The following is a 72,089-nucleotide window of genomic DNA, read 5'->3' as shown; positions in this document are numbered from 1 at the left end:
AGTCATTTAGCAGACACTACGGTAGTCCATTATTCAGTCATTTCATTTCAGCAGACACTACGGTAGTCCATTATTCAGTCATTTAGCAGACACTACGGTAGTCCATTATTCAGTCATTTAGCAGACACTACGGTAGTCCATTATTCAGTCATTTAGCAGACACTACGGTAGTCCATTATTCAGTCATTTAGCAGACACTACGGTAGTCCATTATTCAGTCATTTAGCAGACACTACAGGTAGTCCATTATTCAGTCATTTAGCAGACACTACGGTAGTCCATTATTCAGTCATTTAGCAGACACTACGGTAGTCCATTATTCAGTCATTTAGCAGACACTACGGTAGTCCATTATTCATTTAGCAGACACTACGGTAGTCCATTATTCAGTCATTTAGCAGACACTACGGTAGTCCATTATTCAGTCATTTAGCAGACACTACGGTAGTCCATTATTCAGTCATTTAGCAGACACTACGGTAGTCCATTATTCAGTCATTTAGCAGACACTACGGTAGTCCATTATTCAGTCATTTAGCAGACACTACGGTAGTCCATTATTCAGTCATTTAGCAGACACTACGGTAGTCCATTATTCAGTCATTTAGCAGACACTCCATTATTCACGGTAGTCCATTATTCAGTCATTTAGCAGACACTACGGTAGTCCATTATTCAGTCATTTAGCACACTACGGTAGTCCAGTTCTTCATTTAGCAGACGCTACGGTAGTCCATTATTCAGTCATTTAGCAGACACTACGGTAGTCCATTATTCAGTCATTTAGCAGACACTACAGTAGTCCATTATTCAGTCATTTAGCAGACACTACGGTAGTCCATTATTCAGTCATTTAGCAGACACTACGGTAGTCCATTATTCAGTCATTTAGCAGACACTACGGTAGTCCATTATTCAGTCATTTAGCAGACACTACGGTAGTCCATTATTCAGTCATTTAGCAGACACTACGGTAGTCCATTATTCAGTCATTTAGCAGACACTACGGTAGTCCATTATTCAGTCATTTAGCAGACACTACGGTAGTCCATTATTCAGTCATTTAGCAGACACTACGGTAGTCCATTATTCAGTCATTTAGCAGACACTACGGTAGTCCATTATTCAGTCATTTAGCAGACACTACGGTAGTCCATTATTCAGTCATTTAGCAGACACTACGGTAGTCCATTATTCAGTCATTTAGCAGACGGTAGTCCTCACGGTAGTCCATTATTCAGTCATTTAGCAGACACTACGGTAGTCCATTATTCTTCATTTAGCAGACACTACGGTAGTCCATTATTCAGTCATTTAGCAGACACTACGGTAGTCCATTATTCAGTCATTTAGCAGACACTACGGTAGTCCATTATTCAGTCATTTAGCAGACACTACGGTAGTCCATTATTCAGTCATTTAGCAGACACTACGGTAGTCCATTATTCAGTCATTTAGCAGACACTACGGTAGTCCATTTCTTAATTTAGCAGACACTACGGTAGTCCATTTCTTCATTTAGCAGACACTACGGTAGTCCATTTCTTCATTTAGCAGACACTACGGTAGTCCATTATTCAGTCATTTAGCAGACACTACGGTAGTCCATTTCTTCATTTAGCAGACACTACGGTAGTCCATTATTCAGTCATTTAGCAGACACTACGGTAGTCCATTATTCAGTCATTTAGCAGACACTACGGTAGTCCATTATTCAGTCATTTAGCAGACACTACGGTAGTCCATTTCTTCATTTAGCAGACACTACGGTAGTCCATTATTCAGTCATTTAGCAGACACTACGGTAGTCCATTATTCAGTCATTTAGCAGACACTACGGTAGTCCATTATTCAGTCATTTAGCAGACACTACGGTAGTCCATTATTCAGTCATTTAGCAGACACTACGGTAGTCCATTATTCAGTCATTTAGCAGACACTACGGTAGTCCATTATTCAGTCATTTAGCAGACACTACGGTAGTCCATTATTCAGTCATTTAGCAGACACTACGGTAGTCCATTATTTCTTACGGTAGTCCATTATTCAGTCATTTAGACACTACGGTAGTCCATTTTCTTCATTTAGCAGACACTACGGTAGTCCATTATTCAGTCATTTAGCAGACACTACGGTAGTCCATTATTCAGTCATTTAGCAGACACTACGGTAGTCCATTATTCAGTCATTTAGCAGACACTACGGTAGTCCATTATTCAGTCATTTAGCAGACACTACGGTAGTCCATTATTCAGTCATTTAGCAGACACTACGGTAGTCCATTATTCAGTCATTTAGCAGACACTACGGTAGTCCATTATTCAGTCATTTAGCAGACACTACGGTAGTCCATTATTCAGTCATTTAGCAGACACTACGGTAGTCCATTATTCAGTCATTTAGCAGACACTACGGTAGTCCATTATTCAGTCATTTAGCAGACACTACGGTAGTCCATTATTCAGTCATTTAGCAGACACTACGGTAGTCCATTATTCAGTCATTTAGTAGACACATTTACAGGTAGTCCATTATTCAGTCATTTAGCAGACACTACGGTAGTCCATTATTCAGTCATTTAGCAGACACTACGGTAGTCCAGTTCTTCATTTAGCAGACACTACGGTAGTCCATTATTCAGTCATTTAGCAGACACTACGGTAGTCCATTATTCAGTCATTTAGCAGACACTACGGTAGTCCATTATTCAGTCATTTAGCAGACACTACGGTAGTCCATTATTCAGTCATTTAGCAGACACTACGGTAGTCCATTATTCAGTCATTTAGCAGACACTACGGTAGTCCATTATTCAGTCATTTAGCAGACACTACGGTAGTCCATTATTCAGTCATTTAGCAGACACTACGGTAGTCCATTATTCAGTCATTTAGCAGACACTACGGTAGTCCATTATTCAGTCATTTAGCAGACACTACGGTAGTCCATTATTCAGTCATTTAGCAGACACTACGGTAGTCCATTATTCAGTCATTTAGCAGACACTACGGTAGTCCATTATTTTCAGTCATTTAGCAGACACTACGGTAGTCCATTCAGTCATTTAGCAGACACTACGGTAGTCCAGTCATTTTTCATTTAGCAGACACTACGGTAGTCCATTATTCAGTCATTTAGCAGACACTACGGTAGTCCATTATTCAGTCATTTAGCAGACACTACGGTAGTCCATTCTTCATTTAGCATTTACGGTAGTCCATTATTCAGTCATTTAGCAGACACTACGGTAGTCCATTATTCAGTCATTTAGCAGACACTACAGTAGTCCATTATTCAGTCATTTAGCAGACACTACGGTAGTCCATTATTCAGTCATTTAGCAGACACTACGGTAGTCCATTATTCAGTCATTTAGCAGACACTACGGTAGTCCATTATTCAGTCATTTAGCAGACACTACAGTAGTCCATTATTCAGTCATTTAGCAGACACTACGGTAGTCCATTATTCAGTCATTTAGCAGACACATTTACGGTAGTCCATTATTCAGTCATTTAGCAGAGACATTATTCCTACGGTAGTCCATTATTCAGTCATTTAGCAGACACTACGGTAGTCCATTATTCAGTCATTTAGCAGACACTACGGTAGTCCATTATTCAGTCATTTAGCAGACACTACGGTAGTCCATTATTCAGTCATTTAGCAGACACTACGGTAGTCCATTATTCAGTCATTTAGCAGACACTACGGTAGTCCATTATTCAGTCATTTAGCAGACACTACGGTAGTCCATTATTCAGTCATTTAGCAGACACTACGGTAGTCCATTATTCAGTCATTTAGCAGACACTACGGTAGTCCATTATTCAGTCATTTAGCAGACACTACGGTAGTCCATTATTCAGTCATTTAGCAGACACACTATTCAGTCATTTAGGTAGTCCATTATTCAGTCATTTAGCAGACACTACGGTAGTCCATTATTCAGTCATTTAGCAGACACTACGGTAGTCCATTATTCAGTCATTTAGCAGACACTACGGTAGTCCATTATTCAGTCATTTAGCAGACACTACGGTAGTCCATTATTCAGTCATTTAGCAGACACTACGGTAGTCCATTATTCAGTCATTTAGCAGACACTACGGTAGTCCATTATTCAGTCATTTAGCAGACACTACGGTAGTCCATTATTCAGTCATTTAGCAGACACTACGGTAGTCCATTATTCAGTCATTTAGCAGACACTACGGTAGTCCATTATTCAGTCATTTAGCAGACACTACGGTAGTCCATTATTCAGTCATTTAGCAGACACTACGGTAGTCCATTATTCAGTCATTTAGCAGACACTACGGTAGTCCATTATTCAGTCATTTAGCAGACACTACGGTAGTCCATTTCAGTCATTTAGCACACTACGGTAGTAGTCCAGTAGTCCATTATTCAGTCATTTAGCAGACACTACGGTAGTCCATTATTCAGTCATTTAGCAGACACTACGGTAGTCCATTATTCAGTCATTTAGCAGACACTACGGTAGTCCATTATTCAGTCATTAGCATTTAGCAGACACTTCGGTAGTCCATTATTCAGTCATTTAGCAGACACTACGGTAGTCCATTATTCAGTCATTTAGCAGACACTACGGTAGTCCATTATTCAGTCATTTAGCAGACACTACGGTAGTCCATTATTCAGTCATTTAGCAGACACTACGGTAGTCCATTATTCAGTCATTTAGCAGACACTACGGTAGTCCATTATTCAGTCATTTAGCAGACACTACGGTAGTCCATTATTCAGTCATTTAGCAGACACTACGGTAGTCCATTATTCAGTCATTTAGCAGACACTACGGTAGTCCATTATTCAGTCATTTAGCAGACACTACGGTAGTCCATTATTCAGTCATTTAGCAGACACTACGGTAGTCCATTATTCAGTCATTTAGCAGACACTAGACACTCATTTAGCAGACACTACGGTAGTCCATTATTCATTATTCAGTCATTTAGTCAGACACTACGGTAGTCCATTATTCAGTCATTTAGCAGACACTACGGTAGTCCATTATTCAGTCATTTAGCAGACACTACGGTAGTCCATTATTCAGTCATTTAGCACACTACGGTAGTCCAGTCATTTAGCAGACACTACGGTAGTCCATTATTCAGTCATTTAGCAGACACTACGGTAGTCCATTATTCAGTCATTTAGCAGACACTACGGTAGTCCATTATTCAGTCATTTAGCACACTACGGTAGTCCATTATTCAGTCATTTAGCAGACACTACGGTAGTCCATTATTCAGTCATTTAGCAGACACTACGGTAGTCCATTATTCAGTCATTTAGCAGACACTACGGTAGTCCATTATTCAGTCATTTAGCAGACACTACGGTAGTCCATTATTCAGTCATTTAGCAGACACTACAGTAGTCCATTATTCAGTCATTTAGCAGACACTACAGTAGTCCATTATTCAGTCATTTAGCAGACACTACGGTAGTCCATTATTCAGTCATTTAGCAGACACTACGGTAGTCCATTATTCAGTCATTTAGCAGACACTACGGTAGTCCATTATTCAGTCATTTAGCAGACACTACGGTAGTCCATTATTCAGTCATTTAGCAGACACTACGGTAGTCCATTATTCAGTCATTTAGCAGACACTACGGTAGTCCATTATTCAGTCATTTAGCAGACACTACGGTAGTCCATTATTCAGTCATTTAGCAGACACTACGGTAGTCCATTATTCAGTCATTTAGCAGACACTACGGTAGTCCATTATTCAGTCATTTAGCAGACACTACGGTAGTCCATTATTCAGTCATTTAGCAGAGCAGACACTACGGTAGTCCATTATTCAGTCATTTAGCAGACACTACGGTAGTCCATTATTCAGTCATTTAGCAGACACTACGGTAGTCCATTATTCAGTCATTTAGCAGACACTACGGCGGTAGTCCATTATTCAGTCATTTAGCAGACACTACTACGGTAGTCCATTATTCAGTCATTTAGCAGACACTACGGTAGTCCATTATTCAGTCATTTAGCAGACACTACGGTAGTCCATTATTCAGTCATTTAGCAGACACTACGGTAGTCCATTATTCAGTCATTTAGCAGACACTACGGTAGTCCATTATTCAGTCATTTAGCAGACACTACGGTAGTCCATTATTCAGTCATTTAGCAGACACTACGGTAGTCCATTATTCAGTCATTTAGCAGACACTACGGTAGTCCATTATTCAGTCATTTAGCAGACACTACGGTAGTCCATTATTCAGTCATTTAGCAGACACTACGGTAGTCCATTATTCAGTCATTTAGCAGACACTACGGTAGTCCATTATTCAGTCATTTAGCAGACACTACGGTAGTCCAGTTCGTCATTTAGCAGACACTACGGTAGTCCATTATTCAGTCATTTAGCAGACACTACGGTAGTCCAGTTCTTCATTTAGCAGACACTACGGTAGTCCATTATTCAGTCATTTAGCAGACACTACGGTAGTCCATTATTCAGTCATTTAGCAGACACTACGGTAGTCCATTATTCAGTCATTTAGCAGACACTACAGTAGTCCATTATTCAGTCATTTAGCAGACACTACGGTAGTCCATTATTCAGTCATTTAGCAGACACTACGGTAGTCCATTATTCAGTCATTTAGCAGACACTACGGTAGTCCATTATTCAGTCATTTAGCAGACACTACGGTAGTCCATTATTCAGTCATTTAGCAGACACTACGGTAGTCCATTATTCAGTCATTTAGCAGACACTACGGTAGTCCATTATTCAGTCATTTAGCAGACACTACGGTAGTCCATTATTCAGTCATTTAGCAGACACTACGGTAGTCCATTATTCAGTCATTTAGCAGACACTACGGTAGTCCATTATTCAGTCATTTAGCAGACACTACGGTAGTCCATTATTCAGTCATTTAGCAGACACTACGGTAGTCCAGTTCAGTTTCATTTAGCAGACAGTCATTTACGGTAGTCCATTATTCAGTCATTTAGCAGACACTACGTAGTAGTCCAGTAGTCCATTATTCAGTCATTTAGCAGACACTACGGTAGTCCATTATTCAGTCATTTAGCAGACACTACGGTAGTCCATTTTATTCCAGTCATTTAGCAGACACTACGGTAGTCCATTATTCAGTCATTTAGCAGACACTACGGTAGTCCATTATTCAGTCATTTAGCAGACACTACGGTAGTCCATTATTCAGTCATTTAGCAGACACTAGACACTACGGTAGTCCATTATTCAGTCATTTAGCAGACACTACGGTAGTCCATTATTCAGTCATTTAGCAGACACTACGGTAGTCCATTATTCAGTCATTTAGCAGACACTACGGTAGTCCATTATTCAGTCATTTAGCAGACACTACGGTAGTCCATTATTCAGTCATTTAGCAGACACTACGGTAGTCCATTCAGTCATTTAGCACACTAGGGTAGTCCAGTTCTTCATTTAGCAGACACTACGGTAGTCCATTATTCAGTCATTTAGCAGACACTACGGTAGTCCATTATTCAGTCATTTAGCAGACACTACGGTAGTCCATTATTCAGTCATTTAGCAGAGTCCACATTTACGGTAGTCCATTATTCAGTCATTTAGCAGACACTACGGTAGTCCATTATTCAGTCATTTAGCAGACACTACGGTAGTCCATTATTCAGTCATTTAGCAGACACTACGGTAGTCCATTATTCAGTCATTTAGCAGACACTACGGTAGTCCATTATTCAGTCATTTAGCAGACACTACGGTAGTCCATTATTCAGTCATTTAGCAGACACTACGGTAGTCCATTCAGTCATTTAGCACACTAGGGTAGTCCAGTTCTTCATTTAGCAGACACTACGGTAGTCCATTATTCAGTCATTTAGCAGACACTACAGTAGTCCATTATTCAGTCATTTAGCAGACACTACGGTAGTCCATTATTCAGTCATTTAGCACACTAGGGTAGTCCATTATTCAGTCATTTAGCAGACACTACAGTAGTCCATTATTCAGTCATTTAGCAGACACTACAGTAGTCCATTATTCAGTCATTTAGCAGACACTACGGTAGTCCATTATTCAGTCATTTAGCAGACACTACGGTAGTCCATTATTCAGTCATTTAGCAGACCCTACGGTAGTCCATTATTCAGTCATTTAGCAGACACTACGGTAGTCCATTATTCAGTCATTTAGCAGACACTACGGTAGTCCATTATTCAGTCATTTAGCAGACACTACGGTAGTCCATTATTCAGTCATTTAGCAGACACTACGGTAGTCCATTATTCAGTCATTTAGCAGACACTACGGTAGTCCATTATTCAGTCATTTAGCAGACACTACGGTAGTCCATTATTCAGTCATTTAGCAGACACTACGGTAGTCCATTATTCAGTCATTTAGCAGACGGTAGTCCTACGGTAGTCCATTATTCAGTCATTTAGCAGACACTACGGTAGTCCATTATTCAGTCATTTAGCAGACACTACGGTAGTCCATTATTCAGTCATTTAGCAGACACTACGGCAGTCCATTATTCAGTCATTTAGCAGACCCTACGGTAGTCCATTATTCAGTCATTTAGCAGACACTACGGTAGTCCATTATTCAGTCATTTAGCAGACACTACGGTAGTCCATTATTCAGTCATTTAGCAGACACTACGGTAGTCCATTATTCAGTCATTTAGCAGACACTACGGTAGTCCATTATTCAGTCATTTAGCAGACACATTTACGGTAGTCCATTATTCAGTCATTTAGCAGACACTACGGTAGTCCATTATTCAGTCATTTAGCAGACACTACGGTAGTCCATTATTCAGTCATTTAGCAGACACTACGGTAGTCCATTATTCAGTCATTTAGCAGACACTACGGTAGTCCATTATTCAGTCATTTAGCAGACACTACAGTAGTCCATTATTCAGTCATTTAGCAGACACTACGGTAGTCCATTATTCAGTCATTTAGCAGACACTACGGTAGTCCATTATTCAGTCATTTAGCAGACACTACGGTAGTCCATTATTTATTCAGTCATTTAGCAGACACTACGGTAGTCCATTATTCAGTCATTTAGCAGACACTACGGTAGTCCATTATTCAGTCATTTAGCAGACACTACGGTAGTCCATTATTCAGTCATTTAGCAGACACTACGGTAGTCCATTATTCAGTCATTTAGCAGACACTACGGTAGTCCATTATTCAGTCATTTAGCAGACACTACGGTAGTCCATTATTCAGTCATTTAGCAGACACTACGGTAGTCCATTATTCAGTCATTTAGCAGACACTACGGTAGTCCATTATTCAGTCATTTAGCAGACACTACGGTAGTCCATTATTCAGTCATTTAGCAGACACTACGGTAGTCCATTATTCAGTCATTTAGCAGACACTACGGTAGTCCATTTCTTCATTTAGCAGACACTACGGTAGTCCATTATTCAGTCATTTAGCAGACACTACGGTAGTCCATTATTCAGTCATTTAGCAGACACTACGGTAGTCCATTATTCAGTCATTTAGCAGACACTACGGTAGTCCATTATTCAGTCATTTAGCAGACACTACGGTAGTCCATTATTCAGTCATTTAGCAGACACTACGGTAGTCCATTATTCAGTCATTTAGCAGACACTACGGTAGTCCATTATTCAGTCATTTAGCAGACACTACGGTAGTCCATTTCCATTATTCAGTCATTTAGCAGACACTACGGTAGTCCATTATTCAGTCATTTAGCAGACACTACGGTAGTCCATTTCTTCATTTAGCAGACACTACGGTAGTCCATTATTCAGTCATTTAGCAGACACTACGGTAGTCCATTATTCAGTCATTTAGCAGACACTACGGTAGTCCATTATTCAGTCATTTAGCAGACACTACGGTAGTCCATTATTCAGTCATTTAGCAGACACTACGGTAGTCCATTATTCAGTCATTTAGCACACTAGGGTAGTCCATTATTCAGTCATTTCATTTAGCAGACACTACGGTAGTCCATTATTCAGTCATTTAGCAGACACTAGGTAGTCCATTATTCAGTCATTTAGCAGACACTACGGTAGTCCATTAGTCATTTAGCAGACACTACGGTAGTCCATTATTCAGTCATTTAGCAGACACTACGGTAGTCCATTATTCAGTCATTTAGCAGACACTACGGTAGTCCATTATTCAGTCATTTAGCAGACACTACGGTAGTCCATTATTCAGTCATTTAGCAGACACTACGGTAGTCCATTATTCAGTCATTTAGCAGACACTACGGTAGTCCATTATTCAGTCATTTAGCAGACACTACGGTAGTCCATTATTCAGTCATTTAGCACACTACGGTAGTCCAGTTCTTCATTTAGCAGACGCTACGGTAGTCCATTATTCAGTCATTTAGCACACTACGGTAGTCCAGTTCTTCATTTAGCAGACGCTACGGTAGTCCATTATTCAGTCATTTAGCAGACACTACGGTAGTCCATTATTCAGTCATTTAGCAGACACTACGGTAGTCCATTATTCAGTCATTTAGCAGACACTACAGTAGTCCATTATTCAGTCATTTAGCAGACACTACGGTAGTCCATTATTCAGTCATTTAGCACACTAGGGTAGTCCATTATTCAGTCATTTAGCAGACACTACAGTAGTCCATTATTCAGTCATTTAGCAGACACTACGGTAGTCCATTATTCAGTCATTTAGCAGACACTACGGTAGTCCATTATTCAGTCATTTAGCAGACACTACGGTAGTCCATTATTCAGTCATTTAGCAGACACTACGGTAGTCCATTATTCAGTCATTTAGCAGACACTACGGTAGTCCATTTCTTAATTTAGCAGACACTACGGTAGTCCATTATTCAGTCATTTAGCAGACACTACGGTAGTCCATTATTCAGTCATTTAGCAGACACTACGGTAGTCCATTATTCAGTCATTTAGCAGACACTACGGTAGTCCATTATTCAGTCATTTAGCAGACACTACGGTAGTCCATTATTCAGTCATTTAGCAGACACTACGGTAGTCCATTATTCAGTCATTTAGCAGACACTACGGTAGTCCATTATTCAGTCATTTAGCAGACACTACGGTAGTCCATTAGTCCATTATTCAGTCATTTAGCAGACATTTAGTAGTCCATTCCATTCAGTCATTTAGCAGACACTACGGTAGTCCATTATTCAGTCATTTAGCAGACACTACGGTAGTCCATTATTCAGTCATTTAGCAGACACTACGGTAGTCCATTATTCAGTCATTTAGCAGACACTACAGTAGTCCATTATTCAGTCATTTAGCAGACACTACGGTAGTCCATTATTCAGTCATTTAGCAGACACTACGGTAGTCCATTATTCAGTCATTTAGCAGACACTACGGTAGTCCATTATTCAGTCATTTAGCAGACACTACAGTAGTCCATTATTCAGTCATTTAGCAGACACTACGGTAGTCCATTATTCAGTCATTTAGCAGACACTACGGTAGTCCATTATTCAGTCATTTAGCAGACACTACGGTAGTCCATTATTCAGTCATTTAGCAGACACTACGGTAGTCCATTATTCAGTCATTTAGCAGACACTACGGTAGTCCATTATTCAGTCATTTAGCAGACATTCAGTCATTTAGCAGACACTACGGTAGTCCATTATTCAGTCATTTAGCAGACACTACGGTACATTATTCAGTCATTTCAGACCCTACGGTAGTCCATTATTCAGTCATTTAGCAGACCCTACGGTAGTCCATTATTCAGTCATTTAGCAGACACTACGGTAGTCCATTATTCAGTCATTTAGCAGACACTACGGTAGTCCATTATTCAGTCATTTAGCAGACACTACGGTAGTCCATTATTCAGTCATTTAGCAGACACTACGGTAGTCCATTATTCAGTCATTTAGCAGACACTACGGTAGTCCATTATTCAGTCATTTAGCAGACACTACGGTAGTCCATTATTCAGTCATTTAGCAGACACTACGGTAGTCCATTATTCAGTCATTTAGCAGACACTACGGTAGTCCATTATTCAGTCATTTAGCAGACACTACGGTAGTCCATTATTCAGTCATTTAGCACACTACGGTAGTCCAGTTCTTCATTTAGCAGACACTACGGTAGTCCATTATTCAGTCATTTAGCAGACACTACGGTAGTCCATTATTAGCAGACACTACGGTAGTCCATTATTCAGTCATTTAGCAGACACTACGGTAGTCCATTATTCAGTCATTTAGCAGACACTACGGTAGTCCATTATTCAGTCATTTAGCAGACACTACGGTAGTCCATTATTCAGTCATTTAGCAGACACTACGGTAGTCCATTATTCAGTCATTTAGCAGACACTACGGTAGTCCATTATTCAGTCATTTAGCAGACACTACGGTAGTCCATTATTCAGTCATTTATCAGACACTACGGTAGTCCATTATTCAGTCATTTAGGTGACATTTAGCAGACACTACGGTACTCCATTATTCAGTCATTTAGCAGACACTACAGTAGTCCATTATTCAGTCATTTAGCAGACACTACAGTAGTCCATTATTCAGGAATTTAGCAGACACTACGGTAGTCCATTATTCAGTCATTTAGCAGACACTACAGTAGTCCATTATTCAGTCATTTAGCAGACACTACAGTAGTCCATTATTCAGTCATTTAGCACACTAGGGTAGTCCATTATTCAGTCATTTAGCAGACACTACAGTAGTCCATTATTCAGTCATTTAGCAGACACTACGGTAGTCCATTATTCAGTCATTTAGCAGACCCTACAGTAGTCCATTATTCAGTCATTTAGCAGACACTACAGTAGTCCATTATTCAGGAATTTAGCAGACACTACGGTAGTCCATTATTCAGTCATTTAGCAGACACTACAGTAGTCCATTATTCAGTCATTTAGCAGACACTACGGTAGTCCATTATTCAGTCATTTAGCAGACACTACGGTAGTCCATTATTCAGTCATTTAGCAGACACTACAGTAGTCCATTATTCAGTCATTTAGCAGACACTACGGTAGTCCATTATTCAGTCATTTAGCAGACACTACGGTAGTCCATTATTCAGTCATTTAGCAGACACTACGGTAGTCCATTATTCAGTCATTTAGCAGACACTACGGTAGTCCATTATTCAGTCATTTAGCAGACACTACGGTAGTCCATTATTCAGTCATTTAGCAGAGTCATTTAGCAGACACTACGGTAGTCCATTATTCAGTAATTTAACAGACACTACGGTAGTCCATTATTCAGTCATTTAGCAGACACTACGGTAGTCCATTATTCAGTCATTTAGCAGACACTACAGTAGTCCATTATTCAGTCATTTAGCAGACATTACAGCAGTCCATTATAACCATGGTATACAATCCCCTAGATCTGGAAGTGCTTTGAAGAAGAGTACTCGTGTAATCGAGTGAGATCGTACCAGATAAAACCTTTTAGAGTACTTGTGTAAATGAATAAGGAATTACAGCTTTAAGAATTACACCTCAACAAAACCATAATCACCCCACACAACGTCTCCTTTTGTAAAAGTTGTTTAATTAGAAAACAAAATGCAACAGAGCACTTAACCAAACACAGCACAATATCAGTACGGCTCAGTGCATGGTACAAATTCACCTTCGGAGGTTGCTCTGTCGGATTTAAAACATTCTCAGACCCGTATGTACAAAGCAATTTGGAACTTTCCAGAGACAAAACCATATAAAAACTTAAAATGGCATTTTTTTCTAATACAACTGTCTCGAATGAAAAGTAACGCTGGTCTAGAAAGGGAGGAGAAAGGCAGAGAGATAGAAAGATCTACATAAAGTAACATTACGTTGGCCAAAGACAAGTCCAGGTAGTTTCTCGTGCTAATGTTTTTTTCTTCTCTTTTTAATAATACGTGGCAGACTACACGAACAAGTAAAACCAATGAATGAAGAGAGAAAGGCAGAGAAGAGCTGTGACGAGCTAAGGGGACTCTGCCCGAGCGCTCTGTGTCGTCCTCTCTCCTCTATCCATGCTCTGGCTCCTCCTGCGCTCTGTGTCGTCCTCTCTCCTCTAGCCATGCTCTGGCTCCTCCTGCGCTCTCTGTGTCGTCCTCTCTCCTCTATCCATGCTCTGGCTCCTCCTGCGCTCTCGGTGTTTCCCGTGGGCTTTCCCGTTGCTGGGCTCTCGTGGCCGGTGGCTCCGCTCTTTGCTGCGGCTGCGTTTGTGTGAGCGCTGCTCGCCCTCCCCCCTCTCATGGCTGCGCTCTCTCTTCCTGCTCTTCTCCTTCTCCCCCACCTCGGCCCTGCTCTTCTCCTTCTCCCCCACCTCGGCCCTGCTCTTGCTTCCACTCTCTTCTTGGACTTCTCCTCTCTTCTTGGACTTCTCCTTGTGTCTCCTTTCCCTGCTTCTGCTCCGACTGGAGCGCTTGGCCTTCCTCTCCTCCCTGTGCCCCCTCCTCTCATCCCGCTCTTCTTTGTGTCTCCTGTCCTCAGTCTCTCCCTTGCTCCTCTTGTCCTTGGACCTCTCCCTCCCTCTGTCATTGCCCCTGTCTTTCCTCCTGCTTCTGTCGTTCTCCCCGCCCCCCTCCCTTTCTTTCTCCCTGTCTTTCCGCTCTCCCTTGCGTTCCCTGCTCCTGGACCGTCGCCTCTCCCTTTCTCCTCCCCTGTCCCTCTCTTTCTCCCCTCTCTCCCTCTCCCTGTCCCCTCCTCTCCTGTCCCCGTCCTTACCCTCCCTCTCCTTCCTCTGGCGGTCACGTTCCCTTTCCAGCTCGCGGTCGAAGCTTGGGCCGTGGCGCTCTCGTTCGCGGTGGTGGCTCCTGCTCCTCGACCGTTTGGGGGACCTCCTGGGGCTCCTGACCAATAGAAAAACAGAAACAAACCTAAATATCAGCCTCATGAACAGCAAAAACCCTCCCTCATTGACAGAGATGCGATCCACATAATACAGAATATTCTTCGGAATGGCTTTTATCCATTTCCTACCGGGAGCGTCTACGCCCTTCTGTCACCCGTCCCTCCTCTGGCACAGGTTCAACCGGCTCCTCCACCTTCTCAGGAACCTTCCGGGGCCTTGCCTTCATCTGTGTGTCAATCATCTTCTGCACAGGCACCGGGATGCGTGGGAAAAGTGTGGAGAACCACTCCAGCTTGGTGAGAAACGACCGGACCATCTCACCGATGGTCATAACACAGCCGCCTCCGGCCTTCACATCCAGCTCCTGAGAACATAGAGGGTGGGGGGGGGTATTGAAAACTTTATTAAAACACACAGATGCAAAACAGAACTACAAAAGACATTGCATTCATTATCATATTTATTCAGCATATCTTCCTAGTCCCTTGGTTTTTAAACACTTGCCTCCATGACTCAATTAGAAATCAAATATAATTTGTGATGACCAAGTACTGAACCTTCACCTCTGATTTCATCTAGCTTAATATGCTCACATATCAATCCTTATCATGTGTTTGCTTTATAATTAAACTTAGTGCCTGATACTGATTATAGGAAATAATAGTATGGAAATGGAAAAATGGTTTCTCTCATTTAATCTGTCTGGCTGTCCTGAAAAGTCTGTACTTACACTGTGAGCTCTCTTACACAACGATACGTTAGCAAAATAACTGAAAACACCCTGGGTTGCATCTCAATAGTCTAAAGTGGCTTCCTCTCCTCATCGTTTCCTCCATCTGCACTAGCATTAAAAGAGGAAGTAAAGATGGGGGTGAGACAAGGAGAGGAAGCGACTTGAGATGGACAATTGAGATGGATCCGTAGGCAGGCAACAAAATAAGGGTTAAGGAAAGTGTTTTGCTTCCTCCTTCCTAGTTCTCTCGACAGTCCAGGGAGATGCTGGCCACAGTGCAAGTACAGAGTGGAGGCATGTAGGTAGGTATGTGCACAGCAACTACAGAGAGACCAGGTCTGAATGGGTAGAGAACAGCCGTTTTGCACTCACACACGCAAACCAACAGTGCTGAGAGATACATTATCCAATTCACCTGCTGCACAAGGGGCATCTAAAGAAGAGAACATGGGAATTAGCCAGTTGGGTAGGATGTCAGAGGATGTCAGGTTAAAATATTGCATCAGAACAAGAAAGTAGGCCTGGTTGCACAGTCTGACAAACAATATCCAGCCAATTGAAGGTTTGAATGCACAGAGAGGATACAGTGCATTCGGGAAGTATTTGTTACGTTACAGCCTTACTTTAAAATGGATTGAATACTCTCCCCCCCTTATCAATCTACAGACAATACCCCATAATGACAAAGTGAAAAAGGCTTTTATACAAAAAAATAAAATACAGAAATACCTTAGTTACATAAGTTCTCAGGCCCTTTGCTACGAGACTCTAAATTGAGCTCAGTTGCATCCTGTTTCGAATGGTCATCCTTGAGATGTTTCATCAACTTGGTTGGAGTCCACCTGTGGTAAATTCAATTTAATGGACATGATTTGGAAAGACACACGCCTGTCTATATAAGGTCCCACAGTTGACAGTGCATGCCAGAGCAAAAACCAAACCATGAGGTTGAAGGAATTGTCTGTAGAGCTCTGAGACAGGATTGTGTTGAGGCACAAATCTGTCAAAGGGCACCAAAACAAATCTGCAGCATTGAAGGTCCCCAAGAACACAGTGGCCTCCATCATTCTTAAATGGAAGTTTAGAACCACCAAGACTCTTCCTAGAGCTGACCATGCAGCCAAACTGACCAATAGAGGGAAAAGGCCCTTGGTTAGGGAGGTGAGCAAAAACATGATGGTTACTCTGACAGAGCTCCAGAGTTTCTATGTGGCAATGGGAGAACCTTCCAGAAGGACAACCATCTCCGTAACACTCCACCAATCAGGCCTTTATGGTAGTGGCCAGACTGAAGCCACTCCTCAGTAAAAGGCATGACAGCCTGCTTGGAGTTTGCCAAAAAAGCACCTAAAGAATTCAGACCATGAGAAACAAGATTCTCTGGTCTGATGAAACCAAGATTGAAGTTGTTGGCCTGAATGCCAAGGAGAAGAAACCTGGAAGAAACCTGGCACCATCCCTATGGTGAAGCATGGTGGTGGCAGCATCATGCTGTGGGGATGTTTTTCAATGACAGGGACTGGGAGACTAGTCAGGATCGAGGGAAAGATGAACAGAGCAAAATACAGAGAGACGCTTGATGAAAACCTGCGCAAGGGCGCACAGGACCTCAGAATGGGTTGAAGGTTCACCTTCCATCAGGACAACGACCCTAAGCACACAGCCAAGACATTACATTACATTACATTTAAGTCATTTAGCAGACGCTCTTATCCAGAGCGACTTACAAATTGACAACATAGGACTGGCTTCGGGACAAGTCTATGAATGTTCTTGAGTGGCCCAGCCAGAGCCCGCACTTGAACTTGCCAAGCTTGTAGCGTCATACCCAAGAAGACCCAAGGCTGTAATCGCTGCCAAAGGTGCCTCAACAAAGTACTGAGTAAAGGGTCTGAATACTTATGTAAATGTCCTATTACAAATGAGCAAAAACAAATAAAAAAATCTGTTTTTGCTGTGTCATTATGGGGTTGTGTGTTGTGTTGTTGATTGATGAGGGGGGAAAACAATTTAATCAATTTTAGATTAAGGCTGTAACGTAACAAAATGTGGAAAATGTCAAGAGGTCTGAATACTTTCCGAATGCACTGAACATCTACTACAAAGTTCTCCTCAGAAAATTGTTCAATTGTATTAAAAAGTGCTACACATGGGATTTTTTTGTATTGTAATTTCAGAAAATGCTCTTAACATATCTGGTGCTAATAGTGGAATGATAGTGTTTCACAGTATTCCTTACCCACCAGCGTTGTGATTGGCTGTTATATAAGTGCCTATTGATTTCTCCAACCGGAGTGGCATCTGTTGTCAAACTGGGAAAGCTGTTCCGACTTTGTGGCTGTGTTATCTAGTGGAAATGGCTTTCATTTCATGTCTGGATTTTTCCCCCAAACACTCTTTGCGCAATTTCAGTTTATGTGAGAAAACAAGCACAATAGTGTAGGGAGTCGTTGTACCATCTAAATCACTGTGAAATGCATTTTCAATATAAAATTAATATATAAATATATTTTTTTACAGCTGTTTGAAACTGGTGGACCAAAACTGAAAGTAACTTTTGTTTTGGACCACCAACTTCAGCTGTAAATACAATATTTGTTGCTATTAAAAAATATGTTTTAGTGATATAAATGGCACAATGCTTACCTACACTATTCAGTGCTTATTTTCTGAAATAAACTGAAACTGAGGAAACACTGCAGAATTTCTGCAACCAGGAAATGGCAGCCAAAGTTAGAAACAGCTTATGTGAATATCCAATCACAACACTGGTGGATAAGTAATACTGTGAAAGACTATCATTTCATAATTAGTGCCATATATGTTAATTAAGGACATTTTCTGGAATTACAATGCAAAAATTCCCCAAAGAATTCTGTGTAGCACCTTTAAGTAGGAGGGTGTCAGAGAAAAGAAAACGAAGCAATGGATTTATGTGTTGAAATATACGTGCTGTTATATTTTAAAATAAAATGTGTTAATTCGAATAAATAAAAATCTGAGCGAGAAATCTGGGAGAAACAACATTACACATTTCAGTGTAAAATGTCAAATTGTGCAAATTAGATTTTTTATTCATTGAGTTTGTGCAACAAGTCCTGATTGCATCTTGGCAAACACAAAGGGCATGCCTTTAGTTAACAGAATTTGACTGTATGGTTCAACTCTACGTCAAATATACTTACCCTGACAAAAACAGGCAGCACAGCAGAGTGAATGACCTAACTACTCAACTTTGCGCGGGGGGGAGGGGGACTGGGGACAATTAAGCCAAATGAAGGCAAAGGTGAAAAATCAGCTCTGAGCATCACAACGAGGAGAGAACTGAGAGCCAACAGTTTGGATCATGCCAGACTTGTTAGTGAAAGGTAGAGAAATATGAAAGTATTACCCGTGTGGACATACCTCCTCATCATCCAGGAAACCATCATACCAGTCCACCAGGTCAGCAGGGGGCTGGGTGTATCTGGAGGAAACGCACACATAACACACTACTGAGCATCCCATTGAATAACACATGTAGACGTCTGACTTCCGCCTGCATCTTGACGCCGATGTTAACCATCTGAAGGTAGATACTGTTTTTACATTTTTGTCCTTTAGCGGACACTCTTATCCAGAGCGACTTACATGAACAATTAGGGTTAAGAGCCTTGCTCAAGGACACAGGCAGATTTGTCTCTTTCTTCACCTAGTCTGCTCTGGGATTCAAACCATAAACGTTTCAGTTACTGGCCCAATGATCTTAGCCGCTAGGCTACCTACTGTTGTCTGCGAACACATCTTATATAACACCTCTATTCCAGGAAAAGACATGTAGTTAATGTAACAACATTTTAATAAAGAGATGTCGGAACAAAATGGTATCATTTGGGCATGCAACTATACACTGCAAAATGGTATCACTTAGGCATGCAACTATACACTGCAAAATGGTATCACTTAGGCATGCAACTATACACTGCAAAATGGTATCATTTAGGCATGCAACTATACACTGCAAAATGGTATCATTTAGGAATGCAACTATACACTGCAAAATGGTATCACTTAGGCATGCAACTATACACTGCAAAATGGTAGCATTTAGGCATGCAACTATACACTGCAAAATGGTATCATTTAGGCATGCAACTATATACTGCAAAATGGTATAATTTAGGCATGCAACTATACACTGCAAAATGGTATCACTTAGGCATGCAACTATACACTGCAAAATGGCTGCTGAGCATTTCACAAAGAGGTTGCAACCCATTAGAACAGGGTGAGTGAAATGTATTTACAACCAAATAAAAACAAGTCCAATAGGTTCTATCCTTTGTGCAAACATTTGCCTTTTACATAAACCAAAATGTAAAAGAGTCGTACCTTATGTACATGAAACCAAGTGCTCTGATGTAGGGCGAGTCGTTGTGAGTTATCAGTCCCATCACCTGCTTGCGGGTCATCTTGAGGGTAAACAGCTTATACAACAGGCAGAAGGCCGTGGACACAATGCCGCCTGTCCCGACTCCACGCACCTGAGAACAGAGGTTCATGTGTCAGACGTTTCGATTTTTGGGACCAGTGTTCCTAACATAGATCTGAAGTGGACCTCTACGTTTTGGGGGGAATTATCGTTTTTCAACACAGTCCTACTCCACAGCTAAGTTAAGTGTATTGCTTGAGTTTGTCATCTATCAACTACTGACTTTTGATGCGTGTATGTATGTGTGTCTGCATGCATGTATGTGTGTCTGCATGTATTTTGTGTGTCTGCATGCATGTATGTATGTGTGTCTGCATGTATGTATGTGCACCTAACTAAGATGCTCTGGATAAGAGCGTCTGCTAAATGACTATAATGTAAAAAATGTGAAATGTATGTGATGCACTTATGAACACAATTAGGCAGAGAATATCTTCTCTGGTCAGGATGTAACTTACATTGATTCTATTGACAGCTAAAGCCATTAAATCAGACATAAGACAGAGAGTGACTGTTACCCCCATCACCTGGGACAGAGAAACAGGGGGAGGCAAAAGGCACGTACTTTCTAACTTACCCCTCCGCACATTCCAGTCTGTCCAGCAGTCTTCCTGCTGCCTTTCTCCCAGGGCTCAACATGAGTCACCTACAGACACATTTTTTTTTTTAAACACGGTGACCCCATGACAAAATCAATGCATGTGAATCACATTCAGGTTGCAGAAGTCTGTTGTTTACCTCTGGCTGAACGCTGGGCACATCAGGAAGATGCCTTTGCAGCCCTTTACTTTCCAATCACATCAAAATCATTCCACAAATGCTAAATATATACTTACTGTACATTGTTTTTAACAGGCTTTATCAGTTGCAGTCGACAGCATGTTTCAATTACAACACGTTTCTGTCGGCTTTCTTAAGTTACACACAGGTGTTCGGATGCCTATTGCCATCCTAGAGCGTCTAATGCTCCTCCCCGATTGACTGAACACGATATGCAACATCTGGGACTAGGATTCCTAGGCATTAGCCATGGTGGAAAAGTGTTTCATAAAGTACACACACTTCCCTTTTTTTAACTGCCTTCTCGCCATTAAATCGCGACAAGGCGGAAATCGATGCCTTTGCAGCCTGAACGTACAAACCGGTCCACGGGGGATACAATGCCTTTCAACCGTAAAATTCGCCATTTGCCGGCCTTTGGGTTAGTTCGGAGCATGCTGGATAGCTAATGAGCATGGGTGGTCGTCCCAATTAACAATTTTAGAACAATTTCTCGCTGATATGAAAAATAGCTACGTTTCTTATGTTTCCAAAACCGTATTGCAAGCGATGCTTGTTCACGTTCAAGACTGAGCGTGCGTCCGGGCCACGGAAAGATCTCTTCAGCAATACTAATTAGGTGCTAAATGTAGTTAGCGTGTATTAATAGGCTAACATAACACTAGAGTTTACCTGACTGGCGAGCCAGCTAACGTTAACTAGCTACAGTAACGTTAATTCCCACACAATTTTAATTATCAGCAGTTCACTTAGCTACAGACCGTAGAGGAAAACCTAAGAGACGTTAGCTAGTTAACTTAGCTACATAGCTAGCTAACGTTGCAACCCACTCAAATGAGTAAACTGAACTGAAAATAGGGTCAGGTTAGCGGTGGCTAGCACGCTAGCGAAGTTAGTTATCTAACAAACACGTTAGGAACCATTTGAGATGATACTGCCAAATTATAATATGAAAAACAGCGTTAAGCAAAAGCTGGCTACCTGCCACTGAACCATTTAGCCAGTTAAGTTAGCATTTTACCCATACGTTCAAACCGCTACCTAAGGTAGCTAACCAACTTTAGCTAGTATAGTAACGTTAGCCAGCATCGGTCTGGTTACCTTGAAATATATTTCATCCACCACCTCATGGTAGGTTTTCAGTTCATAGAGCTGAACCTTGAAATATGGAGATGAGAGCACGTTGGTGAGGACCATAGGGTTCAAGTTCATAGTCTTTTCGTTTCCCCAGAGAGGCAAGTTGTTGCCATGTTTTCCAGGGTTAGGGCCAATCTTGTTCACAGCCTGTCCTTGTTGCTGATTCCCGGCTACAGTGTTGTTGGCCATAATGCGAGGATCCCAGGCTGTCGATCCACAAATGCGGGAAATTAGCCGCTAACGCTAACTAGCTTATACAATCGATGCTTCTGACTATAACGCCATTAAAGCGGGGTTTGAAACCGTCAATAGTTGCGGAAAACTATATTCTACAATAACCTAGCACCAGATTATGGCTCACAAAACCTTACTTTGTAGATCTATCTTGCTAGCTGAGTTTCTTCGGCAACAGTAGGAGAAAATGGTACGCACGTAACTGCCGCTGCCAGGAGAAGACCGGAAAAGGCAACGAACGCCGTTCGTCCAATGAGTGACTTTCGTGAATGAGTACCAAAGTACAGTAACTGTATCGAGGAATTCAAGATCTTTGGCTCACTGCATTCACTGATTGGTGAGAATGCAACGATAGTCGTTTTAAATAATTGACTGTAATTTCTTATAGTAATACATTTCATTATGTTTTTATCCTGTTCTGTGTGTTTGTGGCAGAGGCGGAGACGTTGAATAGGTCATCAATAAATCAAATGTATTTATACAGCTATTTTGACATCCACCGATGTCACAAAGTGCTGTACAGAAACCCAGCCGAAAACCCCAAACAGCAAGCAATGCAGATGTAGAAGCCCGGTGGCTAGGAAAAACTCCCTAGAAAGGCAGGAACCTAGGAAGAAACCTAGAGAGGAACCATCCTGAGGGGTGGTAAGTTCTCTTTGGCTGTGCCAGAAGAGTGGAGATTATAACAGTACATGGCCAAGATGTTAAAACGTTCGTAGATGACCAGCAGGGTCAAACAATAATGTGGATGTGGATGTAGAGGGTGCAACAGGTCAGCACCTCAGGAGTAAATGTCAGTTAGCTTTTCATAGCCGATCATTCAGAGTTAGAGATAGCAGGTGCTGTCTTCGAAAACAGAAGGTCCGGGACAAGGTAGCACGTCCGGTGAACAGGTCAGGGTTCCATAGCCTCAGGCAGAACAGTTGAAACTGGAGCAGTAGCACGGCCAGGTGGACAGCAATGAGTAAAGCCAGGTTGTCCTGAGGCCTGGTCCTAGGGCTCAGGTCCTCAGAGAGAAGAGAGAAAGAAAGTTAATTAAAGGGAGCATACTTAAATTCACAGGACACCGGGTAAGACAAGAGAAATACTCCAGATATAACAGAATGACCCTAAGCCCTCTGACACAAACTATTGCAGCATAAATACTGGAGGCTGAGACAGGAGGGGTCTGGAGACGCTGTGGCCCCGTCCGACGATACCGCTGGACAGGGCCAACCAGGCAGGATATAACCCCACCCACTTTGCCAAAGCACAGCCCCCACACCACTAGAGGGTTATCTTCAAACCACCAACTTACTACCCTGAGACAAGGCAGAGTATATCCCACGAAGATCTCCCCCAAGGCACAAACCCGAAGGGGGGTGCCAACCCAGACAGGAAGATCACACCTTTAAATGAGCGCTTGCCTTAACAGGAAGTCAGTGTAGAGAGGCTAGCACTGGAGTAGGTCATATTCTCATCGTCTCCTCCTCGGCCCAGATACTGGTTCAATGTTGGGGTAGCTACTGTGTCTTTCATAAGTTCCATACCTTCAGTCCTAGCTATGTACACAAGTAATCTGTCAATCTTTGATTTATGCCGACTACTCTTCCTCCATTTGAAAACATCGACCCCTTCCAAAAGGACAACGACCCTAAGCACACAGCCAAGACAACGCAGGAGTGGCTTTGGGACAAGTCTCTGAATGTCCTTGAGTGGGCAAGCCAGAACCCGCACTTTAACCCAATCGAACATCTCTGGAGACCTGAAAACTTCAGCTTCTAACATGATGTCTGGGCCCTTATTACACAGGAGGTAGGGTTGCTGGTTCATTCCCCCTTAATCACTGCAGTATTCTCTGACCATCCAGTCATGCAAGTCCCTTCTCCCACATATTCTAAAGGTGGGTTGAAAGACAGTTCTTCACTGCATGTATACGTTCCTCCCCTCCTTGCTATAATATATGGGCCTTTTCACGCTGCAAATATCAGCATCACATTTACAATCTATTGTAGCAGCTCTGTGTTCCAGGAACGCTCCCTCCCTGCCAGTGATAGTATATAGCCACGGTAGCCAGCCATCTGTCCTCTGGTACTTTGTAAGCATCTCACCCAGAGGCAGGACTGCCAGACTGGCGGTGACGAGCAGCCCTGAGCCCTTTCTCAACCCCCACTGTGTTGAGTACTACTGACAGCAGTTATGTAACAGCTCTTTGAGCCAGCATGGATTCACTGTTTAAATATCACTAGCTGCTTTTGAAGCATCCATCCATCCATCAATATTCCCATCCCATGGGACTGAATTAAGTACTAGGATATCTATTGTATCGAAAACAAGAAACACGTTTTCACCATGACAACATACATACTACATTTGGGTTTTGTAGCTGCCAGGAAGGAAAAGTAGGCCACAGTTTATCAGGGGATAGGGAAAAAAATCAAAATCTATTGAACAAGAGCTGTTGTTTCTTAAATAAATTGTATTGTTTTATTACTTTACAGAACAACACAGCATGTGTGTTTGTTATTTCTATACTGTATCCCAATTCACAATCTTCCAACATTTAGGACATTGAACAATGTGGGACCTGCACTTGCAACATCAGTCTATAGAAATAACCGTAAAAACAACAAACAGAGTAGGATATCTACATAATAAAGGTACAAACAGTACGATAAGGGTATGAATTGGACAAACAAGAAAGTCATAAAAGTTTAACATCCTGAGTCCTGGACTTTCTGACGGGCCGCCCCCAGGTGGTGAAGGTAGGAAACAAAATCTCCACCCTGCTGATCCTCAACACTGGGGCCCCACAAGGGTGCGTTCTCAGCCCTCTCCTGTACTCCCTGTTCACCCATAACTGCGTGGACATGCAAGCTTCCAACTCAAATATTCAAGTTTGCAGACAACACTACAGTTGTAGGCCTGATTACCAACAACGACGAGACGGTCTACAGGGAGGAGGTGAGGTCAGGAGTCACCTAAAACACTCACAAATTTTTACAGATACACAATCGAGAGCATCCTGTCTGGCTGTATCACGGCCTGGTACGGTAACTGCACCGCCCTCAACTGCAAGGCTCTCCAGAGGGTAACACGGTCTGCACAATGCATCACCGGGGGCAAATGACCTGCCCTCCAGGACACCTACAGTGCCCAATGTCACAGGAAGGCCAAAAAGATCAAGGACAACAACCACCCGATCCACTGCCTGTTCACTCCACTATTATCCAGAAGACGAGGTCAGTACAGGTGGATCAAAGCTGGGACCGAGAGACTGAAAAACAGCTTCTATCTCAAGGCCATCATACTGTTAAACAGCCATCATGTCAGGATTTGGCCAGGGTTGTTCCGGTTTTTGGTCACTAGATGCCCCCATTGTGCCTTTTGACCTTTTGTTTTCCCTTGATCCCCATTATTATTTGCACCTGTGCCTCATTTCCCCTGATTGTATTTAAACCCTTTGTTTTCCTCTGTTCTTTGCTCTGTGTTTGTATGTTAGCACCCAGCCCTAGTACTCTGAGAACTCTTGTTGATCCCGGTGGACTATCTTGTGGAATTCTGTTTTTTGTTCTTGTTTTTTTTTTTTTTAGTATCTTTTGAGGCTTTTTGTGCTTTACCTTCCACCTTGTGGATTTACCTTTTTTTGTCTTGGAGGATTACCTTTGTTCTTGTAGGATTCCTTTTGAGGTTGTGGAGTTACATGTTTTCCTGAAGAACTTCACTTTTTACTTCATTAAATACACCGTCTCAAGTAATAATAATAATAATAATATATGCCATTTAGCAGACGCTTTTATCCAAAGCGACTTACAGTCATGTGTGCATACATTCTACGTATGGGTGGTCCCGGGGATCAAACCCACTACCCTGGCATTACAAGCGCCATGCTCTACCAACTGAGCTACAGAAGGACCACTGCTGTGTCTGCCTCATCTTCTGGGTTCTGCCGACTATTCGTGGCTCAGTTGGTTAAGTGACTGTTTCTCACTCCGGAGACCTGGGTTCGTAACCGGGTCCTGACAGGTAGTCCATTATTCAGTCATTTAGCACACTACGGTAGTCCATTATTCAGTCATTTAGCACACGACGGTAGTCCATTATTCAGTAATTTAGCACACTACGGTAGTCCATTATTTATTAGTCATTTAGCACACGACGGTAGTCCATTATTCAGTCATTTAGCACACTACTAGTATAAACACCATGGGAACACGTGGTCCTACCGCTCAGCAAGGAGACAATCTCTAGGAGACCGAGCACAACGCACATTGGTGCGAAAAGTGCCAATCAATCCCATTATTTATTAGTCATTTAGCACACTACGGTAGTCCATTATTCAGTCATTTAGCACACGACGGTAGTCCATTATTCAGTCATTTAGCACACTACGGTAGTCCATTATTTATTAGTCATTTAGCACACTACGGTAGTCCATTAGTCATTTAGCACACGACGGTAGTCCATTATTCAGTCATTTAGCACACTACGGTAGTCCATTATTTATTAGTCATTTAGCACACTACGGTAGTCCATTAGTCATTTAGCACACTACGGTAGTCCATTATTCAGTCATTTAGCACACGACGGTAGTCCATTATTCAGTCATTTAGCACACTACGGTAGTCCATTATTTATTAGTCATTTAGCAAACACTACGGTAGTCCATTATTCAGTCATTTATCAGACACTACGGTAGTCCATTATTCAGTCATTTAGCAGACACTACGGTAGTCCATTATTCAGTCATTTAGCAGACACTACGGTAGTCCATTATTCAGTCATTTAGCAGACACTACGGTAGTCCATTATTCAGTCATTTAGCAGACACTACGGCAGTCCATTATTCAGTCATTTAGCAGTATTTAGTATTTAGTCAGCCACCAATTGTGCAAGTTTTTTTTACCCCACTGTATATATATGTACATATTCTTATTCATCCCTTTACATTTGTGTGTATAAGGTAGTTGTTGTGAATTTGTCAGATATTACTGCATTGTCAGAACTAACAGCACAAGCATTTCGCTACACTCACATTAACATCTAACCATGTGTATGTGACCATTAACATCTGCTAACCATGTGTATGTGACCAATAACATTTTATTTGAAGAGCATTCTTTCTCTAATTTATTCATACCAGTAAAAACCGACAAATGCAGAGTATTAACATACACAATCACAAGAACTAGTCTGAATGTGAAGTTGAATGATGTAACACTTACATCATGGATATAACAAACTCCACAAACAGTATCTCAACAAAGCACTGAACAAGACAAACATTTATAGAAATGTCATGTTTGGCCTTGCAGATAGTTGATGGTTGGCAGGACTCTTAACATCTTGGTTTGATCGCTGTACTTGACAGACTCCATCTTCTCTTGAGTGAAGCTGTACTTGCCCCACTTTCCAAACGTCAACCATGTTTACTGTCCCAAAATCAGTTTTCCCTCCTACTTACTAGTAGTTGTTGCTAGGAGTGCCTGTTTTTGTATGAAAATAAGCTTTCTGAAAAGATGAATGTTTTCTGACCAAGGAGACTTCTCTCCCAATACAGTTTTGTATATCAAAGCAACACAGTGTGAACTGAACTGTCCGTTTTGGGATCATAGAGCATAGTACATTTACTGTATAACCATTTTTCCTGAGGATTTGAAACCTTAACCCTACTCTATAGCTACAAGGACATCTTCTTCACCTCCATCTGATGTTGACACTCCTCCTCCCTTTGCTTTCTCCTCCTTTCATTACTTCATCGTAAGGAGCCAAGAGGCAACCCCATCTGGCACTTATATCATTTCTCTGCTCATAGAATCTTAATAATGTTCTTGAGCTAATGATGTGCTTGCCTCTCGGACCTCCATGTATAGCTACACAGATATGCCAGTTCATCTTTGTTCATTTGACAGAATAGGGCACCTGTAGGTTGGTGACACCAGGCAAGCTGTCTGTGTATAGTTCTTTAGTCTGCTTTAAGGTCCTTGTGGAAAATGAAACCAGCTCATTGCCACACTTTGTCAGTTAAAACACCTGTGTATGTGAAATACTACACATTTTACACAGTGAACATATCAAGCAGCAACATACCAAACAATAAAACAGTAAATGACAGAATACCTCCCAGAGTAACCTAGAACCATTTGGAAGGACTAAAAAAAACATTTAAAAAAACAACAAGCCCTTTTTGTTGTAAGAGCTGAGCATTCTCCTACTTGTATAACAAGAAGTCTTCATTGAACAGAAGTACTGCAGAATTGAAAGTCTAGCCTCTCTGGTAGAGAACATTATACCACTCTGCACAGTTTAATTCCAACAGTACTCAATATATACATTGCATTCGGAAAGTATTCAGACCCCTTCCCTTTTTCCACATTTTGTTACGTTGCAGCCTTATTCTAAAATTGATTTTTTTTCATGATTTGGAAAGGAACACACCTGTCTATATAAGGTTCCACAGTTGACAGTGCACGTCAGAGCAAAAATCAAGCCATGAGGTCGGAGGAATTGTCCGTAGAGCTCAAAAAGAGGATTGTGTTAAGGCACAGATCTGGGGAAAGGTACCAAAATATTTCTGCAGCATTGAAGGTCCCCAAGAACACAGTGGCCTCCTTCATTATTAAATGGAAGAAGATTGGGACCACCAAGACTCTTCCTAGAGCTGGCCACTTCGGGGGAGAAGGTTTGGGAGGTGAACAAGAACCCAAAGGTCACTCTGAAAGAGCTCCAGTTCCTCTGTGGAGATGGGAAAAACTTCCAGAAGGACAACCATCTCTGCAGCACTCAACCAATCAGGCTTTTATGGTAGAGTGGCCAGATGGAAGCCACTCCTCAGTAAAAGGCACATGTCTACCCACTTGGAGTTTGGAAAGGACTCTCAGACCATGATAAACAAGGTTCTCCGGTCTGATGAAACCAAGATTGAAGTCTTTGGCCTGAATGGAAGAAACCTTGCACCATCCCTACTGTGACGCATGTTGGTGGCAGCATCATGCTGTGGGGATGTTTTTCAGTGGCAGGGACTGGGAGACTAGTCAGGATCGAGGAAAAGATTAACAGAGAAAAGTACAAAGAGATCCTTGATGAAAACCTGCTCCAGAGCTCTCAGGACCTCATACTGGGGCGAAGGTTCACCTTCCAAAAGGACAGCGACCCAAAGCACACAGCCAAAAAAATGCAGGTGTGGCTTTAGGACAAGTATCTGAATGTCCTTGAGTGGCCCAGCCAGAACCCACACTTTAACCCGATCGAACATCTCTGGAGAGAGCTGAAAATAGCTGTGCAGCGATGCTCCCCATCCATCCTGAAAAAGCTTGAGAGGATCTGCAGAGAAGAATGGGAGACACTCCCCAAATACAGGAGCGCCAAGCTTGTAGCGTCAAACCCAAGAAGACTCAGGGCTGTAATCGCTGCCAAATGTGCTTCAACACAGTACTGAGTAAAGGGTCTGAATACTTATGTAAATGTGATATTTCCACTTTTAATAAATGTCGAAAAATTGTTTTTGCTTTGTCATTATGGGGTATTGTGTGTAGATTGAATATATATATATATATATATATATATATATATATATATATATATATAATCCATTTTAGAATAAGACTGTAACAAAATGTGGAAAGAATCAAGGGGTCTCAATACTTTCTGACTGCACAGTGTGTGTATATATATCAATATATCCTCTTTCTTCTGAAAATTATTGAACAAGTTGTAATCATGAACTTCAGGTCACCTCCTGGCTTCAACACTAGGGGAGCAGGCTTACACAGGTTCCACACCTCAGACCTGGACTCCCATTGGAACAAAAGGTTTGTCCTGCATAGAGGTGAGAACTATTTCCCTCTGTCAGACTCTGTGGTGTTCTGGCACCTTATGAGACACATCCACTCCCAGGGGGCTAGCGTCTGATCACCACCTGCTCGTAGGGCCCTGCGCCAACCCTGAAAGAGAACGTCACACACGTTATTATCCAACCAGCAACAACTCACACCAAACAAGTGAAAGGGTGTTACTGAAAAACACTTCACAACAAACAATCACATTCTATTGATTACATTTACATTTAAGTCATTTAGCAGACGCTCTTATCCAGAGCGACTTACAAATTGATCATATATTCTATCGATTGGCCCTTGTGCATTAAAGGGACAGTGCAAGATTTTGACAATTAAGTATTTTATCTACTTAATGGATACATGTTTTTTGTCTGCATCCAGTATGAAGGAAGTTAGAGGTAGATAGTTAATTGACAAAATTGTGCCCTATCCCTTTAAATGTTATCTGTTATCTGTGATTCAGTGACAGTGATTGTTGCTAGGAGTGCCTGCTGTTGTGTGTCCGTTTGTAGTCATTCTACCTCTATGGTGTCACCCACTTTCTGATGCATTAGGTAATAATGTCACCCACCTGGTGTGTTGGCTTCCCAGCGCTGTGCTTCCACCAGGACCAACAAACAGCTTGAGCCCCTCCTCTGTAACGCACAAACAAGATACTGTCAATCAACGCAAGGTCGCCACGCTGCCAAAATGGCCTGAGGTTATTTGCTTAGCCATCTAAAAATAAGTGGTTATTGACAAGCATTCTTTAGTTTGAGAGAGAAAGGGAGTAGAGGGGCTTTACCGTGAGAGAGACAGGGAGTGGAGGGGCTTTACCGTGAGAGAGACAGGGAGTGGAGAGGCTTTACTGTGAGAGACATGGAGTGGAGGGGCTTTACAATAGAGAGACAGGGAGTGGAGAGGCTTTACTGTGAGAGAGACAGGGAGTGGAGGGGCTTTACCGTGAGAGAGACAGGGAGTGGAGAGGCTTTACTGTGAGAGACATGGAGTGGAGGGGCTTTACCGTGAGAGAGACAGGGAGTGGAGGGGCTTTACCGTGAGAGAGACAGGGAGTGGAGAGGCTTTACTGTGAGAGACATGGAGTGGAGGGGCTTTACAATAGAGAGACAGGGAGTGGAGAGGCTTTACTGTGAGAGAGACAGGGAGTGGAGGTGCTTTACTGTGAGAGAGAGAGGGAGTGGAGGGGCTTTACTGTGAGTGAGACAGGGAGTGGAGGGGCTTTACAGTGAGAGAGACAGGCATGGCAACTGCTCGGCCTCCGAACACAAGGCACTACAGATGGTAGTGCAAACGGCCCAGTACATCCCTGGGGCCAAGCTTCCTGCCATCCAGGACCTCTATATCAGGCGGTGTCAGAGGAAGGCCCAAATAATTGTCAGACTACAGCCACCCTAGTCGTCATAGACTGTTCTCTCTGCTACCGCATGGCAAGCGGTACCAGAGCACCAAGTCTAGGTCCAAGAGGTTCTAAACAGCTTCTACCCCCAAGCCATAAGACTCCTGAACATCTAATCAAATGGCTACCCAGACTATTTGCATTGCCCCCCCTCTTTTACACTGCCGCAGCTCTCTGTTGTTATCATCTATGTAAAGTCACTTTAATAACTCTACCTACATGTATATATTACCTCAACTAACCGGTGCCCCCGCACATCAACTCTGTACCGGTACACCCCTTTATAGAGTCTCGCTACTGTTACTTTACTGCTGCTCTATAATTACTTGTTGCTTTTATTTCTTATTCTTATCCATATTTTTTTTAACTGGATTGTTGGTTAGGGGCTCGTAAGTAAGCATTTCACTGTAAGGTGGAGAGACGGTTAAATACCTGTTGTATTCGGCGCATGTGACTAATAACATATATATTTTTTTACCCTGAGAGAGACAGGGAGTGGAGGGGCTTTACTGTGAGAGAGACGGGGAGTGGAGAGGCTTTACTGTGAGAGAGACAGGGAGTGGAGGGGCTTTACTGTGAGAGAGACGGGGAGTGGAGAGGCTTTACTGTGAGAGAGACAGGGAGTGGAGAGGCTTTACTGTGAGAGAGACAGGGAGTGGAGGGGCTTTACTGTGAGAGAGACAGGGAGTGGAGAGGCTTTACTGTGAGAGAGACAGGGAGTGGAGAGGCTTTACTGTGAGAGAGACGGGGAGTGGAGGGGCTTTACAATAGAGAGACAGGGAGTGGAGAGGCTTTATTATGAGAGAGACAGGGAGTGGAGGGGATTTACCGTGAGAGAGACAGGGAGTGGAGGGGATTTACCGTGAGAGAGACAGGGAGTGGAGAGGCTTTACTGTGAGAGAGACAGGGAGTGGAGAGGCTTTACTGTGAGAGAGACAGGGAGTGGAGAGGTTTTACAATAGAGAGACAGGGAGTGGAGGGGCTTTACCGTGAGAGAGACAGGGAGTGGAGAGGCTTTACTGTGAGAGAGACAGGGAGTGGAGAGGCTTTACAATAGAGAGACAGGGAGTGGAGAGGCTTTACTGTGAGAGAGACAGGGAGTGGAGAGGCTTTACAATAGAGAGACAGGGAGTGGAGAGGCTTTACTGTGAGAGAGACAGGGAGTGGAGAGGCTTTACAATAGAGAGACAGGGAGTGGAGAGGCTTTACTGTGAGAGAGACAGGGAGTGGAGGGGCTTTATCCTTAGAGACAGGGAGTGGAGGGGCTTTACTGTGAGTGAGACAGGGAGTGGAGGGGCTTTACTGTGAGAGAGACAGGGAGTGGAGGGGCTTTACTGTGAGTGAGACAGGGAGTGGAGGGGCTTTCCTGTGAGAGAGACAGGGAGTGGAGGGGCTTTACTGTGAGAGAGACATGGAGTGGAGGGGCTTTACTGTGAGAGAGACAGGGAGTGGAGGGGCTTTACTGTGAGAGAGACAGGGAGTTAAGGGGCTTTGAAAAAACGAGTCAACTGAAATAGCTAATCAAAAAGTCCATTAGGTACCTTTAGAGTCCATTAGAGTCCTTCCAGACTCATATTAAACATCTCCAATCCAAAATCAAATCTAGAATCGGCTTTCTATTTCGCAACAAAGCCTCCTTCACTCACGCCGCCAAACTTACCCTAGTAAAACTGACTATCCTCCCGATCCTCGACTTCGGCAATGTCATTGACAAAATAGCTTCCAACACTCTACTGAGCAAACTGGATGCAGTCTATCACAGTGCCATCTGTTTTGTTACCAAATCACCTTATACCACCCACCACTGCGACCTGTATGCTCTAGTTGGCTGGCCCTCGCTACATATTCGTCGCCAGACCCACTGGCTACAGGTCATCTATAAGTCTAGGTAAAGCTCCGCCTTATCTCAGTTCACTGGTCACGATAACAACACCCACCAGTTGCACACGTTCCACCAGGTATATCTCACTTATCATCCCCAAAGCCAACACCGCCTTTCCTTTCAGTTCTCTGCTGCCCGTGACTGGAAAGAATTGCAAAAATCGCTGAAGTTGGAGACTTTTATTTCCCTCACCAACTTTAAACATCAACTATCTGAGCAGCTAACCGATCGCTGCAGCTGTACATAGTCCATCTGTAAATAGCCCACCCAATCTACCTACCTCATCCCCATACTGTTTTTATTTACTTTTCTGCTCTTTTGCACACCAGTATCTCTCCTATGGCCTATTTATTGCCCACCTCCTCATGCCTTTTGCACACAATGTATACAGACTTTCTTTTCTCTAATGTGTCATTGAACTGTTTGTGTTATTGGCTTGTTTATTGTTTATTCCATGTGTAACTCTGTGTTGTTGTTTGTGTCACACTGCTTTGCTTTATCTTGGCCAGGTCGCAGTTGTGAATGAGAACTTGTTCTCAACTAGCCTACCTGGTTAAATAAAGGTGATCTGGCCTACCTGGTTAAATAAAGGTGATCTGGCCTACCTGGTTAAATAAAGGTGATCTGGCCTACCTGGTTAAATAAAGGTGATCTGGCCTACCTGGTTAAATAAAGGTGATCTGGCCTACCTGGTTAAATAAAGGCGATCTGGCCTACCTGGTTAAATAAAGGTGATCTGGCCTACCTGGTTAAATAAAGGTGATCTGGCCTACCTGGTTAAATAAATGTTTAAAAAGCAGAAGAAAGTAACCATTACTTGTGATGTGTACAGGACATCAGTCTGTCTGATGTGACTGGTATATGCAGAGCTCTGCCAGGAGTCATCTCTCACATACTAAACTCTCTCTCCACTATGGCCTATATTCCTGCTAGTATCCATGGAAACAGTTTCCTCTACAATAGACTCCACTAAATCTTGGCTGCAGTCTCTGAAGAAAGAGAGCTGGGTAAAGTCTTGTACTCTGAACTTGTCTAAGTGTCTGAGCTGGGTAAAGTCTAGCCCTCTGAGCTAGTCTAAGTGTCTGAGCTGGGTAAAGCCTAGCCCTCTGAGCTAGTCTAAGTGTCTGAGCTGGCTAAAGCCTAGCCCTCTGAGCTAGTCTAAGTGTCTGAGCTGGGTAAAGCCTAGCCCTCTGAGCTAGTCTAAGTGTCTGAGCTGGGTAAAGCCTAGCCCTCTGAGCTAGTCTAAGTGTCTGAGCTGGGTAAAGCCTAGCCCTCTGACCTAGTCTAAGTGTCTGAGCTGGGTAAAGCCTAGCCCTCTGAGCTAGTCTAAGTGTCTGAGCTGGGTAAAGCCTAGCCCTCTGAGCTAGTCTAAGTGTCTGAGCTGGGTAAAGTCTAGTCTAAGTGTCTGAGCTGGGTAAAGCCTAGCCCTCTGAGCTAGTCTAAGTAATAATAATAATAATATATGCCATTTAGCAGACGCTTTTATCCAAAGCGACTTACAGTCATGTGTGCATACATTCTACGTATGGGTGGTCCCGGGATCGAACCCACTACCCTGGCGTTACAAGCGCCATGCTCTACCAACTGAGCTACAGAAGGCCCTCTGAGCTAGTCTAAGTGTCTGAGCTGGGTAAAGTCTAGCCCTCTGAGCTAGTCTAAGTGTCTGAGCTGGGTAAAGTCTAGCCCTCTGAGCTAGTCTAAGTGTCTGAGCTGGGTAAAGTCTAGCCCTGAACATTGAGCTAACATCTAGCATGGTGAGCGTACCCTCAGCGCTGGAGTCCAGCGGGCCGTGGCTGAAGTCCTGGCTCTGGAGGATCTTCTCCACGATGTCATCAGCGTCGACCCGTGTGGCGTCTACCCTCTTCAGCTGACACTCCACCGAGCTCTGCTTCACTGGATACCTGAGACACACACACACACACACAACGTATGTACACACACCATGTATATACACACACACACACCATATATATACACACACACCATGTATATACACACACACAACGTATGTACACACACATGCACACACACACCATGTATATACACACACACCATGTATATACACACACACACGTGAGAAAGAAAGAAGGATGAGATGGAACATTGCCAGCAGCACCATAACAGACTACTGTTCTCGTCTGATGATTACATTGTGATACTCCGTTGAAAGGTCAGAGGTGAGTGAGTGTGTAGATATTATCTGCTGAGTCTCTCTGAAGAGGCAGAGCTCTGTGTGGGGGTGGGGGAGGGGGGGGGGTGTTCAGGTTGAAAGGTCAGAGGTGAGTAAGTGTGTAGATATTACCTGCTGAGTCTCTCTGAGGAGGCAGAGCTCTTTGCGGGGGTGGGGGGATGTTCAGGTACGGGGGAGCAGGAACAGGTGACAGAGACAGGAGGTGTAGAGCGGGCCTCCCTCTCAGCCACCCGGTCCACGCTGGGTTCAGGAATACTGCCGATGCCTGTGGAGGTGGAGCCCGCTGAGGGGTTCCTCTTGTGTGTTAGCTCTGATAGGCTGGAGGAACGTGAGTGACCTGAGCTATAGCCTATAGGGAACGAGTAGGCAATGTTACACTCCACATGACAGTGGCAGACACTTAATGGAGACAGATTTCACAACCACAAAGATAACTCTGAGGGCAAGCTATGGCTTTTCAGACATTCATACATACATCATCGTATTTCATTCATAATAGGTCGTAGCCTTTTGTAATTAATATCTGGTTCAGACGTGGTGTTTAGATACCTGACACTTTGGACTGTTGGCTGGCATAGCTGGATGTTCTAGAGTGGCCAGATGCTCTCGGCTCATCAGGAACAGACACACACTTCCCTGGGGGCTCTGAGCAGGAGTGGATAGCAGCACAACATTAGCACTAATGATTAATGAATAACAGGGTTCAATCCTGCCATACTGCTGTAAATCAATTCAAAAGTGTCCAGAGCTGGCGGGATGTGCGTGTTTGGGTGAGTGTTCCTGGTACGCAGAGGCAGGGTGTGTGTGTATGGGGAGACAGGGTGTGTGTGTATGAGGAGACAGGGTGAGTGTGTATGGGGAGACAGGGTGTGTGTGTATGGGGAGACAGGGTGTGTGTGTATGAGGAGACAGGGTGTGTGTGTATGGGGAGACAGGGTGTGTGTGTATGGGGAGACAGGGTGTGTGTGTATGGGGAGACAGGGTGTGTGTGTATGGGGAGACAGGGTGTGTGTGTATGGGGAGACAGGGTGTGTGTGTATGGGGAGACAGGGTGTGTGTGTATGGGGAGACAGGGTGTGTGTGTATGGGGAGACAGGGTGTGTGTGTATGAGGAGACAGGGTGTGTGTGTGTATGGGGAGACAGGGTGTGTGTGTATGGGGAGACAGGGTGTGTGTGTATGAGGAGACAGGGTGTGTGTGTATGAGGAGACAGGGTGTGTGTGTATGAGGAGACAGGGTGTGTGTGTATAAGGAGACAGGGTGTGTGTGTGTGTATGGGGAGACAGGGTGTGTGTGTATGGGGAGACAGGGTGTGTGTGTATGGGGAGACAGGGTCTGTGTGTATGGGGAGACAGGGTGTGTGTGTATGGGGAGACAGGGTGTGTGTGTATGGGGAGACAGGGTGTGTGTGTATGAGGAGACAGGGTGTGTGTGTATGGGGAGACAGGGTGTGTGTGTATGGGAAGACAGGGTGTGTGTGTATGGGGAGACAGGGTGTGTGTGTGTGTTTTCCTGGTACCCAGAGGTGTGTGTGTGTGTACCTGGTATGGGGGGGCAGGGTGTGGCTGTGTACCTGGTATGGGGAGGCAGGGATAAGTAATCCTTCTCACCCCCCCCCCTTTAAGATTTAGATGCACTATTGTAAAGTGACTGTTCCACTGGATGTCATAAGGTGAATGCACCAATTTGTAAGTCGCTCTGGATAAGAGCGTCTGCTAAATGACTTAAATGTAAATGTGTGTGTGTGTGTGTGTGTGTGTGTGTGTGTGTGTGTGTGTGTGTGTGTGTGTGTGTGTGTGTGTGTGTGTGTGTGTGTGTGTGTGTGTGTGTGTGTGTGTGTGTGTGTGTGTGTGTGTGTACCTGGTATGGGGAGGCAGGGTGTGTGTGTACCTGGTATGGGGAGGCAGGGTGTGTGTGTACCTGGTATGGGGAGGCAGGGTGTGTTTGTTTTCCTGGTATGGGGAGGCAGGGTGTGGCTGTGTACCTGGTATGGGGAGGAAGGGTGTGTGTGTGTACCTGGTATGGGGAGGCAGGGTGTGTGTGTGTGTACCTGGTATGGGGAGGCAGGGTGTGTGTGTGTGTGTGTGTGTGTGTGTGTGTGTGTGTGTGTGTGTGTGTGTGTGTGTGTGTGTGTGTGTGTGTGTGTGTGTGTGTGTGTGTGTGTGTGTGTGTGTGTGTGTGTGTGTGTGTACCTGGTATGGGGAGGCAGGGTGTGTGTGTACCTGGTATGGGGAGGCAGGGTGTGTGTGTACCTGGTATGGGGAGGCAGGGTGTGTTTGTTTCCTGGTATGGGGAGGTGCTGTGTACCTGGTATGGGGAGTGTGTGTGTGTACCTGGTATGGGGAGGCAGGGTGTGTGTGTGTGTGTGGTGTGGGGTGTGTGTGTGTGTGTGTGTGTGTGTGTGTGTGTGTGTGTGTGTGTGTGTACCTGGTATGGGGAGGTGTGTGTGTGTGTGTGTGTGTGTGTGTACCTGTGTGTGTGTGTGTGTGTGTGTGTGTGTGTGTGTGTGTGTGTGTGTGTGTGTGTGTGTGTGTGTGTGTGTGTGTGTGTGTGTGTGTGTGTGTGTGTGTACCTGGTATGGGGAGGCAAGGTGTGTGTGTGTGTGTGTGTGTGTGTGTGTGTGTGTGTGTGTGTGTGTGTGTGTGTGTGTGTGTGTGTGTGTGTGTGTGTGTGTGTGTGTGTGTGTGTGTGTGTGTGTGTGTGTGCGTGCGTGCGTGTGTGTGTGTACCTGGTATGGGGAGGCAGGGTGTGTGTGTACCTGGTATGGGGGGACAGGGTGTGTGGGTGTGTGTGTGTACCTGGTATGGGGAGGCAGGGTGTGTGTGTACCTGGTATGGGGAGGCAGGGTGTGTGTGTACCTGGTATGGGGAGACAGGGTGTGTGGGTGTGTGTGTGTACCTGGTATGGGGAGGCAGGGTGTGTGTGTACCTGGTATGGGGAGGCAGGGTGTGTGTGTACCTGGTATGGGGAGGCAGGGTGTGTGTGTACCTGGTATGGGGAGGCAGGGTGTGTGTGTACCTGGTATGGGGAGGCAGGGTGTGTGTGTACCTGGTATGGGGAGACAGGGTGTGTGGGTGTCCCCTCCCTTCCTGTCTTCGTAGAGACACCCTGCCTCTGCCTGCTGGATGCCCAGTTTCATGGCTGTGGACGGTGGCCTAAAGGGGACACAGGGACATTGACATTCACCCTGACCCATTTTACAACCCAAACCCAACACCCCACACACCTGTTCCAAACATACTTGTTATCATGTACGGTTGTTGGTTGGTTTGAGGATGTCCATCTGTTTGTTCATACGGTCATTTGAAAGTGACTGGCTAAATGGTATAAACACATCTTATACAATCATCCTGCCTACAACCTTTATGACATAACATGACCCTTCCCTTCCTAAAAACAACCTTAGGACTGACTGCACAGATCTACAGTAGAGGACATTAATCACAGTAGAGGACATAAATCACAGTAGAGGACATAAATCACAGTAGAGGACATTAATAACAGTAGAGGACATTAATCACAGTAGAGGACATTAATCACAGTAGAGAACATTAATAACAGTAGAGGACATTAATCACAGTAGAGAACATTAATCACAGTAGAGAACATTAATCACAGTAGAGGACATTAATAACAGTAGAGGACATTAATCACAGTAGAGAACATTAATCACAGTAGAGGACATGAATCACAGTAGAGGACATTAATCACAGTAGAGAACATTAATCACAGTAGAGAACATTAATCACAGTAGAGAACATTAATCACAGTAGAGGACATTAATAACAGTAGAGGACATTAATAACAGTAGAGGACATTAATCACAGTAGAGGACATCAATCACAGTAGAGGACATTAATCACAGTAGAGGACATTAATAACAGTAGAGGACATTAATCACAGTAGAGAACATTAATCACAGTAGAGGACATGAATCACAGTAGAGGACATTAATCACAGTAGAGAACATTAATCACAGTAGAGGACATGAATCACAGTAGAGGACATTAATAACAGTAGAGGACATTAATAACAGTAGAGGACATTAATAACAGTAGAGGACATTAATAACAGTGGAGAACATTAATCACAGTAGAGGACATTAATAACAGTAGAGGACATTAATCACAGTAGAGAACATTAATCACAGTAGAGGACATGAATCACAGTAGAGGACATTAATCACAGTAGAGAACATTAATCACAGTAGAGAACATTAATCACAGTAGAGAACATTAATCACAGTAGAGGACATTAATAACAGTAGAGGACATTAATAACAGTAGAGGACATCAATCACAGTAGAGGACATCAATCACAGTAGAGGACATTAATAACAGTAGAGGACATTAATCACAGTAGAGGACATTAATCACAGTAGAGGACATCAATCACAGTAGAGGACATCAATCACAGTAGAGGACATTAATCACAGTAGAGGACATTAATCACAGTAGAGGACATTAATCACAGTAGAGGACATTAATCACAGTAGAGGACATTAATCACAGTAGAGGACATTAATCACAGTAGAGGACATCAATCACAGTAGAGGACATTAATCACAGTAGAGGACATCAATCACAGTAGAGGACATTAATCACAGTAGAGGACATTAATCACAGTAGAGGACATCAATCACAGTAGAGGACATTAATCACAGTAGAGGACATTAATCACAGTAGAGGACATTAATCACAGTAGAGGACATTAATCACAGTAGAGGACATGAATCACAGTAGAGGACATTAATCACAGTAGAGGACATTAATCACAGTAGAGGACATCAATCACAGTAGAGGACATTAATCACAGTAGAGGACATCAATCACAGTAGAGGACATTAATAACAGTAGAGGACATTAATCACAGTAGAGGTCATCAATCACAGTAGAGGACATTAATCACAGTAGAGGACATCAATCACAGTAGAGGACATTAATCACAGTAGAGGACATTAATAACAGTAGAGGACATTAATCACAGTAGAGGACATTAATAACAGTAGAGGACATTAATCACAGTAGAGAACATTAATCACAGTAGAGGACATGAATCACAGTAGAGGACATTAATCACAGTAGAGAACATTAATCACAGTAGAGGACATGAATCACAGTAGAGGACATTAATCACAGTAGAGAACATTAATCACAGTAGAGGACATTAATCACAGTAGAGAACATTAATCACAGTAGAGAACATTAATCACAGTAGAGAACATTAATCACAGTAGAGGACATTAATAACAGTAGAGGACATTAATAACAGTAGAGGACATAAATCACAGTAGAGGACATTAATCACAGTAGAGGACATTAATAACAGTAGAGGACATTAATCACAGTAGAGGACATTAATAACAGTAGAGGACATTAATCACAGTAGAGGACATTAATCACAGTAGAGAACATTAATCACAGTAGAGGACATTAATAATACCCTATCAGAAGTTCTGATCTGTAATAAGATCCTAAAAGGTTTTCATAAGCTATATTTCCGGTTAGCTGCTCTTCTGCTCTTTAATAACCCCGCTTTTACAACACAGGAACCACCACGTCTCTCACTTCTTTTACAACACAGGAAACCACCACGTCTCTCACTTCTTTTACAACACAGGAAACCACCACGTCTCTCAATTATTGTATTTTTCTGGTGAACGAGGCTAATTCATGAGGGGAGAGGGGGTGGACTAAAATGATGTAGAAGAGGCAAAGTGAGATATAGAGGGATAGAAAATGTGAAAGTGAGGAAGAAGTAGAAACAGAGAGAGATGGGTGGAGAGAAAGTTAAACAGAGAGATACAGAGAGAGGGGGAGAGAAAGTTAAACAGAGATACAGAGAGGAGAGAAAGTTAAACAGGGGGAGAGAAAGTTAAACAGAGATACAGAGAGGGGGAGAGAAAGTTAAACAGAGAGATACAGAGAGAGGGGGAGATAAAGTTAAACAGAGATACAGAGAGGGGGAGAGAAAGTTAAACAGAGAGATACAGAGAGAGGGGGAGATAAAGTTAAACAGAGAGACAGAGGGGGAGAAAGTTAAACAGAGATACAGAGAGGGGGGAGAGAAAGTTAAACAGAGAGATACAGAGAGGGGGAGATAAAGTTAAACAGAGAGACAGAGGGGGAGAAAGTTAAACAGAGATATACAGAGAGAGGGGGAGATAAAGTTAAACAGAGAGATACAGAGGGGGGGAGAAAGTTAAACAGAGAGACAGAGAGGGGAGAAAGTTAAACAGAGATACAGAGAGGGGGAGAAAGCGAGAGTGACATTATGTGATGAATGTGAGGAGGTGTGGGTGTGATGTCAGTAGTTTTGGAGTGGTTTCTTCTCTTACGATAAAGCCTTGGCTTTCTTTCCACAGAGCTCTGAAATATGTCCAACGCACACACTGTGTGTGAGTTATATTCTGTAGGACAGTTCAGTAAGACACACACACCCACACACACACACAGAGAGGAGACCTCAGAGACACTCCGGCACTTTACGAATGCATGAAAGTGTTGTGCTGGAATCTCTCCAGTTCACTGCATTATCAGAGGCCTCAGACAAGGCAACCCTCCCACACTAACCATCTCTCCAGTTCACTGCATTATCAGAGGCCTCAGCCAAGGCAATCCTCCCACACTAACCATCTATCCAGTTCACTGCATTATCAGAGGCCTCAGCCAAGGCAACCCTCCCACACTAACCATCTCTCCAGTTCACTGCATTATCAGAGGCCTCAGACAAGGCAACCCTCCCACACTAACCATCTCTCCAGTTCACTGCATTATCAGAGGCCTCAGACAAGGCAACCCTCCCACACTAACCATCTCTCCAGTTCACTGCATTATCAGAGGCCTCAGACAAGTCAACCCTCCCACACTAACCATCTCTCCAGTTCACTGCATTATCAGAGGCCTCAGACAAGGCAACCCTCCCACACTAACCATCCCTCCAGTTCACTGCATTATCAGATGCCTCAGCCAAGGCAACCCTCCCACACTAACCATCTCTCCAGTTCACTGCATTATCAGAGGCCTCAGCCAAGGCAATCCTCCCACACTAACCATCTATCCAGTTCACTGCATTATCAGAGGCCTCAGCCAAGGCAACCCTCCCACACTAACCATCTCTCCAGTTCACTGCATTATCAGAGGCCTCAGACAAGGCAACCCTCCCACACTAACCATCTCTCCAGTTCACTGCATTATCAGAGGCCTCAGACAAGGCAACCCTCCCACACTAACCATCTCTCCAGTTCACTGCATTATCAGAGGCCTCAGACAAGGCAACCCTCCCACACTAACCATCTCTCCAGTTCACTGCATTATCAGAGGCCTCAGACAAGGCAACCCTCCCACACTAACCATCTCTCCAGTTCACTGCATTATCAGAGGCCTCAGACAAGGCAACCCTCCCACACTAACCATCTCTCCAGTTCACTGCATTATCAGAGGCCTCGGCCAAGGCAACCCTCCCACACTAACCATCTCTCCAGTTCACTGCATTATCAGAGGCCTCGGCCAGGCCAACCCTCCCACACTAACCATCTCTCCAGTTCACTGCATTATCCCTCCCACACTAACCATCTCTCCAGTTCACTGCATTATCAGAGGCCTCAGACAAGGCAACCCTCCCACACTAACCATCTCTCCAGTTCACTGCATTATCAGAGGCCTCGGCCAAGGCAACCCTCCCACACTAACCATCTCTCCAGTTCACTGCATTATCAGAGGCCTCAGACAAGGCAACCCTCCCACACTAACCATCTCTCCAGTTCACTGCATTATCAGAGGCCTCGGCCAAGGCAACCCTCCCACACTAACCATCTCTCCAGTTCACTGCATTATCAGAGGCCTCAGCCAAGGCAACCCTCCCACACTAACCAACTCAACATGCAATGTGTATGTGGGGACTGATTCTGAATCCTTCCTGGCATCTAGATCCCAGCAGTATATTAGAATCCATTCCCCCCCTTCCACCTACATAGTAAAATGATACCAGGCTCAATACTAGTGAGTACAATATCGTGAGTCTGTCTGTTTGTTCTCTGGCTTGTCTTCCTCTGTGACTCAGTTACCACACTCAGACACAAAGGGTTTTTATTGTCCGCTCTAAACAGACTATAAACGCTCTATAACAGCTCTCCAAAGGCTCTATAACAGTTCTATAATGGCTCTATAACAGCTCTCCAAAGGCTCTATAACAGTTCTATAATGGCTCTATAACAGCTCTCCAAAGGCTCTATAACAGTTCTATAATGGCTCTATAACAGCTCTCTAAAGGCTCTATAACAGTTCTATAATGGCTCTTTAACAGCTCTCTAAAGGCTCTATAACAGCTCTATAATGGCTCTATAACAGTTCTCTAAAGGCTCTATAACAGTTCTATAATGGCTCTATAACAGCTCTCTAAAGGCTCTATAACAGTTCTATAATGGCTCTATAACAGCTCTATAAAGGCTCTATAACAGTTCTATAAAGACTCTATAGAGGCTCTATAGAGGCTATATAAAGGCTACAGTATATGAATGTAAAATGTAATATTGCATCCACTGTGCAATTCAGCCAGTTGATAGACTGTCTGTTCGAGGAACAGTGTGTAGAGGTGTGGTGTAATAGCAAGTGTGTGATTCAGACAGAGTGTGTGTGTGTGTGTGTGTGTGTGTGTGTGTGTGTGTGTGTGTGTGTGTGTGTGTGTGTGTGTGTGTGTGTGTGTGTGTGTGTGTGTGTGTGTGTGTGTGTGTGTGTGTGTGTGTGTGTGTGTGTGTGTGTGTGTGTATTCACAGTAAAGGTATAGCCATCCAAACACACATCTTCTCAGCACTGGCAGGAGTGTGTGGGAACGTAATGGTCTTTTTGACTACTGTTCCTGGGCCTGCTGTGGCGTTTAGCTCAGAATGTTTTCATTCAGGTCTGAGCTGGTCTCAAATCAGTTGTTTCTATCAACAGAGACCAGACACAATCTGTGGGGAAGTTCTCCTAAGACCATCTAAACAATAGAACTGTCTCTATTCATGTTCAATGGTAGCAGTCGGTTAGATTGTGTCCACAACTTTCTTTGTCTTCAAATAATTGATGTAGTGCTGAGGAAACTATGCCCACACAAGATACCCAAAATAACCAGAACATTTTATATAATATATACCATGATTGTATGACCATTTGTTGATCTACACGGACTTTCAAATAGAGAGAAACATTTAGCCATTTAGCTTTTATCCAAAGTGACTTACGGGGACGGAAGTTAGTCTCCTTTGTTTCTGTGACTCAGAGTTTCTTGCGTGTACTCAGAGACAGGATGCTCAATGTGCAGTTGGTTTCTTCTGTATCTGTGGTCAGGCTGTCTGCCAATCACATCAATGTTTCCTACTTACCTATACTGATTCATTATCCAAAACTGTCCTAAAAATGTCCTAAAAAGTCCTAAAAATGTTTGTGGCATAACCCAGCAAAAGGATTGAAAGAAGGTTAACTTACGTTTTAAAGCAGGGGTCCCCAGACATGAGCTGTGTGCTGATGACGACCTGTGACAGAGGTGACAGAAAACCCATGTCAGCAGGGATCGTACACATCGGCAGGCCCTATGAAATAGAATAAAGTCGCCCCTTGACACTGATCTAAGGTCAGTTTCGTCTTTTCCCCTTTCACCGTTTCAGGTTAGTATTTAGGATAGGTAAGCTGATCCTAGACATGTGTCTAAGTACAACTTCTACCCAAAACATCTACAACATCCATTCACAGGGTTACAGGTGCCTGTCCTATATCGCAGGCCCAGACCTGCCTGTCTTCATGCACATGTCAGAGCAGTTGCATCATTAGGATACTTCATCCTGAACTGTACTGAGTGATATTACACCCCTAGTTACTGACTGTTTACCCATACACACTAGTAAACATATGGTGACTAGGGGGCAGGGCAGGGTGACAACCAACAATTAGCTTTCTCCCAATGTGTGCCAATACTCAGCTATGTTGGCTATGACTCAACAACCTCACACGGTTCCCTTTCTCTCCTCTCCCTCATGACCACTCATTAGTAACAGGCTTTTCACCTATCCAGGCATTTCAGATCAGTGGTCCCAGTGTAGACAAGTAGAGCAACCCATTCTAGAGTAGTAGACACAGAGCCAAGTAGGGAAACCCATTCTAGAGTAGCAGACACAGAGCCAAGTAGAGCAACCCATTCTAGAGTAGTAGAATCAGAGCCAAGTAGAGCAACCCATTCTAGAGTAGTAGACACAGAGCCAAGTAGAGCAACCCATTCTAGAGTAGTAGACACAGAGCCAAGTAGGGAAACCCATTCTAGAGTAGCAGACACAGAGCCAAGTAGAGCAACCCATTCTAGAGTAGTAGAATCAGAGCCAAGTAGAGCAACCCATTCTAGAGTAGTAGACACAGAGCCAAGTAGGGAAACCCATTCTAGAGTAGCAGACACAGAGCCAAGTAGAGCAACCCATTCTAGAGTAGTAGAATCAGAGCCAAGTAGAGCAACCCATTCTAGAGTAGTAGAATCAGAGCCAAGTAGAGCAACCCATTCTAGAGTAGCAGACACAGAGCCAAGTAGAGCAACCCATTCTAGAGTAGCAGACACAGAGCCAAGTAGAGCAACCCATTCTAGAGTAGTAGACACAGAGCCAAGTAGAGCAACCCATTCTAGAGTAGTAGACAGAGCCAAGTAGAGCAACTCATTCTAGAGTAGTAGACAGAGCCAAGTAGAGCAACCCATTCTAGAGTTTCAGAATCAGTATTTAGTAGAGCAACCCATTCTAGAGTAGTAGACAGAGCCAAGTAGAGCAACCCATTCTAGAGTAGTAGACAGAGCCAAGTAGAGCAACCCATTCTAGAGTAGTAGACAGAGCCAAGTAGAGCAACCCATTCTAGAGTAGTAGAACAGAGCCAAGTAGAGCAACCCATTCTAGAGTAGTAGACAGAGCCAAGTAGAGCAACCCATTCTAGAGTAGTAGACAGAGCCAAGTAGAGCAACCCATTCTAGAGTAGTAGAATCAGAGCCAAGTAGAGCAACCCATTCTAGAGTAGTAGAGAGAGCCAAGTAGAGCAACCCATTCTAGAGTAGTAGACAGAGCCAAGTAGAGCAACCCATTCTAGAGTAGTAGACAGAGCCAAGTAGAGCAACCCATTCTAGAGTATTAGAACAGAGCCAAGTAGAGCAACCCATTCTAGAGTAGTAGAACAGAGCCAAGTAGAGCAACCCATTCTAGAGTAGTAGACAGAGCCAAGTAGAGCAACCAATTCTAGAAAAGTAGACAGAGCCAAGTAGAGCAACCCATTCTAGAGTAGTAGAATCAGACAAGAGAGAAACCCATTCAAGTAGACAGAGCAAGTAGAGCAAACATTCTAGATTCTAGAGTAGTAGAATCAGAGCCAAGTAGAGCAACCCATTCTAGAGTAGTAGACAGAGCCAAGTAGAGCAACCCATTCTAGAGTAGTAGACAGAGCCAAGTAGAGCAACCCATTCTAGAGTAGTAGAATCAGAGCCAAGTAGAGCAACCCATTCTAGAGTAGTAGACAGAGCCAAGTAGAGCAACCCATTCTAGAGTAGTAGAATCAGAGCCAAGTAGAGCAACCCATTCTAGAGTAGTAGACACAGAGCCAAGTAGGGCAACCCATTCTAGAGTAGTAGAACAGAGCCAAGTAGGGTGTGGCATAGTAGGACAGACTCTAGTCCCGTACTGTAACTTCCTGAAGGGAGTTGTGGACTGGTGGGAATGTTCTGGAGGACTGTCTAACTGGATTGAATTGTACCTTGAGTATGGAGTTGTCCTGTCTGGTGTTCTTGGTATCGTAACCCTCTAGTAGACATCGCCGCGTGGTGCTGCCAGAGCCAGCAAACTCTGACAGGTTCAGGTCAGCAAAACCCAGCTACAGAGGAGAGTGAGAACAGATATATTCAGGTTTATAGAAACAGCTTGGCAACAGAGCCTCAGTTCCACAGAGTTGTAATACAGAGCACTCTGTTGTAGTAGTAGACCCAGAGCCTGCTTATAACAATCACAAACATAAGAAGCTACTGTAGAAGGGCAAAAACTAGGAAGTATTCCCATACTATCAATGCACTATCCTTTTAAGAATGAGTCATGAGGTAGTGGTGACCTCATTCTTTAGTGATATTCTCATATCAGGTGTTAAATGACGAACAGTAATTTGTATTAGGATAAGAATGTTCAGTTATTTATTTACTTCTAAAATGCCAGTATGGCTAGTTTGTCACTAGCTAGGTTTCCATCCAATTGGCGATAGATTTTCATGCGGATATAAAAAAAAAATCGGCATTAAAGAAAATATGCGAATTTTCTCACCACTGGTGCGTTTCCCCCAAATTGACTTGTTGCAGATAAAAATCATTGCGTTAAAGTTGTTGTTCTCATCACAGCTCTTTTTATACAGTATAACTTGGTTAGGGACTAGGGACTATGAATTCAAGAGCAAAATATTACCTTTGCAAAGGTCTTTCCACCCTTCATTTCCTAAAAACAGATAAGGGAAAGTAGTTATCAATCCAAAATGACCATCTTTGTGTGTAACAACAACGAAGCTACAGAAACACTTTTGTCAAAACACACTTGCAGCAAAGGTGTCAGTGATGTATCCTGACATATCCTGTAGTATACCAATTAGTAGTCTGTTCTAGAATCTACAGTAGTAGTAGTATACCAATTAGTAGTCTGTTATAGAATCTACAGTAGTAGTATACCAATTAGTAGTCTGTTGTAGAATCTACAGTAGCAGTAGTATACCAATTAGTAGTCTGTTATAGAATCTACAGAAGTAGTAGTAGACCTAATAGTAGTCTGTTCTAGAATCTACAGTAGTAGTAGTATACCAATTAGTAGTCTGTTCTAGAATCTACAGTAGTAGTAGTAGTAGACCTATTAGACTGTTCTAGAATCTACAGTAGTAGTAGTATGCCAATTAGTAGTCTGTTCTAGAATCTACAGTAGTAGTAGTATACCAATTAGTAGTCTGTTCTAGAATCTACAGTAGTAGTAGTATACCAATTAGTAGTCTGTTCTAGAATCTACAGTAGTAGTAGTTGTCATGTTTGTCATTTATTATCATGTCTTGTCCCTGTGCTCCCCATTCTGTTCGTTTCCCTCTGCTGGTCTTATTGGGTTCTTTCCCTCTTTCTATCCCTCTCTCTCCCCCCCCCTCTCACTCTCTCGCTCTCTCTTCTCTCTATCGTTCCGTTCCTGCTCCCAGCTGTTCCTATTCCCCTAATCATCATTTAGTCTTCCCACACCTGTTCCCGATCCTTTCCCCTGATTAGAGTCCCTATTTATTCCTTTGTGTTCCGTTCCTGTCCCGTCGGTTCCTTGTTTAGTATTCACCATGCTGTGATTGCGTTTCGCCCTGTCCTGTCGTGTTTTTGCTGTGATTGTGTATCGCCCTGTCCTGTCGTGTTTTTTGCCTTCATCAGATGCTGCGTGTGAGCAGGTGTCTCTGTCTACTACGGCCTGCGCCTACCCGAAGCGACCTGCAGTCTGTGGCCGCTTCTCCAGTTATTCCCTCTACAGACTAGAGGATTTCTGTTATTCCCTGTTTGGACTTAAATAAACTCTGTTTCTGTTAAGTCGCTTTTGGGTCCTCTTTCACCTGCATGACAGAAGGAACCGACCAAGGAATGGACCCAGCGACTTCAGACGCTCGTTACACTGCCGTCGAGATCCAAGGAGCCATGCTCGGCAGACACGAGCAGGAATTGTCTGCTGCTCGCCATGCCGTGGAGAACCTGGCCGCTCAGGTTTCCGACCTCTCTGGACAGTTCCAGAGTCTACGTCTCGTGCCACCTGTTACTTCCTGGCCTGCCGAGCCTCCAGAACCTAGGGTTAATAACCCACCTTGCTACTCCGGGCAGCCCACTGAGTGCCGCTCCTTTCTCACGCAGTGTGAGATTGTGTTCTCTCTCCAACCCAACACATACTCTAGAGAGAGAGCTCGGGTTGCTTACGTCATTTCACTCCTTACTGGCCGGGCTCGAGAATGGGGCACAGCTATCTGGGAGGCAAGGGCTGATTGCTCTAACAAGTTCCAGAACTTTAAAGAGGAGATGATTCGGGTTTTTGACCGTTCAGTTTTTGGTAGGGAGGCTTCTAGGGCCCTGGCTTCCTTATGCCAAGGTGAACGGTCCATAACGGATTATTCTATTGAGTTTCGCACTCTTGCTGCCTCTAGTGAGTGGAACGAGCCGGCGCTGCTCGCTCGTTTTCTGGAGGGACTCCACGCAGTGGTTAAGGATGAGATTCTCTCCCGGGAGGTTCCATCAGATGTGGACTCTTTGATTGCTCTCGCCATCCGCATAGAACGACGGGTAGATCTTCGTCACCGGGCTCGTGGAAGAGAGCTCGCATCAACGGTGTTTCCCTGCTCCGCATCGCAACCATCTCCCTCCTCTGGCTTTGAGACTGAGCCCATGCAGCTGGGAGGGATTCGCATCTCGACTAAGGAGAGGGAACGGAGGATCACCAACCGCCTGTGCCTCTATTGCGGAGTTGCTGGACATTTTGTTAATTCATGTCCAGTAAGAGGCCAGAGCCCATCAGTAAGCGGAGGGCTACTGGTGAGCGCTACTACTCAGGTCCCTTCATCTAGATCTTGTACTACTATGTCGGTCCATCTACGCTGGACCGGTTCGGGTGCTACATGCAGTGCCTTGATTGACTCTGGGGCGGAGGGTTGTTTCATGGACGAAGCATGGGTTCGGAAACATAACATTCCTTTCAGACCGTTAGACAGGCCTACGCCCATGTTTGCCTTAGATGGTAGTCATCTTCCCAGTATCAAATTTGAGACACTACCTTTAACTCTCACAGTATCTGGTAACCACAGTGAGACTATTTCTTTTTTGATTTTCCGTTCACCGTTTACACCTGTTGTTTTGGGTCATCCCTGGCTAGTATGTCATAATCCTTCTATTAATTGGTCTAGTAATTCTATCCTATCCTGGAACGTTTCTTGTCATGTGAAGTGTTTAATGTCTGCCATCCCTCCCGTTTCTTCTGTCCCTACTTCTCAGGAGGAACCTGGCGATTTGACAGGAGTGCCGGAGGAATATCATGATCTGCGCACGGTCTTCAGTCGGTCCCGAGCCAACTCCCTTCCTCCTCACCGGTCGTATGATTGTAGTATTGATCTCCTTCCGGGGACCACTCCTCCTCGAGGTAGACTATACTCTCTGTCGGCTCCCGAACGTAAGGCTCTCGAGGATTATTTGTCTGTGTCTCTTGACGCCGGTACCATAGTGCCTTCTTCTTCTCCGGCCGGGGCGGGGTTCTTTTTGTTAAGAAGAAGGACGGTACTCTGCGCCCTGCGTGGATTATCGAGGGCTGAATGACATAACGGTTAAGAATCGTTATCCGCTTCCCCTTATGTCATCAGCCTTCGAGATTCTGCAGGGAGCCAGGTGCTTTACTAAGTTGGACCTTCGTAACGCTTACCATCTCGTGCGCATCAGAGAGGGGGACGAGTGGAAAACGGCGTTTAACACTCCGTTAGGGCATTTTGAGTACCGGGTTCTGCCGTTCGGTCTCGCCAATGCGCCAGCTGTTTTTCAGGCATTAGTTAATGATGTTCTGAGAGACATGCTGAACATCTTTGTTTTTGTCTATCTTGACGATATCCTGATTTTTTCTCCGTCACTCGAGATTCATGTTCAGCACGTTCGACGTGTTCTACAGCGCCTTTTAGAGAATTGTCTCTACGTAAAGGCTGAGAAGTGCTCTTTTCATGTCTCCTCCGTTACTTTTCTCGGTTCCGTTATTTCCGCTGAAGGCATTCAGATGGATTCCGCTAAGGTCCAAGCTGTCAGTGATTGGCCCGTTCCAAGGTCACGTGTCGAGTTGCAGCGCTTTTTAGGTTTCGCTAATTTCTATCGGCGTTTCATTCGTAATTTCGGTCAAGTTGCTGCCCCTCTCACAGCTCTTACTTCTGTCAAGACGTGTTTTAAGTGGTCCGGTTCCGCCCAGGGAGCTTTTGATCTTCTTAAAGAACGTTTTACGTCCGCTCCTATCCTCGTTACTCCTGACGTCACTAGACAATTCATTGTCGAGGTTGACGCTTCAGAGGTAGGCGTGGGAGCCATTCTATCCCAGCGCTTCCAGTCTGACGATAAGGTTCATCCTTGCGCTTATTTTTCTCATCGCCTGTCGCCATCTGAGCGCAACTATGATGTGGGTAACCGTGAACTGCTCGCCATCCGCTTAGCCCTAGGCGAATGGCGACAGTGGTTGGAGGGGCGACCGTTCCTTTTGTCGTTTGGACAGACCATAAGAACCTTGAGTACATCCGTTCTGCCAAACGACTTAATGCCCGTCAAGCTCGTTGGGCGTTGTTTTTCGCTCGTTTCGAGTTTGTGATTTCTTACCGTCCGGGTAGCAAGAACACCAAGCCTGATGCCTTATCCCGTCTGTTTAGTTCTTCTGTGGCTTCTACTGATCCCGAGGGGATTCTTCCTTATGGGCGTGTTGTCGGGTTAACAGTCTGGGGAATTGAAAGACAGGTTAAGCAAGCACTCACGCACACTGCGTCGCCGCGCGCTTGTCCTAGTAACCTCCTTTTCGTTCCTGTTTCCACTCGTCTGGCTGTTCTTCAGTGGGCTCACTCTGCCAAGTTAGCTGGTCATCCCGGTGTTCGAGGCACTCTTGCGTCTATTCGCCAGCGCTTTTGGTGGCCGACTCAGGAGCGTGACACGCGCCGTTTCGTGGCTGCTTGTTCGGACTGCGCGCAGACTAAGTCGGGTAACTCTCCTCCTGCCGGTCGTCTCAGACCGCTCCCCATTCCTTCTCGACCATGGTCTCACATCGCCTTAGACTTCATTACCGGTCTGCCTTTGTCTGCGGGGAAGACTGTGATTCTTACGGTTGTCGATAGGTTCTCTAAGGCGGCACATTTCATTCCCTCGCTAAACTTCCTTCCGCTAAGGAGACGGCACAAATCATTATTGAGAATGTATTCAGAATTCATGGCCTTCCGTTAGACGCCGTTTCAGACAGAGGCCCGCAATTCACGTCACAGTTTTGGAGGGAGTTCTGTCGTTTGATTGGTGCGTCCGTCAGTCTCTCTTCCGGGTTTCATCCCCAGTCTAACGGTCAAGCAGAGAGGGCCAATCAGACGATTGGTCGCATACTACGCAGCCTTTCTTTCAGAAACCCTGCGTCTTGGGCAGAACAGCTCCCTGGGCAGAATACGCTCACAATTCGCTTCCTTCGTCTGCTACCGGGTTATCTCCGTTTCAGAGTAGTCTGGGTTACCAGCCTCCTCTGTTCTCATCCCAGCTTGCCGAGTCCAGCGTTCCCTCCGCTCAAGCGTTTGTCCAACGTTGTGAGCGCACCTGGAGGAGGGTGAGGTCTGCACTTTGCCGTTACAGGGCACAGACGGTGAGAGCCGCCAATAAACGCAGGATTAAGAGTCCAAGGTATTGTTGCGGCCAGAGAGTGTGGCTTTCCACTCGCAACCTTCCTCTTACGACAGCTTCTCGTAAGTTGACTCCGCGGTTCATTGGTCCGTTCCGTGTCTCCCAGGTCGTCAATCCTGTCGCTGTGCGACTGCTTCTTCCGCGACATCTTCGTCGCGTCCATCCTGTCTTCCATGTCTCCTGTGTTAAGCCCTTTCTTCGCACCCCCGTTCGTCTTCCCTCCCCCTCCCGTCCTTGTCGAGAGCGCACCTATTTACAAGGTACATAAGATCATGGACATGCGTTCTCGGGGACGGGGTCACCAATACTTAGTGGATTGGGAGGGTTACGGTCCTGAGGAGAGGAGTTGGGTTCCGTCTCGGGACGTGCTGGACCGTTCACTCATCGATGATTTCCTCCGTTGCCGCCAGGATTCCTCCTCGAGTGCGCCAGGAGGCGCTCGGTGAGTGGGGGGTACTGTCATGTTTGTCATTTATTATCATGTCTTGTCCCTGTGCTCCCCATTCTGTTCGTTTCCCTCTGCTGGTCTTATTGGGTTCTTTCCCTCTTTCTATCCCTCTCTCTCCCCCTCCCCTCTCACTCTCTCGCTCTCTCTTCTCTCTATCGTTCCGTTCCTGCTCCCAGCTGTTCCTATTCCCCTAATCATCATTTAGTCTTCCCACACCTGTTCCCGATCCTTTCCCCTGATTAGAGTCCCTATTTATTCCTTTGTGTTCCGTTCCTGTCCCGTCGGTTCCTTGTTTAGTATTCACCATGCTGTGATTGCGTTTCGCCCTGTCCTGTCGTGTTTTTGCTGTGATTGTGTATCGCCCTGTCCTGTCGTGTTTTTTGCCTTCATCAGATGCTGCGTGTGAGCAGGTGTCTCTGTCTACTACGGCCTGCGCCTACCCGAAGCGACCTGCAGTCTGTGGCCGCTTCTCCAGTTATTCCCCTCTACAGACTAGAGGATTTCTGTTATTCCCTGTTTGGACTTAAATAAACTCTGTTTCTGTTAAGTCGCTTTTGGGTCCTCTTTCACCTGCATGACAGTAGTAGTATACCAATTAGTAGTCTGTTCTAGAATCTACAGTAGTAGTAGTATACCAATTAGTAGTCTGTTCTAGAATCTACAATAGTAGTAGTATACCAATTAGTAGTCTGTTCTAGAATCTACAGTAGTAGTATACCAATTAGTAGTCTGTTCTAGAATCTACAGTAGTAGTAGTATAGCAATTAGTAGTCTGTTTTAGAATCTACAGTAGTAGTAGTATACCAATTAGTAGTCTGTTCTAGAATCTACAGTAGTAGTAGTATACCAATTAGTAGTCTGTTCTAGAATCTACAGTAGTAGTAGTAGTAGTATACCAATTAGTAGTCTGTTCTAGAATCTACAGTAGTAGTAGTATACCAATTAGTAGTCTGTTCTAGAATCTACAGTAGTAGTAGTATACCAATTAGTAGTCTGTTCTAGAATCTACAGTAGTAGTATACCAATTAGTAGTCTGTTCTAGAATCTACAGTAGTAGTAGTAGACCTATTAGTAGTCTGTTCTAGAATCTACAGTAGTAGTAGTATACCAATTAGTAGTCTGTTCTAGAATCTACAGTAGTAGTAGTAGACCTATTAGACTGTTCTAGAATCTACAGTAGTAGTAGTATACCAATTAGTAGTCTGTTCTAGAATCTACAGTAGTAGTAGTATACCAATTAGTAGTCTGTTCTAGAATCTACAGTAGTAGTAGTAGTATACCAATTAGTAGTCTGTTCTAGAATCTACAGTAGTAGTAGTAGACCTATTAGACTGTTCTAGAATCTACAGTAGTAGTAGTATACCAATTAGTAGTCTGTTCTAGAATCTACAATAGTAGTAGTATACCAATTAGTAGTCTGTTCTAGAATCTACAGTAGTAGTAGTATACCAATTAGTAGTCTGTTCTAGAATCTACAGTAGTAGTAGTATACCAATTAGTAGTCTGTTCTAGAATCTACAGTAGTAGTATACCAATTAGTAGTCTGTTCTAGAATCTACAGTAGTAGTAGAATACCAATTAGTAGTCTGTTCTAGAATCTACAGTAGTAGTAGTATACCAATTAGTAGTCTGTTATAGAATCTACAGTAGTAGTAGACCTATTAGTAGTCTGTTCTAGAATCTACAGTAGTAGTATACCAATTAGTAGTCTGTTCTAGAATCTACAGTAGTAGTAGTAGACCTATTAGACTGTTCTAGAATCTACAGTAGTAGTAGTATACCAATTAGTAGTCTGTTATAGAATCTACAGTAGTAGTAGTATACCAATTAGTAGTCTGTTCTAGAATCTACAGTAGTAGTAGACCTATTAGACTGTTCTAGAATCTACAGTAGTAGTAGTAGACCTATTAGTAGACTGTTCTAGAATCTACAGTAGTAGTAGTAGACCTAATAGTAGTCTGTTCTAGAATCTACAGTAGTAGTAGTAGACCTATTAGTAGTCTGTTCTAGAATCTACAGTAGTAGACCTAATAGTAGTCTGTTCTAGAATCTACAGTAGTAGTAGTAGACCTATTAGTAGTCTGTTCTAGAATCTACAGTAGTAGACCTATTAGTAGTCTGTTCTAGAATCTACAGTAGTAGTAGACCTATTAGTAGACTGTTCTAGAATCTACAGTAGTAGTAGTAGACCTAATAGTAGTCTGTTCTAGAATCTACAGTAGTAGACCTATTAGTAGACTGTTCTAGAATCTACAGTAGTAGTAGTAGACCTATACGTAGTAGTTGGACTATTCTTGTAGGCAGTTAAACTTGACACAGCATTCACATTGCTTTGACAGAGTTGTTGTAGTGAGTCCTGTACCTTGCGCACAGACACCCGGCACACACAGGGGTCCAGTACTCCTGTCCCAGCGTTGGCACTCATCTTACACAGGAAGGAGAACCTCTTCCTCCAGCGCACACAGTTAGCCTGGACCTGCTCCCTGGAGAAGACACACATACATAACTTGTAGCAAAATAACCCCAAGACTGAAAACACATAGATCATGTATAGACAAATCTTTTCAAATAAATATCTTCTCATTTTAGTTTACTTCCTGAATTGACTGCCTTCAATTTGAATTGAGTCCAATCCTGATAGACACAGACACATGCACACGCATGCGCACACATACAGTTGATTGGAATGTTTAGCTACAATACACATGAATCCCTAGATCTGATTCATGGCTAAAATAAATATATGTCAATAAAGACACCACAGTTAATGACAAGATCCTGTGTGCTGTTCTCTGGAATGGGTGTGACAGTTACGCCACAGAACATAAATACCCTGAAGGTAAAAGAACACAAACTCTCCCATGCTCTAAGTAAGTGAATGATAGATTCTGAAATACCATGGTGGTGAAGAACACGCATTGACTCTTTAGAACAAGGGATATATATGGTGTTTCAGCCTTAATGCAGGTGACAAACATATAGTTTGGTGGCCTAGTGGTTAGAGTGTTGGGCCAGTAACCGAAAGGTTACTAGATTGAATCCCCGAGCGGACAAGTTAAAAATCTGTTGTTCTGCCCCTGAAAGAGGCAATTAACCCACTGTTCCTAGGCTGTCATTGCAAATGAGAATGTGTTATTTTAACTGACTTGCCTAGTTAAATAAAGGTTAAATAAATAGTTGATGATTCCCAACTGGGGAGCAGGAGAGGTAAAAATAGCTGTCAGCCAAAGCAGATAGGTACTAGTAAAAAGTATTTAAAATAATCATATATATATATATTTTTTTTTAACCTTTATTTAACCAGGCAAGTCAGTTAAGAACATATTCTTATTTTCAATGACGGCCTGTGAACAGTGGGTTAACTGCCTGTTCAGGGGCAGAATGACAGATTTGTACCTTGTCAGCTCAGGGGTTTGAACTCGCAACCTTTCGGTTACTAGTCCAACGCTCTAACCACTAGGCTACGCTGCCGTGATTTTCCATCACACATTCAGTGACTCATAGGGGGCTAATGGCCTGTGTGTGTGTGTATGTTCGGATGAGCCTAAGAAGATGGAAAAACATATTTTTCTACAAAACAAGACACACTACATTACAAAATCATGTGCATTAATATGGAGTTGGTCCCCCCCTTTGCTGCTACAACAGCCTCCTCTCTTCTGTGAAGGCTTTCCACTAGATGTTACAACATTGCTGCGGGGACTTGCTTCCATTCAGCCACAAGAGCATTAGTGAGGTCGGGCACTGATGTTGGGCGATTAGGCCTGGCTTGCAGTCTGCATTCCAATTCATCTCAAAGGTGTTCGATGGAGTTGAGGTCAGGGCTCTGTGCACAACAGTCATGTTCTTCCACACCGATCTCGACAAACCATTTCTGTATTGACCTTGCTTTGTGTACGGGGCATTGTCATGCTGAAACAGGAAAGGGCCTTCACCAAACAGAATTGTCTAGTATGTCATTGTATGCTGTAGAGTTAAGGTTTCTCTTCACTGGAAATAAGGAGCCAAACCATGAAAAACAGCCTCAGAACATTATTTCTCCCGGACTAAACTTTACGGTTGTTACTATACATTCGGGGAGGTAGCATTCTCTTGGCATTCGCCAAATTAGTCAGTCGGACTGCCAGATGGTGGAGCGGGACTCATCTATCCAGAGAACGCGTTTCCACGGCTCCAGAGTCCAAATGGCGGCAATCTTTAAGCCACTCCAGCCGACAATTGGCATTGCGCATGTTGATTTTAGGCTTGTGTGAGACTGCTCGGCCATAGAAACCCATTTCATGAAGCTCCCGACAAAAAGTTATTGTGCTGACGTTGCTACCAGAGGCAGTTTGGAACTCAGTAGTGTGTGTTGCAACCGAGCACAGTCGATTTTTACGCGGTACACGCTTCGGCACTCGGCGGTCCTGTTCTGAGAACTTGTGTGGTCTACCACTTTGCAGCTGAGCCGTTGTTGCTCCTAGACATTTCCAATTCACAATAACAGCACTTACAGTTTACCCGGGGCAGCTCTAGCAGGACAGAACTTTGACGAACTGACTTGTTGGAAAGATGGCACCCTATGACGATACCACGTTGAAAGTCACTGAGCTCTTCAGTAAGGCCATTCTATTGCCAATGTTTTTCTATGGTGTTTGTATGGCTGTGTGATCAATTTTATACACTTGTCAGCAAAGGGTGTGGCTTAAATAGCAGAATCCACTAATTTGAAAGGGTGTCATTTAAAGTGGAACTGATCTTATTCAAATATGTTCATATACACCCCGAGGAAGAATATTACACTTTTTAAAAACATTTTCTGACAAGCGAGTACTTAGATACTGTATAGTCATTTTAACATTTTCATAAATTCTTAGAATGTTTGTGAATTATGTATACTGGGGCTTTTCTGGCCATGCGTTTAGACAATCAATAGACACTGCAGTAAATAAAACTGAATAAAAAACTTTGATCTCGTCCAGAACGGGAGTGTACACAGAACGGTGCGCCATAGGCAATCAGAGCTACAGTAGGCCTTTATACAAACAAGCCACTTCCCACATGGGCCTGCCATCATTCAGTGGACAGGACTGTGTGTTTACAGGCAGTTGCAACAGCGAGACTTTATATCATTAGAACGTATTCGCCAAAAGCCACAAAATACAACTGAATCGATATCTGCAAATATGTAAAAACCACAGGAATCCTCTTAACTTTGGGAACTTTTACAGTCCTATTAATCAGAGAACCATTCAAAAGTAGTCTCTCCCCTCAGTTATACAAATCAACAACAACAAGAACAACAACTAATGCTAACCAGAGCAAGATGAATTCAAATCTAACGAAGGAACATAAGATAAACCCTCTCAAACCTTTTCAGCTAGTTGGCCGTCAAAATTGCACTGATAAATTATGTGGAATTGTAGGCTGCTCTTCCTTCTGCAGCTTGCCTACCACTGCATGCTTGTCCCAACCAAGCACCCAAGCTAACAGGCTAAAGTCCCAACCAAGCACCCAAGCTAACAGGCTAAAGTCCCAACCAAGCACCCAAGCTAACTGGCTAAAGTTAGCTAGCTTTCTAACTTCTTTCAGACACAAATGAGAGCACACCATAGCAGAGCTGGTTAGGCAGTTTACATGTTCTCTAGAGTGTTCTTGACTAACTATTACTTGTAGTAAACAATTGTTGGAAAAATGACTTGAGTCATGTACAAAGTAGATGTCCTAACTGACTTGCCAGAACTATAGTTTGTTAACAAGAAATTAGTGGAATGGTTGAAAAATGAGTTTTAACGACTCCAACGTAAGTGTATGTAAACTTCCGACTTCAACTGTGTGTGTGTATATATATATATACAGTCGAATTTGGAAGTTTACATACACTAAGGTAACATACATCAGAAAATGTGGTCAGAGGCTCCATAAGGACGTTTTGATGCAATTGCAGAGCCTCCAGAGGCATGCAGAGGACAAATCAAGCTCCGTACTGAATCACCATGCGCCTCCCAAATGTTGTAACAATGCGGAGGCCTCTGTATAGCTCCACAATGACATGATTGGTTGACGGTAGGTGGGGGCAGTAAATCCTTCATGAATAAAACTACTTTCCTTGACAACTACCTTCACAACAGCTCTGATCAGCAAAGTGCAAGAAGTATGAATGCCCTGGTTTCTGCTGGGGCCTTATCACCTTAAAAGACTCTTGCCTGAGCACAAATGTAGGCATATAAATGTGCCTATTTGGAGATAGCATTTCTGACTGGCTTAATCCACCACCACTAATGTATTTCAAAATAATGTTTTCTTCAATGAAGTCTGTTTTTACATCCATAGAGAATTACAATAGTTCCTCAATGTATTTGAAAAAATCTCCCTTTCGAAAGAGAAAAATATCATGCTCTGATCCAGTGGAAACATCATAAAATAGGCCTACCTGATTACTTCTTATCAGTGCTTGACTTGGACTGAAACAGGGTCTGGTACTAATTTTTGGTGCTGGTACCACAATACTTCTGAGATAATATTCTATAAAAGGAACAGGAGCTCAAGCACTGCTTCTTATCCCTTGCACAAATAGCCTACACTTGTGTCTGTCCCGAGCTCACTGGTGGGAAACTCTGAGGGACCAAAATATTTTCTACAATGTTGCAAGTTCGCTAGCCAAGCTTTGGGCCGGACCCAAGTTAAAACAATGTTTTAAGTTAGTTGCATACAGGCCATGCGTAGCCAATGTGATATAAAAGGATATTTATTTTTATCAGGATATTTTGTCCCTGCAGGCTGTAATGTTTTTATTTGTTGGCTTTATGTAGGCTATTTTTACATAGTTGGCAATGGCAATCGAAGTTAGTTTTTAGGTTTGCATCATTTTCAGTTAGATTTGGATAGAATTTTGATTAACCACATGACAACGATTTTGAGATATGAAGATGTTATTATAAATTAAATTAAACTGCTCCACGAATATTTGCACATGAAAACCATAACTGGCATACAGATCAGTAGAAATGGTAAGATATATTGGCATTCTACATGAGAAAGGTTGCTGACTCCGTGTGTAGCCCATTATGGCAACTTCAGGAGAGTAATGGCAGAATATGCGAAAGCCAGCAAGAGCAGGCGGATAATGGTTGGGTCAGCTTGAGTTTTTCCCCTTCTGGTTATCTAGATCTCTGGCTCCCTCTTGCGGCATTTGTGTCTTATTTCAGCAAACAGTAAGCTTAAAGCATCCGACAAGCTCAATGCATATAGTTGATTTTTATTAAAACCCCATATATCTATATATGGAAAAATACACTTTAAAAATGTTGACCAATCGATTTAGTTGGTGAAAGCCCTAGTTTACTGACAATGGTCATATTCAGCGGGTGTTGTGCGTTCATAAATTCATCAGTTATTCTGCACTCTGGCACACTCAGAAGAGAGTGCTCTGAAATCAGAGTAGATAGCCAGAGGGAATTTGTGAACGCAAGAGATATGCTAACAGTCGTTCAAGTTCTTGCTAGCTAACCAAATTACACTTGCATCTCTAGCTGTGTATAGCCACCGAAAAACGATATGAGGGGGAAAAGTCAGTCACTCACCCACTCCTCCAGTGGCATGACATGACATCTTCCTAGCAGCTGGCTAGCTAGCTACCTATCTAGCTAATGTTAGGCTCCGTGTTTTTAGCTTGCATTATGACTGACTTGTTATCATTGTCCTTGTTAGTTTGATTATATTGACATTCCTAGCCTTAGTTACATCCGTTTCTGTCCAAAATATTAGCATTGACATGGAATCAGTCAAAACACCTCAAAACAAGACACAGTATCAATAACAATATGAAACAAGCTGAAACGAGACACTTGCGATTCCACACATGGCAGTTTCTTGTTGTTCTTGCTAGCAATCTGGCCATCCAGAAGCTCGCACATGATTTTCTTGACATTGTCAGTCAACCCATGAATAGGTACACTCGCAATGGCTGCCAGTCCACCCATTATGCCATCATTGACTTGAATGGGGAGGCCCGTAATATTTATTCTTATTTCTATGGTATGTTTACATGATTGGAAAAATGCAGGCAGTTGCCGTGGCAAAGTCACTCGGGGAATGACAACCGAGTCGACGTTAGGAGCTGACACTTGCTCCTGATGTGTATCCACTACTTTCCAGAGTGACTCATTTAAGTACCATCCTGCTCGTGCTGTTGAGTGGGTTGATATGAGCAGGGTTGGGTATATTTCTAAATGTAATCTGTTACAGGTACTAGTTACCTGTCCAAGATTGGAATCAGTAACGTAACTTTTGGATTACCCAAACTCAGTAACGTAATCTGATTACATTCCATTACTTTTGGATTACTTTCCCCTTAAGAGGCATTCGAAGAAAACAAAAATTTTTGCAGGATAAATCAATGTTAAAGTTTACATAGCTGGCCATATATGGATGTTAAATTTTACTTTACGGGTTGTTTATGTAGGCTTTTTTTTAACCCATTGCTTTCTACTACATATAATAATACGATTAAATGATATCTTTACATTAAAAACCAGTCTATCAAGAATTCCAGTCATTCCAATAAATGTTTTACCTCTTGATCTTCAAGAGTAGGACTTGGAAATATGGAAGTATAGATTAGCCAAATTGTTTTACCTGAGAACGACCCCAAAACTAAGGATGTATTAGCCAGCCCTACTCTGTTGTTTATGATTTTGTTCTCATGGAGGACTGATTGGACTCATTGATTCGAGTTGAAAAATAAATGCTGCACTCATGGAATGGCAAGCTTTGAGCAAAACTGAATAAGTGCTATTTACATGTGAAGAATGAATGTCATATGCTGCATTTGCTATAGGCCTATTGTTTACCTTTTTGTTGGTGACACTTTGATATCTTCATAATATGCAGCTGCTTAAAGGGAAAATCCACAGATGAAACAATAATAAAATCATCGCCCCGCCTCTGTTTTGGTAAAAAGCTGAGGGATGGGCCTGGAAGAAATGTAACCACTCTCAGATTAATAGACTGAGCTATGCCTCCATTGTATAAAAAACATTGTTTTAGCGACATGAGGCTATACCGTGTTTGTTTACATTTACAATATTTACAAACATTGGAATAAAACATGGTTATATTTTGGGTTATCATGGAGTGTGACAGTTGATCTAAGCTCATGAGGGATTTCTAAGTTATATTCTTCAAGAATCAATGGCTATATATATATATATAATTTATAAGTCTGAAAATGGATGCAGCAACTACAGATTGCCCCTTTAAGTCTATCAAAGGTGTGCAAGTTTGAGCATGTGTCCATTAGGCCTATGGATTTTCTTTTTCATCAGCATGAATTAGATTGAGCAATAAAATCCCCACTTTTATTCCATAGGCTTGGATCTGCACTATGCAGCTGTTGCAAGAGCACATTTTTCACTGGCTGTCCACTGGTTTCATTTGATTGATAGGCAGCTTAAACTTCTTGAATTCAACCATTATTGGGTTCAAATATAAATTTAGATTTGTGAACAGCCATCCACAACAACCACAATCCGTAGGGTGCAAATAGCTAAATGAGAGAGCAGCAGTGTGATTCACATCAATGCGCTATGTAGATATCAATAATAAGTGATATCCGTATCACCGTAGACTACACCACTGATGTCATCCTTACCTCCAAGCGTTTATTCAGGTTGGATCATCTTTGGATGCCGACAGCAGTCGCGCCATTGGAAGACATAGCTTGGACTGTAGCCTACAAAAGCCTGTTCCTGCTCTTTTCCCACGATCCATCAAACACATCTGGTGTGTCATCATTAGAGGTCGAGCGATTATGATTTTTCAACGCCGATACCGAAACCGATTATTGGAGGACCAAAAAAGCTGATACCGATTAATCGGTCGATTTAAAAAAAAATATGCATTTGTAATAATGAAAATTACAACAATACTGAATTAACACTTATTTTAACTTAATATAATACATCAATAAATTCAATTTAGCCTCAAGTAGATAATGAAACATGTTCAATTTGGTTTAAATAATGCAAAAACAAAGTGTTGGAGAAGAATGTAAAAGTGCAATATGTGCTACGTAAGAAAGCTAACGTTTCAGTTCCTTGCTCAGAACATGAGAACATATGAAAGCTGCTGGTTCCTTTTAACACGAGTCTTCAATATTCCCAGATAATAAGTTTTAGGTTGTAGTTATTATAGGACTATTTCCCTCAATACCATTTGTATTTTATTAACCTTTGACTATTGGATGTTCTTATAGGCACTTTAGTATTGCCAGTGTAACAGTATAGCCTCTGTCCCTCTCCTCGCTCCTCCCTGGGCTCGAACCAGCAACACAACGACATGTGTGGAGAAAGTATGAAAATGTATGCACTCTGAGTCACTCTGGAAAAGAGTGTTCAAAATGTAATGGACAAAGTCCTATCCTGAGGATGGGATGCTCCAGGGTGTGAATGGATGACATCAGAGAAAGTTGTTAAGATGCTGTTAACTTGACTGATCTGATTTTAAACCAGGTCTTATCTGTCTAGCCGTCTCAATGGCTCTGAATGCTTGGAGAGCGAGCAGTTCTTGTTGATCAACTGATGTTTTGAGTGATTGATATAATGAGATTTTTGGAACTGTATGGGTCATCCTTTGAAGTCTCATATGAGGGCTATTGAAACTGTTGCTGTTCAATGTAAGATAGGAGGTTTTTGCAGCACCCATTAAGTGTTTAATGGGTGTTTGTTATGTTTAGAGCTTGTGTTATTGTTTGGTTTAATTTATTTGCACCAAAGAAAATAAGTTATAGACAACAATACATATTTATTTATTTTACATTTAAAAAATGGTGTTCAGGTGTGGTTATATGAAAGTATATCTCCAATTTTACCTTGAAAATAGGCTTGGATTGGGGATGAATGATGTGCAAGTTTTTGCAACTACTAGTCTGATCAATAAGAACCTAGCCAGTCTAAAGTCTGAGATATTGGACTATTGGTTATAACAAAATGATAAATAAATCACATTTTCTTGGCATTTCATATTGGAAATCTAGTGACCTTCCGTTGCCAGACGTTTTGTTCAACGTTTTAAGATACATACATTGTCAGATATCATAGATCAAGCAAGCCTCACACGTCGTGACCGGTGGTCTTTTGGTGTCAGTCAGATCAATCAGACAAGCAGCTTCACCATCAGTCAAAACAAGATGCCAGATTAACTACCATGGTAGCTAACTATACTAAAAATAAGAAACATGCGGTAAAAACAACATACAATTGTGAATACTACATATTCTATAATTGATTCAATTAGATATTGTTTGCTATGTTAATAGTTAGCAACAAAGATGATTCAGTCACATCACTCCTATTCACACTGTCTTCTTGAGTGTGGGCGCTAGCTAGCTCGCTAATGTTGGCTAACTGATCAATGCCACTCACTGCCAGTAAACTAACCACGATCGAGTCGCACCTCTGTGTCTCCCTGAGTTGCTTAACGTAACAGTTAACGTAAACTAGCTTAATGAAATAGAAAGGGCAGTTTCTTACCGAGAGGACTCTTCAGTAAAGCCACCGTCTTGGAGCCGTACTTTGCAGAACAAGACCCCGTTGACAAAGGGAACAGAAGATAGTTCGTCCAACTCGAAATCTACCTTAAATTTGAATTTATGTTTCTTCGTCATAATGAACGACATTGTTAACCTAACTAACGTTGGTTAAAGTAGCTAACTAGGCTAGCTAGCTAGTGAAAACTGTGGTAAATAATGTACGTCGGGTCGCTTCTTGAGTCTCTTGACTGTGACTTCTTCCACACTTGCCAGACTGTAACCTAACATAGCAGGCGGTAAAGAAACAGGCTGACTGTGACAGCTCAGTCTGCTAGCGATTGTCGGTCAATTCAAAACCTTTACGCTCCAGTGCCTAGCTACCCCTAGTTGTTACTGACTAGAACCATTGGCCATAACCCATAATTTATGTGACGATTAAGGAAATTCTCAATTTGTATGGAGGAGGAAACGCTTACACCGCGTTCTATTCCGATTGGTGTAAATGCTGCATTTCTTTTCATTCGACCAATGACAGGAATATATGGTTTCTGATGGATATTCCTTAGATACGTTGTAACAAAATAGTAACAAAACAACAAGTAGCCCACTACTGTAACAAAGGATGTCCAGTTGTTTTTCAAATGAACCATTTTAACACTGATTTAAGATGTTAACAAAATGTATGATGAGATTAGGCTAGAATTGCCTACACCGTGAATTAAATGTAGGTTATCTATACATTAGTATGTGCATTGATTCGTTTTATTTTTTTCGTGATGTGGTAATTCTTTGGTAGTAACTGCTCAATCACATTGCATATGCATTATATAATATATTGTTTCCACCTTCCATCCCAACCCCCTCGCAGCTGTCGCTCCTGAATGAATATCAACAAAGGCTTATTATGGCTGATGTAAACGTATATGCGTGTCATGCACATAAATCATGTGTCGTCGTCGATATGGTAACAATTCTCCGTGGTGTTTCATATCTTGTAGGGGTAGGAGACAGGTTAAAGAAGGATTTTGTTCCTAATGTGTTGTGCACCCAGTGTATGTGTCCTTTGATTTGGAGGAATACGGTCTCACTGACAGTACAACCACAAGTCAAATGGGGTTAGTTATCAGTATCTTTGGTACAACATACTTACCTTATCATTACCAAAAGGACCTATGACGCATTTGCTCCATTGTTTACATTGTTATTGGTGGCTCACTCTATTTGAGGGTGCTGTGTGTTCAAATCACAGAAAATAGAGTGTGCAATTGGGACTGAAGAACATTGTAAAGTCATTGTAAAAAATTAGATACAATTACTCCAAATGTCTACTTCATTAGCCTATCAATGTTATAGCCTATATAATCACTCTGGCTATCTACTCCGATTTCAGAGCACTCTCGTCTGAGTGTGGCAGAGCGCAGAATAACTGAGGAAATGAGGAATGCGCAACACCTGTTGAATATGACCGGTGTCAGTAAACGTCGGCAAAAAACGTTATTAAATTGTTGCCAGCAGCATAGTTACAGTCACAAACGCTCTAGATAACATGAAAACAGCCTAACCAGCTCTGCTGGGGCGAGTAAAATGGTCAGAGTGAGGTGTGCTCTCGTTTGTGTCTGGAAGTAGCTGGCAAGCGAGACAACTTTAGCCAGTTAGCTTGGGTGCTTGACTGCGGTTGTGATGTCAGAACGCTCTACTCGGAGATCGAAACGCTCTGAATTTATGAACGGACAATCTGACAACGCTCTGAATTTATGAACGGACAATCTGACAACGCTCTGAATTTACAAACGCCCAGAGCGCATTTTAACTAAGCGCACCGTGGCAATCCAGAGTGAATTTACGAACACACGCTATGAATCCATGTTCAGTCATTTGCGGTTCAATCATCCATCTACCCAGGGATATAACGCTACCTAGTGAGCAATGTTGATACCTTCATAACTTTCATTGGAAAACTTTCACCATTCCTGCCTCTACATTCTAAATGATTGTGAGATAATTTGAGGTCCAGACAAACAGACTATATAGACTTCAGATAATTAATTGAATATCCCATAGACTACACTTTACATTTGCCAAAGCCTAGAGATTGAGGCAGCACTAGAGATAGACGCCTGCATACAGTGCCTTCAGAAAGTATTCACACTCCTTGACTTTTTCCACATTTTGTTGTGTTACAGCCTGAATATAAAATGGATTACATTTAGATTTTGTGTCACTGATCTACACACAATACCCTATAATGTTAAATTGGAATTATGTTTTAGAAAGGTTTACAAATTAATAAAATATGAAAAGCGGAAATGTCAATAACTATTCAACCCAACCCTTTTCTTATGACAAGCCTAAATAACTTGAAAAGTGTAATGCTTCTTGACTAAAGACATTTCTGCTTTTCATGTTTTATTATTTTGTAAACATTTGTGCTTGAGTCACAATATAAGTTGCATGGACTCACTCTGTGCAATAATAGTGTTTAACATGATTTTTAAATGACTACCCCACACATACATTTCTGTAAGGTCCCTCAGTCGATTTCAAGCACAGATTAAACCACAAAGACCAGAGATGTTTTCCAATGGTTCGCAAAATGCACCTATTGGTAGATGGGTGAATACATTTTTAAAAAATCAGATATTTAATAACCCTTTGAGCATGGTGCAGTTATTCATTGCAGTTCGTATGGTTTATCAATACACCCAGTCATTAGAAAGATACAGGCATCCTTCCGAACTCAGTTGCCTGAGAGGAAGGAAACCACTCAGGGATTTCCTCATGAGGCCAATGGGATTTTTAAACAGTTACAGAGTTTAATGGCTGTGATCGGAGATAACTGAGGATGGATCAACATTTACATTTACATTTTTACATTTAAGTCATTTAGCAGACGCTCTTATCCAGAGCGAATGACAAATTGGTGCATTCACCTTATGACATCCAGTGGAACAGCCACTTTACAATAGTGCATCTAAATCTTTTAAGGGGGGGTGAGAAGGATTACTTTATCCTATCCTAGGTATTCCTTAAAGAGGTGGGGTTTCAGGTGTCTCCGGAAGGTGGTGATTGACTCCGCTGTCCTGGCGTCGTGAGGGAGTTTGTTCCACCATTGGGGGGCCAGAGCAGCGAACAGTTTTGACTGGGCTGAGCGGGAACTGTACTTCCTCAGTGGTAGGGAGGCGAGCAGGCCAGAGGTGGATGAATGCAGTGCCCTTGTTTGGGTGTAGGGCCTGATCAGAGCCTGGAGGTACTGAGGTGCCGTTCCCCTCACAGCTCCGTAGGCAAGCACCATGGTCTTGTAGCGGATGCGAGCTTCAACTGGAAGCCAGTGGAGAGAGCGGAGGAGCGGGGTGACGTGAGAGAACTTGGGAAGGTTGAACACCAGACGGGCTGCGGCGTTCTGGATGAGTTGTAGGGGTTTAATGGCACAGGCAGGGAGCCCAGCCAACAGCGAGTTGCAGTAATCCAGACGGGAGATGACAAGTGCCTGGATTAGGACCTGTGCCGCTTTCTGTGTGAGGCAGGGTCGTACTCTGCGGATGTTGTAGAGCATGAAACTACAGGAACACTGTAGTTACTCCATAATACTAACATAAATTACATAGTGAAAAGTAGGAAGTCTGTACATGTCACGGCTGATGAAAGGAGAGAACCAAGGTGCAGCGTGGTGAGTGTACATTTTATTTTTATTTAGGTGAATACGCCAACAAAACAATAAACACTACAAAACCAACCGTGAGGCTAAAGGCTAAGTGCCATAAACAAAGTCAACTTCCCACAAACACAGGTGGGAAAAAGGGTACCTAAGTATGGTTCCCAATCAGAGACAACGATAGACAGCTGTCCCTGATTGAGAACCATACCCAGCCAAAACCTAGAAATAGAAAATCATAGAAACACAAAACATAGAATGCCCACCCCAACTCACACCCTGACCAAACCAAAATAGAGACATAAAATGCTCTCCAAGGCCAGGGTGTGACAGTACAGCAAGTGTCAAACAGAAGGCTCACTGCGAATCCTGCACTTTACACATTTCTATCAGACCCATGCAGTGATTTGTGTTGTCAATTAATTTTGTCCAGCTTCCATACCACCAGATATGCTTTGCACTACAAGTCACGGGAAGCACTGCCAACGTGCAGCACGCCAAAGAGTAGTGCATTGCCACACACACACCCCTCCTCCCAGACCCACCCTCATATGAGCCTGCCAGTGTGCTTTATGGCACCATATCATCAATAATGGCACTGACCGAATCTTCTACCAGACCATACATTTTCGGTTCCAACGGGTCATTGCTGTAGCCTACAGAATATATCTTGGTTTGAAAAAAAAGTTATAAAATAAAGGATTCACATGCGGGTATAAATGATCACTTAAGGATAGTAGGACACACAAGCGAGTATAATTCAGTCAACATTTAAGTCATCTACTTTATGAAATTACAGCCTGATTTCATCGGTGAATTCAACGTCAACTGCGCTCCTTTCGTGTCTCCAGTTGATAACACGCAGCGGAGGGAAAGTGTACAGACACTTGCCACAGTCCTAGCTAGGCTACTAAAGTGTTGCAGTCTGGATTCGTTTTGTAAAGCTTGACAATGAATAAACTTAAAACTAAACCTGCAACAAAATAGCATGCAAACGAGAAACATGTAGCCCAATTACAACACATTTAATTTTGAATTCATTTGTATATATTTCTAAAAACATAATTCCACTATGACATTATGGGGTATTGTGTGTAGGCCAGTGACAAACATCTCAATTTAATCAATTTTATATTCAGGCTGTACCACAACAAAATGTGGAAAAAGTCAAGGGGTGTGAATAGTTTCTGAAGGCACTGTTTTCAACAGGAAATGTCTCTGCGCTCTTTACAGAGTAAGACAACGCCACTAATAAATCGAATTCTAGACAACGCAAGCCATTGTATATAGTATATGGCTATTAAATAGGCCATCTCAGTTATAAAACACGTTAATAATAACATTGATAGATAAGGTTATTATCACACTACAGCCGCGCACAATTGGCCCAGCGTCGTCCGGGTTTGGCCGGGGTAGACCGTCATTGTAAATAATAATTTGTTCTTAACTGACTTGCCTAGTTAAATAAAGGTAAATATATTTTTTTTAAACTGTGCACAGCCAGGGGCTCTCCTAGCATAGATCAGTATAGGCAACTCCCTTCGCTTTGTTTGCTTCATTCCTTATTATACCACGCCCTCAATTTGACTGCAGCCTCGATGAGTGGATTTCAGGTTATTTGCTGGATTTGCAGCAGTATTTGCAGGGAGTATGGAGCTGTGTCAGATCGTCGTCACAAATTTCGTTCATCGTTATTTATCTTGTCGCGAACGGAGATAATTGCAACGACCGACTGATTAAGACGACAGACCGCATACCAATGGCTATCTTTTCCCAAGCTGTGGTTTTCAATATTGCTATGCATTCAACTCTCTGAAAAAGATAGACAAGGCCCTATCTATTGCCTCTTTGCCAACCGCAACAATGTATCAGGTTATAAGAGGATTTATACTAACGGACTCCCGATGCTGGGATCCCGACAGTCAAAGGTCATACCAGGACCTGTTCGATAAACTGGACACCAACAAGGATGGGAAGGTGGATGTGGCCGAATTGAGAGCAGGTCTAACCGCAATGGGCATATCATTCCGCAAAGGTGCAGCGCAGGTAAATGCACATGCAATGAAGAGCCATTATGTATTATTTCCAAGCAATCTATTCAATTAATATTATACATAGCTCAGTGATTCAATTGGGAGTGGGACATTAGCCTGGGTGCCAGTTCGTTTTCTGCTCTTTTACCAACTCCTTATGGTTTTGTCATGCAAAACATTGGCTTTACAATGACAACGGTGTAGGCAAAAGCACAAACAGATCTGGGAACACGCTAGTGGGACATATAGGTAGCAATTAAATGAACATATGACATTCTCATTCCCTTAGACTATTCATCCATTCACTCATATGTAGGGCATTTTCCTGTAGTATGTGCATGTGTCCTGTAAATAGAACTTTATATAAACTAAGTACTGTTCTATCTAAACTTTAGTCTTCCAACCAGTTCCTCCCCTGTCACGTGTCATATCCAGGAGAGATAGAGCAGTGCTTGGGGTTATCAGTGCAGGCATGGGCCTGTATCCACACATTCTCAGAGTAGAAGTGCTAATCTACACTCTTAGAAAAAAGGTGCTCTCTAGAATCTAAAAGGGTTCTTCGGCTGTCTCCATTGGAGAACCCTTTGAAGAACCCTTGTTTGTTCCAGGTAGAACCCTTTTGGAATCAAGTAGAACCGTTTTGGGTTCCATGTAGAACCTTTTCCACATAGGGTTCTACCTAGACCCAAAAATGGGTTTACCTGGAACCGAAAAGGGTTCTCCTATTTAGGAACAGCTAAAGAACCCCTTTGGAACCCTTTTTTTTCTAAGAGTGTAGAATTAGTTTAGCCTTTTAGATCATAATGAATAGACAGATGAGGCAATGATCCGAGATCAGCACTCCTACTCTATGCTTTGTGGATACAGGCCTGGGGCTGGTTTAACTTGCGGGACACACAGATCGGTTTCATCGTCAATATGACATCCACAGAATAGTTCATCACTTTCATCACAATACTTTTCTGTCATCGATCAATGTTGCACTAGTTCTCAGAGAATTAGTCAACGCTGAGAACTAGTGCACCATTGGTCGAAGGAGAGAAAAGGCTACTTCCTCCACAGTACCAGGGAATGAAAAGATATCTTTTGGTATCTGTTACCAGCTACAGTGGAACATCCCCATACCGTTGACTAAGTCATCTCCAGACAGTTTGAAATATTCATTACCGTTCAGTATTCAGTCACGTGCACAGCATGCTCTTGTAGCTCCACAGTTACATCAACGCTATAACAATACACAGTATAGGAATGTTATACAGTTCCTGTCTTTGTCAGGGTTTCCTGAGTCTTGTGTGATGAGTAACCTTGCAGAGTAGCTTGCTTCATAGGCAATGAAGGGTTAAACTTACTACAGTGAGGCAAATAAAATAACCCTCTCATTTGTGTGTGCACAGAAAATTGTATCGTCCGGTGACAAAAACAAAGATGGAGGGCTTGACTTCAACGAGTTCAACAAATATCTGAAAGAGCATGAAAAGAAACTGCGCCTTACGTTCAAGAGCTTGG

The 72,089-nt window shown here is 43.1% G+C and overlaps 3 protein-coding genes across 4 annotated transcripts in view; 1 reads left to right on the top strand and 2 right to left on the bottom strand.

Annotated features, from left to right (window-relative positions):
* Positions 1-13,575: 13,575 nt before the first annotated feature.
* On the bottom strand, positions 13,576-22,482 carry LOC124009751 (pre-mRNA-splicing factor 38B-like). Of its 2 annotated transcripts, none has more exons than XM_046321896.1 (6): positions 21,971-22,482; positions 20,667-20,735; positions 19,990-20,141; positions 19,024-19,084; positions 15,014-15,249; positions 13,576-14,883 (listed from the first exon to the last, which is right to left on the bottom strand). In XM_046321896.1, the coding sequence occupies exons 1-6, from the start codon at positions 22,193-22,195 to the stop codon at positions 14,103-14,105; spliced, it is 1,524 nt and encodes a 507-aa protein (XP_046177852.1). In that variant the 5' UTR covers positions 22,196-22,482; the 3' UTR covers positions 13,576-14,102. The 2 variants fall into 2 exon arrangements, with proteins under 2 accessions (XP_046177852.1, XP_046177853.1); XM_046321897.1 differs by having other exon boundaries at positions 22,378-22,462.
* A 7,099-nt stretch (positions 22,483-29,581) lies between these two features.
* Positions 29,582-65,337, bottom strand: LOC124010146 (protein FAM102B-like). The gene is made up of 11 exons (XM_046322523.1): positions 64,900-65,337; positions 55,752-55,872; positions 47,969-47,998; positions 47,277-47,393; positions 44,991-45,037; positions 38,575-38,681; positions 36,076-36,171; positions 35,638-35,875; positions 35,100-35,236; positions 30,629-30,692; positions 29,582-30,162 (listed from the first exon to the last, which is right to left on the bottom strand). Exons 1-11 carry the CDS (start codon positions 65,043-65,045, stop codon positions 30,120-30,122), a joined length of 1,146 nt encoding a protein of 381 aa, XP_046178479.1. The 5' UTR covers positions 65,046-65,337; the 3' UTR covers positions 29,582-30,119.
* A 4,748-nt stretch (positions 65,338-70,085) lies between these two features.
* Positions 70,086-72,089, top strand: part of LOC124009636 (calcium-binding mitochondrial carrier protein SCaMC-1-like) — an 11,853-nt gene continuing 9,849 nt past the window's right edge. Inside the window, exons 1-2 of the mRNA XM_046321638.1 lie at positions 70,086-70,596; positions 71,978-72,089. The exon at positions 71,978-72,089 is cut by the window's right edge and continues 15 nt beyond it. Of these exons, the coding sequence (XP_046177594.1) occupies positions 70,414-70,596; positions 71,978-72,089 (295 nt within the window). The 5' untranslated portion in view covers positions 70,086-70,413. The remainder of the gene's footprint in view (positions 70,597-71,977) is intronic.

Source organism: Oncorhynchus gorbuscha, linkage group LG22, assembly GCF_021184085.1.
Source record: "Oncorhynchus gorbuscha isolate QuinsamMale2020 ecotype Even-year linkage group LG22, OgorEven_v1.0, whole genome shotgun sequence".
NCBI lineage: Eukaryota > Metazoa > Chordata > Actinopteri > Salmoniformes > Salmonidae > Oncorhynchus > Oncorhynchus gorbuscha.
The sequence above is the reverse complement of the archived record's forward strand: the minus strand, read 5'-3'. Positions and strand labels throughout refer to the sequence as shown.

Excerpts from the sequence above, each read along its gene's own strand:
- LOC124009751 (XM_046321896.1), bottom strand. The coding sequence starts at position 22,195 with ATGGCCAACAACACTGTAGCCGGGAATCAGCAACAAGGACAGGCTGTG. Across the intron at positions 20,142-20,666 it reads AGACTGGAATGTGCGGAGGG|GTGCGTGGAGTCGGGACAGG; the intron begins GTAAGTTAGAAA and ends CTCTGTTCTCAG. Across the intron at positions 19,085-19,989 it reads CTTGGTTTCATGTACATAAG|ATACACCCAGCCCCCTGCTG; the intron begins GTACGACTCTTT and ends CGTTTCCTCCAG.
- LOC124010146 (XM_046322523.1), bottom strand. The coding sequence starts at position 65,045 with ATGTCGTTCATTATGACGAAGAAACATAAATTCAAATTTAAGGTAGAT. Across the intron at positions 35,237-35,637 it reads TCCTCAGAGAGACTCAGCAG|GTATCCAGTGAAGCAGAGCT; the intron begins GTAATATCTACA and ends TGTGTGTCTCAG. Across the intron at positions 30,163-30,628 it reads CTGGGAAGCCAACACACCAG|GGTTGGCGCAGGGCCCTACG; the intron begins GTGGGTGACATT and ends GTTCTCTTTCAG.